This window comes from Bombina bombina, chromosome 4 (genome assembly GCF_027579735.1).
Source record: "Bombina bombina isolate aBomBom1 chromosome 4, aBomBom1.pri, whole genome shotgun sequence".
NCBI lineage: Eukaryota > Metazoa > Chordata > Amphibia > Anura > Bombinatoridae > Bombina > Bombina bombina.
In genome coordinates, this window is record NC_069502.1 from 1,121,574,473 (window position 1) to 1,121,646,561 (window position 72,089).

The following is a 72,089-nucleotide window of genomic DNA, read 5'->3' on the forward strand; positions in this document are numbered from 1 at the left end:
ATACTCTACTACGGAGAATCGCAGCCACCAATGGTCTCTAGACCCAATTCAGACCGCAAGCTTACCAGCGTAAAAAGGACTAGTCCCGATTCCTATTAGGGACCATCACTTGACATCAACCCTTCCTCATATACCGGCACCCGCTAGAAGGCACAGGAGCTCCCAGCCGGACGAGATCACAGTGAGAAAACATGGTAACGCAGCTGACACCTCTAAGCCACAAGAATTTTTACCCAAGGGGTCCGAGTATACATTCGGAGTCGAGAAAATTATTCTCCCAGAGGTCTCACAACAAAGGGTAAAACTGCCAAAAAGACTCCTCGCTCTGCTTCTGGACCGGTGATCTGACACTACGGATGAGATCGGATGGCAGAGATACGCATTTGCCTCAGGTGGGGACATTAGACTCTCACAAAGGGACGACCAGTTCCCAACAATAGGAGAGGGGTAGCCTGCAGATGCCCTTCTTGGATGATGCACCTTTGACCAGCCTGGTCATATAGGAATTTATTGCCTGTTCCCGTTGCATGTGTAAATAGTTCATTTTGCAAATCCTATAGTTTAATAGGAAGTTGTGCTTAACTCTTATTATCAGAGACTATTGTCGATAAGTGGGAAAGTATATTAGAGCAGATTACATCAGTTTACATATATGGTAAAGTTAGAGTATATGTTAGGCGGTGTCTGAGCATGCTTATTATACCCCCTCCAAAGAGTCTACATAAGATATGCTAAGTTGTGAGGTTTATATATACAAATTTTCCCTCGCAGATCAATTTCTGTCTTCTTACTCACACTGTGAGGTCGCTACCACTTGAGTTTTTTATTAAAACTGCTGCTTTCACACATATAAGTTAGACCTGACAGATTGCTCAGTTTATGACCTCCCCCTCCTCTGTGGGGCCTGCGGCTGGGGCCCGGGATGGGCGGGACAGATTAATACTCTAACAGGACAACAGCCATAAGCGCTAATTCTCTCTACCTCAATGTCGGAGATATAGCCCCAAGTACTTCCATTTGTTCTGTCTCCACCTCCCACGGATATTTAAGCACCAAAATACAATGTGTTGTAGCATATATATTACTAACGCCCAGTAACAATTTTAACTTTTATCTTTCCCCTAGTTTAACCCAAACCCTATCTCTATATGTTTTAAATACAGTTGACATGTGATTTTGATGTAGGCGGATGAGAGGCTTTTACAGACATACGCTAAGCTAGCTTGCTTCACTCACATTGTCACGGCTCCTTTATCTCCTTTCCCTTTTTCCTTTCTTTACTCTCTCCCCTGCTCCTTATGTTCTTTTTCTTGTTTTTTTGCTCTGAGTTCCCATTACTATTTTTATCAGCCTTACTAATTAGATCCATGAGTGGTCTATATAGTTAAGAATGGGAACAATAAGGAAATACACTGACTTAAAGAATATGATTTTCTGTTTTGCTTTAATAATTTTGTTTATGTCATGTTCTTATAGAACCTTTGCAATGTACCATAATGATGATGATTTACTTTGCTTCTTTCCTGGTGAATATTTTGTACATTCAGTTTATGACGTGTATTGTTATATATAACCTAAATAAAGCTCTTTTGAAAACTAAAAAAAAAAACAAAAAAACAAAACAAAACATTAAAATGGAATGCCCTGAATTTGATAAGACCTCCATACAAGGCCATAGACCTAACAACAGATTATTAAAATGATACGAAATAAAATGTATACATAGTTCATTAATATTAATGTTATATTATGTTATATCCATATAAAGATTACATATATGCAGCTACATCTATGTCGATATTCAACCCTAATGGTTGTAGTGTTTTCAACTTGTAAATCCATTTAGAAACATAGATAAATGGATACAACCTTTTAGAAACATAGATAAATGGATACAACCATTTAGAAACATAGATAAATGGATAAAACCATTTAGAAACATAGATAAATGGATACAACCATTTAGAAACATAGATAAATGGATACAACCATTTAGAAACATAGATAAATGGATAAATAGAAATAAGAGTATTCAATTCAGAGTAAACCAGTTAGATAAAGAACTAAAAATCAATAAACAAAACAAACTTAGAAGAGATATTAATGATTTCAAAGAAAATAAAATCTATACATATAAAAAATTAAATAATAAAGAAAAGAGTGATAATATCATTGAGAACAAAGAGGGCCCTAAACAAAATTATAATGAATTAATATCCAATCAAAATAGAAATGCAATACAGTCACATGGCAGAAAGGTTAATAGTGGATATACAAACCACAATAACTATGGATCATATCCTAACCATAACAATTATGGTTCACATTCATATCATAAATCAGGTACTAATCATAACACACAACAGAACTATTACACACATCGTCAATTTAGAACTAATAGATTGGATAGTAATAGTGGATATAATTATAGAGTTTCGAATTTTCAGCCCAGAGACACTAGAACAGAGAACAATAGTTTCAACCATTATCCTCAATGGAGAAGGAGAGATTCACACAGAGATAATAGGAATCAAGCACAAGATTCTGGCATGAATAGAAATCAACAACCTTCAGCAGGAATATCCATAAATAACAGATTTGAGCCTCTAGTGGATAGCAAAGACAAGGATTTAGCAGTATGGGATACAAGGGGAGCAAGACCAAAAGAGAGCTCTGCTAAAAATCAACATTTTTTAGGAGAAGGAGAGGGGTTAAATCCCCTCAAACAAAATCAGGGAGACATGAGAATAAGACCAAGAAAAAGATCTCTAGAAAGGGAAGAAGAGGAAATAGAGGAGGAAATGCAAAACAGACTAACAGGGCGACCAAGGAGAGATTAAAACAAACTAAAAGTGAAATATTTAATCTAGCAGGCATTGACCTTGATTCCAATGATATTGGTCTTCTACAAAAAGGCCTCAAGTTTGCACCAAAGACTAGGCCAAATAAGTTTGAAATGTACATAGATGTACATAAATTTGTACGAAAATTAACTTTACAGCGGTATTATTTTAAAAATCCAGAAATAAAAACTACTCAGAATGCCCAATACATTGAATCTAGGGATCTAGGAACTTTAAATATACTTAAAAGCCTAGTAAATGAGAATACAGCATCTCCAATTTTAACAGATAATTATCAAGATGATTTATTAAATTTGTCAGTATATGAATCAGAACCTAACATACAACATTCTGCTTTTAAAGGGAAATCTAGTTTTAATCCCATAGGATCACAAGGTGATCAAGTTGCAATGTTCTCTAAATTAGTACTTAGGGATATTGAGGATACTTTTAGTGCAAATGATAACTGCCTCAATAAATATAATGATAATCTAACTACCCTGGAAAGGAAGTCCTTGCAGAAATTAAATAATAACAAAGATATAGTAATTCGCTCTGCGGACAAAGGTGGAGGTATAGTTATACAACGCAGAGAAGACTATATAAAAGAAGCAAACAACATTTTAAATGATTTTAATACTTATAAACTTTTAACATGGGACCCAACTCAAAATTATATTAAAGAGCTAAATAAGATTTTGAACAAAGCAAAGGAAGAGGGTATTCTGAATAATGATGAATTTAAATTTTTAACCAGTCAACAACCTAATATTTCTATATTTCTTCACCTCCCAAAAGTGCACAAGGACCCTATTAACCCTCCTGGGAGGCCCATAATTTCAGGTTTGGGTTCTATCAGTGAGAATCTTTCGAAATATGTTGACTATTATCTCCAACCCCTGGTTAAAAGTACCAGAGCATATTTTAAGGACACTACAGCTGTAATTAAGGAATACGAAGGCCTAAAATGGGAAGAGGATATGTGGTGGATAAGTTGTGATGTGTCGTCACTTTACACATGTATTCCCCATAACAAGGGTTTAAGGAAAGTTAAGGAAGAATTAGACAACTGGCAAATTCCACCACATCATATTATTTTTTTGGTAGAGTGTATGAAGTTTTTTCTGCAACATAATTATTTTATCTTTGAACATAAATTTTATCTCCAATTACAGGGAACAGCAATGGGGGCAACTTTCGCCCCCTCATATGCTAACCTGTACGTCAATGCCTTTGAACATGAATTTATTTGGAATAATAATCCTTTTACTAATAATATAATTAAATATGGGAGATATATAGATGATGTTTTAATTTTATGGAGGGGGGACGAGATTTTAATTGACAGTTTTATAAAGTACATAAACAATAATGATTATAACTTAAATTTTACTAAAGCTTATTCTAACACACAAATTGAATTTTTGGACCTAACCCTATATAAAGATAAGGATAGCAAAATTGCAGTTAAAAATTTTAGGAAATCAACAGATAGGAACAGCTTCATTCAAGCCAAAAGTGCACATAAGAAAAGCTGGATCCAAAATGTTCCTTATAGCCAGTTTCTACATTTGAGAAGAAACTGTACATATTTGGAGGATTTTACAGCAGAAGCAGAAATTTTGACAATTAAATTTATAGAGAAAGGATATAGCGAGGAAGTTATTAATCAAGCTAAAGATAAAGCTCTTGCAAAAGAAAGAAGTTCATTTTTTAATAAAGAAGAAAGATATAATGATCAAGCCATCGGTACTAAAGTACACAATGAGTTAATGACAACCCTTTCAGCAAACACTAAACCCATTCGTTTCATTACTACCTACAATGAGGGATATAAAAAATTAGAAAAAATAATACAGAAACACTGGCCCCTCCTAGTAACTGATCCCTTTTTAAGAACAAGAATAAATGAGAAACCAGTGTTCACATACAAGAAAGGAAAAAGTCTTAAGAACATATTAGCGCCCAGTAAGCTAAGAGAGATTAAACAACAGAAAGGGGTCAACATCTCTACCACTGAGAATTGGTTGACTACCTGGCAAGATACGTTTAAATGCGGTAAAGCAAGGTGTAATATGTGTGCACACGTAGATAAATCTCCCACTTTTTCTAATTCAGAATTGACAGAAACCTTTAACATTATAGGTAGGAAGAATTGTGACTGTACCTATGTAGTTTACCTAATACATTGTGGGTGTGGCCTGCTTTATGTAGGTCGCACCAAAAGGAAAATCAAACGAAGAATTAATGAGCATATCTATAATATTAAAGAGAAATTGCTGACACATAGTGTACCCAAACATTTCCTTGAACATCATGGTAGTAATCCAAAATCTCTAAAAGTACAGGTGATAGATTGGGTTCCACCAAATAAACCCAATAGGTTACTAGATCTAAGAAGGTTGGAAACCAAATGGATTTACAAGTTGAAAACACTACAACCATTAGGGTTGAATATCGACATAGATGTAGCTGCATATATGTAATCTTTATATGGATATAACATAATATAACATTAATATTAATGAACTATGTATAAATTTTATTTCGTATCATTTTAATAATCTGTTGTTAGGTCTATGGCCTTGTATGGAGGTCTTATCAAATTCAGGGCATTCCATTTTAATGTTTTATAATTATATTTATTTGTATGAAATTTTTAATCAATATGTGGTTTTTAATATCTTCAAATAATTTATCTAACAATTGTATTAATTATATTATATTGCACTTTTTTGTAATCGGTTTTTACAAATATTTATAATAGATTTTTATTATGTTTCTCGTTTTTTAATATACCGCTATAGCAGTCTAACTATGTCAATGTGATATATATGGAAGTTAGTTTTCGTATACTTTTCTTTCTAGTTTTAGGGAACACAATTTCACTAAATTATTGTTTTAATGTTTTATCTAAAGACTGATAAAATCGTATATATTTTTGCAATACAATATCCTTGCAGAAGAAACATTTACCACTGCTTTCTCTTTTTTTCTTTTTCTGTCACGGACTTTCCACCAATCAAACGGGTAGGATATGACACACCCGCAGCAGGCCCCAAAAAAGGGGTGTGCCTAACAAATATGGACATTTAAAAAGCCAAAGAGCGCCAATTCTGAATAGTACTCTTTTACCTCTTGATAAAGCCCGACCGAAGTTCGGGGGAAACGCGTCGAGGATTCTAGGACATTGCTCCTGGTCTTTTCTTGTGTGTGGACAGTCATCGCGGTAGTACGAAAGGGCAGTCCGGACGCCTTGTACTTACCTAGATCGGCTGACAGGAACGGTTTGTCATCTCTGCTACAGCGCACTCTAAGAATTTGTATACAGGCTCATATTATTTTTAAATCTTGTAAGTGTAACATTATAAGTTGCGTGTGTGTTTTAATATAATAAAATTCTTCACTTGAATTGTGCCCTGGTGCGCTTCTGTTTCTTTCTTCTTTTTCATTTATGTGATTTAATGGGATAGATCACTCACCTCTCAGTTAAACTCAATTTTCAAAAGAATCCCTCCAATAAACAAAAGAGAGAGGGCAATGTAGAATACATTCGTCTTGGAATTAGAACATTTAAGCATTGATCTCTATACCTTTTCTTTGTTACTTAATTTTGCATATGTTTGTTGTTATAATAATAATAATACATTGAAACACACTATGGACATCAGAGGGTGATATAGGTAAAAAACAATAAATAGAACATGCTTCAACGAACTGACAAGATATGTAACTATCGGCTAGATTACGAGTTTTGCGGTACAGTTATACCACTGAAAAATTGGCCATTGCGCGTGGAATGCAAATTACGTGTTGCGGCGGTATAGCTATACTGCAAGAATTTTAGCCAGTAACGCAATGTCCATTCCGCACTCAAAAAAATTACGTTTGAGTGTGGGATTTCCATAGCGTCGGTATTACAGGTTGTGCGGTCCGGCTAAAGTGCTTGCATTACAGCCTATACCGACACGATCCATACCGCGATCTGAGAGCAGTAGTTATGAGTTTTGTGTAACAAAAATGTTTAACAAAACTCATAACTAAACTGTTACAAAGTACACTAACACCCATAAACTACTTATTAACCCCTAAACCATCAACCTCCCGCATCGCAAACATTATATTAAACTTATTAACCCCTACCTATTCTGTCACCCGCCCACATCATGACTAATAAAGTTATTAACCCCTAATCTTCCACCCACCCACATCGCCAACATTATTTAAATATATTAAAACCTAATCTGTCGCTCCCAAACATCGCTGCCACTAATAAAAGCTATTAACCCTAATCCTCCGCTCCCCAACATCGCTGACACTAAATAAAAGCTATTAACCCCTAATCCACCACTCCCTGAAATCACAGACACTAATTAAAAGCTATTAACCCCTAATCCGCTGCACCCCGACATCTCTGACACTAATAAAAGCTATTAACCCCTAATCTGGCGCTCCCCGGCATTGCCAACACTAAATAAAGTTATTAATCCTGCATCCTCTTCATACAGTCACCGCAGTACACTGAAGTTGAATGCAAGGTACCCGCTTCAAAATGGCATACCTTGCACTCCTATTGGCTGATTTGATTTGAGAGCTTCTGAAATCCTATTGGCTGTTCAAATCAGCCCTGGAAGAAACATGTTGTGGGACACAGAATTATTTTAATTAAAACAAATTCTTTCATACCTTCTAATCACCTGTACATCACTGACGGTCTATCTGTTCCTGTAGTAACAGTGAGGATCACTAGAAGTAGACGAAAGAGGATCGGGTGAGACGTACTGGCTACTATGAATATGCTTGTATCGTTTTATCTTTTGTAAGTGTGTTTTTAATGTGCTTTTATTTTTTAACATTAAATACTGCACTTAGAGTATCCGTCTGCACTGCTGTGTTTGTTTTGTTACGTAATAAAACTTCACTGCACATTCAATAATGCTGTGAAATATGAAATTTAAAACGTGTTTCTTATTGTTAAATGGGTTGCACCGCCCTCGGCTAGTGTGCTGAATATAGGAGTTCCATAGAGAAATGTCTCCTCTAGTTCTAATTATCTAAACATTTTCCCTTTTCAGATCTCGCTGTTTTTTCGCGCAAACTAAAAAGTGGCTAAATTATGTCAAAATACGCAAAACACGTATTAAAAAAAAAAGAAGCAATTGCAAGGTACTATACACTAAAAGAAGTATAATATTATCTGTATTAGCCGCAGGATTCAAATTTGAAAGTGCACCCTCTGCACCCCGCTAACTTCACTCTCCCTTTTTTAGTCTTGCCTGGCAAAGTTTTGATTATTGGACCCTTAGAATTCTATAAGCACTACAAGAGTCTCAGTAGTTTAAACAAAATCTGCTGGTAAAAAAAAAATACTTTAAAAAGCTTAGTTAAGGGCCAGCTTAAAAGTGGAGCATTAACAGTTAAGCGCGAACAATAAGGTGTTTATCGCACGTGTCGATCCCTTGAATGCAATCACAATTTATACTAGAATGATTTCCGTGTCCTCAGAGCGCTGGTTAACTATTTCGCTAAACAAAAAAGTGTCACAAAACACATCACAAATACATTAAAAAGTACAATAACACCATCTAATAAAAATTATTAAAGAAAAAAAATATTGCTCAAAAAAGTTATAAGGGCTCAAAAATATAAGAAACTGCCAGGCGCCCACATCGCCAAAAACTCAATTAAACTATTAACCCCTAAACCCCCTAACTTTAACCCCTTAATGACCACAGCACTTTTCCATTTTCTGACCGTTTGGGACCAAGGCTATTTTTACATTTCTGCAGTGTTTGTGTTTAGCTGTAATTTTCCTCTTACTCATTTACTGTACCCAAACATATTATATACCGTTCTAATTACCATTAAATGGACTTTCTAAAGATACCATTATTTTCATCATATCTTATAATTTACTATAAAAAAAATTATAAAATATGAGGAAAAAATGAAAAACAAAACACACTTTTTCTAACTTTGACCCCCAAAATCTGTTACACATATACAACCACCAAAAAACACACATGCTAAATAGTTTCTAAATTTTGTCCTGAGTTTAGAAATATCCAATGTTTACTTCTTCTTTGCAAGTTATAGGGAAATAAATACAAGTAGCACTTTGCTATTTCCAAACCACTTTTTTTCAAACTTAGCTCTAGTTACATTGGGACACTGATATCTTCCAGGAATCCCTGAATATCCCTTGACATGTATATATTTTTTTTTAGAAGACATCCCAAAGTATTGATCTAGGCCCATTTTGGTATATTTCATGCCACCATTTCACCGCCAAATGCGATCAAATAAAAAAAAAGTTCACTTTTTCACACATTTTGTTACAAACTTTAGGTTTCTCACTGAATTTATTTACAAACAGCTCGTGCAATTATGGCACAAATGGTTGTAAATGCTTCTCTGGAATCCCCTTTTTTCATAAATAGCAGACATATATGGATTTGGTGTTGCTTTTCGGTAATTAGAAGGCCGCTAAATGCCACTGCGCACCACACATGTATTATGCCCAGCAATGAAGGGGTTAATTAGGGAGCATGTAGGGAGCTTGTAGGGTTAATTTTAGCTTTATTGTAGTGTAGTAGACAACCCTAAGTATTGATCTAGGCCCATTTTGGTATATTTCATGCCACCATTTCAACGCCAAATGCGATTAAATAAAAAAAAAAAGTAAAATTTTTCACAATTTTAGGTTTCTCACTGAAATCATTTACAAACAGCTTGTGCAATTATGGCACAAATGGTTGTAAATGCTTCTCTGGGATCCCCTTTGTTGAGAAATAGCAGACATACATGGCTTTGGCGTTGCTTTTTGGCAATTAGAAGGCTGCTAAATGCCGCTGCGCATCACACGTGTATTATGGCTAGCAGTTAAGGGGTTAATTAGGTAGCATGTAGGGAGCTTGCAGGGTTAATTTTAGCTTTAGTGTAGAGATCAGCCTCCCACCTGACACATTACACCCCCTAATCCCTCCCAAACAGCTCTCTTCCCTCCCCCACCCCACAATTGTCACCGCCATGTTAAGTACTGGCAGAAAGTCTGCCAGTACTAAAAAAAAAAGCTATCCTTGATAAAAAATAAATAAAAAAAAAGGCATATTTACATATGCTGCTCTGGAGGATCCCCCCTTAGCCCCCAACCTCCCTGATACCCCCCAAACAGCTCTTTACCCATCCCCCTCTAACTTATTAGTGGCCATCTTTGGTACTGGCAGCTGTCTGCCAGTACCCAGTTTATAGTAAAACATGTTTTTATTATTTTTTTAAATAATTTTCTGTAGTGTAGCTTGCCCCCCCCAAAAGACCAATCCACCACCCCCTCCCAGATCTCTTAGATCGACATATATTTAAATATATTTGGCAATCACTGCCACTTTTCTCCCATCATTTTTCTGTAGTGTAGCGGTTCCCACCCGCTCCCTACCCCCGCGCGCGCACCCTCGTGCACGCGCGCGCACACGCGCGCACAGAGTGACTCTCTCTGCATCGGATGGCCAAGGGGGGTTATTGCAGGATGCCTCGATGTTGAGGCATCACTGCAATAACCGGAAAGCAGCTGGAAGCGAGCAGGATCGCTTCCAGCTGCTTTCCACACCGAGGACGTACGCCATACGTCCTCAGGCGTTAAGTGTATTTTTTTTGAGGACGTATGGCGTACGTCCTTGGTCGTTAAGGGGTTAAATTAAAATTACAAGATCCCGATCTTAAAATAAATAAAAACTTACCTGGGAAATAAAAAAAACTAAATTTAAACTATAAATTAAACTAACATTACTATTATACTAAAATTTAAATAACTACAAATTAAAATAATTGAATTACACATTAAAAAAAACCTAACCCTACTAAAAAAATTACAAAAAATAAAAAATACTAAATTACAAAAAATAACAAACACTAAATTGCGAAAAATAACAAACTAAATTATCCAAAATAAAACAATTACACCTAATCTAATATCCCTATCAAAATAACCACCCCCCCCCCAAAAAAAAAAAAAACCCAAGCCTACAATAAACTACCAATAGCCCTTAAAAAGGGCCTTTTGTAGGGCATTGCTCTAAAGAAATCAGCTCTTTTCCCTGTAACAAAATACAAAGACCCCCAACAGTAAAGCCCACCACCCAACCAACCCCACAAAATAAAAAAAAAAACTAGCTCTAAAAAAAAAGGGCATTTAGCTCTTTTAAGAATGTCAAAAACCCTAATCTAACTATTCAAATCAGCCAATAGAATTTCAGTAGTTCTCATTCTATTGGCTGATTTAAACAGCCAATAGAATTTCAGTAGCTCTTATCCTATTGGCTGATTTGAATTTCCAAAATCAAATCAGCCAATAGGAATGCAAGGGACACCATTATTAAAAGGTTCCCTTGCATTAAAGATTCAGTATATGGTGGCGACAGTATGAAGAGGATGCTCCGTGCCAGATGTCTTCAGGATGGAGCAGCTCCGTGCCACCGGGATGAAGATAGAAGATGCCACCGGGATGAAGATAGAAGATGTCACCTGGATCAAGATAGAAGATGCCGCCAGGATGGATGAAGACCTCGCCGCCTGGATAAAGACTTCGCCGTCTGGATGTCCAGACTTCAAAAACTGTAAGTGGATCATCGGGGGCTAGTAATAGGTTTTTTAAACTTTTTTTTTTTTTTTTTTAGATTAGGGTTTTGGGCATTCTTAACAGAGCTAAATGACCTTTTAAGGGCAATGAAAAAGAGCTGAATGCCTATTTAAGGGCAATGCCCATACAAATGACCTTTTCAGGGCAATAGGTAGCTTAGGTTTTTTTAAGAGTTAGGTTTTTTATTTTGGGGGGTTGGTTGGGTGGTGGGTTTTACTGTTGGGGGGTCTTTGTATTTTTTTTTACAGGGAAAATAGCTGATTTCTTTAGGGCAATGCCCTACAAAAGGCCCTTGTAAGGGCTATTGGTAGTTTATTGTAGGCTAGGGTTATTAGATTAGGTGTAATTGTTTTTATTTTGGATAATTTCGTAATTTAGTATTTTTTTATTTTTTGTAATTGTAGATTTAATTTTTTTAGCAGGGTTAGATTTTTTTAATGTGTAATTGAATTATTTTAATTTGTAGTTATTGTAATATTATTATAATATTAAAGTTAGTTTAATTTTAGTTAAATAAATTTATTTTAAGATAGGGATCTTGTAATTTTAATTTAAAGTCAGGGGGTTGTTAGGTTTAGGGGTTAATAGTTTAATTTAGTTTTTAGCGATTTCAGGGGCTAGCGGTTTAGGGGTTAATAGGTTTATTTAGTGGCAGTGATGTGGGAGGCCAGAGGTTTAGGGGTTAATAACTTTATTTAGTGTTGGCGATGTTGGGGAGCGGTGCAATAGGGGTTAATATCTTTATTATAGTGTGGGTGATGTATGGGTGCGGGGGAATAGGGGTTAATACCTTTAGTATAGTGGCAGCAATATCGGGAGCAGCAGATTATGGGTTAATAGATTTATTTTGGTGGCGGCAATGTCAGGAGCGGCAGATTAGGGGTTAATAGATTTATTTTGGTGGCGGCGATGTCGGGAGCGGCAGATTAGGGGTGTTTAGACGTGGGTTTTATGTTAGAGTGTTAGGTTTAAACGTAACTTTTTCCCCCCATAGATATCAATAGGGTTGCATTACGGAGTTTTTCATTCCGCAATCGCAGGTGTTAGTTTTTTTTCTTACACTTTCTCCCCACTGATGTCTATGGGCAGCGCTTGTATTTTGTGCGGTATGGAGCTCATCCCAACCATATCGCACGCACAAGGCGGCTTTTTCAAAACTCGTAATGGCAGCGCTATGGAGGGTGAAATAACGCAACTTTTGTTGCTTTCTTTTCGCACCCTCTATAGCGCAAAACTTGTAATCTAGGTGTTTTACACTAAGCGTTAGAAATCAGAGATCAGATCTCTGGTTAATGAAAAACAGTTACCCCAATTGTCCCCAAAGTAAAGAGGACTGTAAAGTAACATAAAATAAAAATATGAGCATCTTTATTTTTTTAAAAAAACAGCATGAAGCAGTTATTAGGGGTTAAAGCGAGGGGATGTGGGGTGTTCGAAAAAAAGGGCAATGAAAGTGCCTTTACATGCATGTCAATAGGCAAATGTGTTTTCTCTATATAAATATATGTATATGTATATGCTTTATCTATCTATCTATCTATCTATCTATCTATCTATCTTTCTATCTATCATCTATCTATCTATCTATCTATCTATCTATATATATATATATATATAGATAGATATACACAGTATATATATATGTGTGTGTGTTTAAATGTTAATATACACATATAAACACATAATATATATGTATATAAGCATATACATATTTATTTATTGCTGCCAAACGCTGTGCGATTTGCCCCCTATGCTGCACTAGGTGTTTTATTCAGTGTCTGTCAGTATGAAAATGAGGCTCCCATTGAAGCCTATGGAGTGCGCTCTCGTGTGCGAGATCACGTACGTTCACATTGCGCCGCACTTATACTACCAACGCACATTTACAGTGAGGGAAAAATTATTTGATCCCCTGCTGATTTTGTACATTTGCCCACTGACAAAGAAATGATCTATACTATAATCGCATTTGTAACGTGTCTGTCGCCAGTTGCGCATGCATCCTCAAAGGAATGTTGGCTGCGCGAGGCAGCCAAAAGAATGTTGGCTGTGCGCAAAAGCCAAAAGAATTCACCTAACTGCAGCGAAGCTGCATCCCGGTGGATTCTGAAATGGCAGGGTGGTGAAAGAATCCACCGCAGGTAGATTCTTTTACCACCCTGCCATTTTTGGAATCCACCGGAATGCAGCGAAGGCAAATGGAGCATTACCTAACTGCCCGCAATAAGTGTTAAAAAAAAACTAACTGCCCGCAATGTGTTAAAAAAAACCTAACCGCCCGCAATAAGTATTAAAAAAAACAACTAACCGCCCGTACGAAGTATTAAAGGGACAGTAAAGTCAAAACCAAACTTTCATGATTCAGATAGGGCATACAATTTTTTTTTTAAATATTCATTTTTATTGTGTTTTCAACATGTTAACACATACATTTGTTTCTCTTACATTGTCTCATTTAACCTCACCAAATACATTGTCATAGTATAACCGAAGGCACAAGAGGAGATGCAAAAAGCAAAACAAAACAAACCAAACCAAATAAACAAACATGATAACATAAGGAACCACTTTATCTTTAAGTCTTTACCCATTTTGAACCCTTCTTAGCTTATAATATTTTATAATACTTTGTCTTATAATTGCATACTATAACCAGCAAGACACAAGAAAAGAAAGAAAAAAAAAAAAAAAAAAAAAATTGATTCCGAAATAAAGGGTAAGGACTCAATTTAACCTTTCCATCCTGTTTCTGACCATGTGAAAACAACATTATTATCTTATCTCGGAGAGGGGGGAGAAAGGGGAAGGGAAAAAAAAAAAAAAAAAAAAAAACAATTAAATAATTGTCTACAATAAGCTAAATAGCTCCATTTGTAAGTTATATTGTATTTTACCATACTCCCAAAATAACTAGTTCTGAGTGTCTGAATGGATAGACTAAATGATCAATTTCTTTTTTTGACAAAGTTTTTATGAATGCAGACCATTTTTGAAAAAAGCTACACACACTACCTGTGTCATAAAGTTTTGTGTTATATTGCTCTAGGATGCATTGTTTTTTTATAGAATTAATTATTTCTGGGATAGATGGAACAGACACCTCCTTCCATTTCTTGAAAATCATATACCTTGTTGCTAATATGGCCACATTAACAATTTTTTTTTTATCTGGTAAAATTCTTGGATCTAACCTAAGAAATATTATCTCTATAAGTGATAGATTCAGTTGGGAGACTCCCACCCTTTTGTTTAACCAATATTCCAGCTTCTTCCACATCGATTTTAATTTTGGACAATCCCATATCATATGTTTTAAATTAGCCGCCTTTAATAAGCATTTCGGGCATTTATTAAATTGAGAGTTCCCCCATCTGTGTCCCTTTTCAGGGGTAAAATAAGTCATATATAGGAGCTTTATATGGGATTCTCGCCAGGTTGCAGAGAGGGTTGTTCGTCTGACTTCTGATAACGATGTCTGTATATAGTCTGCCTCCACCTGCCCCTGAGCTAAGTTGGGCGCCCACTTAGATTCGATTCTTGATATATTATTTCTCCCTTTTTCTGAATTCAGCATTTGATAACAGTACGTAATTGTTAATCGTCCCTTTTTAGTCTGATTCAGCCAGTTCTCCAATGGTCCTAGTGACCAATCCCATCCTGAATGATTTATCAGTTTCCAAGTATAATGTCTTGCCTGTAAATAAACATAAAATTCCTTATGGGAGATATCAAATTCCTTTCTTATATCAGCAAATGTTTTAATAAACCTCCCTGAGATATCCACTAATTGTATTACTTTATCTAAGCCCGCTACTTGCCATCTTTGCAATGGGATTGATTGCAGGCCCATTATTAAATGTGGATTCCCTTTCAATGGTAAATACTTGGAAGTTTTTTTATCTATATTCAGGAGATTACATATCTTTGACCAAGCTTTAATTGGAGTAATAATAACTTTAAGATTCTTAATTGCCCTTGGCAACTCATCTAATTCGATATGTATTAATGCTGTTGGAAGATATGGGGAAATTATATTTCTTTCTAGATCATTGTCCGTTACATAATCTTTAAGGGAAATCCAATCAACTACAACTCTCGCCAAACCCGCCAGGTTATATAGATAGAGATCCGGTAAAGCAAGGCCTCCTAATTTTTGAGGTAAACTAAGTTTGTCTAACGCAATTCTAGGCTTTTTGCCTTGCCAGATAAATTTTCTAAGGGCCATATTTAAAACCTTGATATCTTTAACCTTCAAAAGGACTGGAACATTTTGAATAATATACAAAATTTTTGGAAATAGGATCATTTTATATAAGGCAATGCGCCCTGAAAGTGAAATGGGAAGATTCTGCCAGTTTTTCATTATACTGACTACACTCTTTAAAATTGGTGGAATATTAAGGCTATACCACTTCTCAGGTGTAAGTGATACTATGATACCCAAGTATCTGAATGATTCTTTAACAATTTTAAATGGTATATTTTTCTCCAATTGCTCAGGTCTTTTTAACCAAAATAATTCGGATTTTGATGCATTCATTTTGTAGCTTGAAAACATACTAAACTGATTTATAGTTGACAATAACTTAGGTATATTTGTCTGAGTATCCCTTATGTAAATTAAAATATCATCGGCATAGAGTGCAACTTTAAGTTCTCTGTTGCCTATTTCTATTCCTTCAATCTCCTGCCTGATCAAAATCGCAAGGGGTTCAATTGCTACATTAAAAAGCAAAGGAGAAAGAGGACAACCCTGCCTTGTGCCCCTTGCTAAACATATATCTAATGATTGTCTAGCATTTACTATTAACCTTGTAGATGCATTGCTGTACAGATTCTTAATAAAATTCGAGAATTGATCCCTAAAACCAAACTGACCTAGCGTATGAAGGAGATGGTCATGATGAACTGAATCAAATGCCTTCTCGGCATCGATTGTGATCACTGCCTTGTCATGGCTAATCTGATCTCCTTCGTGGCCTTTGTTTAAATCTGAAAAATAGTCAATAGTAAGAAACAGCTCTCTAATTTTAGCTGAGGAGTTTCTATTCATCATAAAACCCGCTTGATCTTTATGAATTATGGTTGGTAAAAAGGTTTGCATTCTTCGGGCGAGGATGGAAGTCATAAGTTTATAGTCCGCATTTAACAAGGCTATTGGCCTGTATGATTCTTTCTGAGTTAGATCTTTCTCTGGTTTTGGTAATAATGTTGTATAAGAAGCTGCAAAGCTAGCAGAGGGCAATTGGCCCTCGATGTACATGCTGTTGAATAGCCTTGTCAAATGCGGAACTATCAATGGCGATATTATTTTATAAAATTCACTTGGAAGTCCGTCAGGGCCTGACGCTTTATTAATAGGCATATCCTCAATACCCTTCCTAACCTCTGCCTCGGTGATAGAGGAATTCATTTTTTCATTTAAGTCCTCAGTTATTTTTGGACAAGAGATCTTTTCCCAAAACATCTCACGTTCTATCTTATTTGATGCCCTTAATGAGTAAAGATCTTTATAATATTCTGCCATAACATTTAAAATTTCCTCTGGCTTTGTAATCAATTTATCTCCTTTCTTAATGGCTTCAATTGGGGCAGTTCCTTTATCTTGTTTAACTAAGTTGGCAAGGAGCTTGCCAGCTTTGTTTCCATATTTAAATAGCTAGGGCATACAATTTTAAACAACTTTCCAATTTACTTTTATCATCAAATTTGCTTTGTTCCCTTGGTATTATTTTTGAAAAGCTAAACCTAGCTAGGTTCAAACTGATTTCTAAACCGTTGAAAACCGCCTCTTAGCTCAGAGCTTTTTGAAAGTTTTTCCCAGTTAGACAGTGTTAGTGCATGTGTGTCATATAGATAACATTGTGCTCACTCCCATGAAGTTATTTAGGAGTCTTCTCTGATTGACTACACTGCATGTCTGTCAAAAGCACTTAGATAAGGAGGCTGTCTGCAGAGGCTTAGATAAAAGGTAATCACAGATGTAAAAAGTATATTAATATAACTTTGTTGGTTATGCAAAAACAGGGAATGGGTAAGGGATTATCTATCTTTTTAAATAAGAATTTTTTTGGAGTAGACTGTACCTTTACGAGAAAAACAAAAAACGCCCACACAAAGTATTACGAAAAAACAAAAAACAACTACATAATAAAATTATTAACCCCTAATCCTCCATTCCCCCACATTGCAAATTAAATAATTAATGTATTAACCCCTGAACTGCCATCCACCACCAATGCAATAAATGTAATTAACATATTAACCCCTAATCTGCCAGCCACTACAACGCATTAAACCTTATTTACCAATTAACTCCTAAACCGCCAACCCTCACAATGCAAATAACTAATTTAATGACTAAGCCCCCTAACCTAATATCCCCTAAATTAACCCCTTAATTACACAAAATAATAAAATACTACATTACAATTAAAATAAAAAATCCTAACAGTACTTTTAAAAAACAACAACCTAAGATTACATTACATTAATTTAAAATAACACAAAATAAAAAAAGGCTAAATGATAAACCCCATTATCCAAAATAAAAAAAATAAACCTAATCCCTATGAAAATAAAAAAGCCCCCCAAAATAAAAACACCCCCTAATCTAAGAATAAACTACCAATAGCTCTTAAAATGGCATTTTGTAGGGCATTGCCCTAAGTTAAATAGCTCTTTTCCTTAAAATAATAAGGTTTTATTCGGAAGGGGTAACTCTTTTATGGGGGATATTACCATTTAGCTTTGTATGCTTGTTGTTTTTCTGCATATTACTTATTTATTAGTTCTCTGCAGTTATGGAGCCTTCTGATCTTGTCCCTAAATTTACCTTAGAAGCTGAGTTACCTAAACACCTTCCTACCAGTGTTAAGTATTTGTATTGTAAAAAGGCTGAGGTTATTTCTCCACCTATTTTATGTAATAAATGTATTAATAGTTCAATGCATTATGACCAACCTGGTGCTTTTCATGCTTCTGAAGATCTTACTGCTCCTTCTGTTCATTCCTGACAGGAAAACCCAGCAACCTTTGGCCCTGAGATCAAGGATTTTATCCGGTTTACGGTATCTGAAAAACTGTCTGTCATGCCAATCTCTGAAGACTTTACTGCTTTGTAAAGTGATCTGTCATGATTCTGAAAACACTTTAACACTGATCATTAACCCCATATACATTGGCGGCCATTAATGGTTTCCTTGTTTATAATAGCACGGGTCCCACCACAAATGGGCGGGACCGAGCTATTTTATCCTCCCTCTGGTCACCGATCTCGCCGCTATTAGTAACGAAAACCCCAGGTTAAAATATCTTTTAAACAAATTCTCACATGATTTTTCTTTTTCTTTGCTTTTCTAATTCTTAAAATTTTGATCACCCATCTTTAGCCAGATTGCAAGTGGCTTGCTAAATATTTGTATCGCTTGCACGCTAACTGTGCTCAAAGTTTAATTTTAATGCCGCTGTGTTAGCGTGCGTATTACAAGTTGAAAGTAAAACTATATGTAGTATGCACATTAGTGCAGTAGCAATATTGCTTATCACGTCCTGCGCTGTCATGAACGCACCACTTGTAAACTAACCCTATGGGGTCCATTTATTAATGTGCAGACAGACATGATCCGATATAGCGGATCATGTCCGCCACACATCGATAAATGCTGATAGCATACGCTAGCAGGGGGTGTCAATCAGCCCGATTGTATTTGATTGGGCGGATTGCTGTCCACCACCTCAGAGGTGGCGGACGAGTTAAGGAGCAGCGGTCTTAGGACCGCTACTTCTTAACTTACACTTCAGCCGGAAACTGAAGCGGAGTGGGTCGGAGGCAGAATCCGCTGCTTCTTAAATAGACCCCTTTGGGTTTAACCCCTTAACGATCATATATAAGCCCTATTTATCTGCTATTTCTGAACAAAGGGGATCCCAGAGAAGCACTTACAACCATGTGTGCCATAATTGCACAAGCGGTTTGTAAATAATTTCAGTGAGGAACCTAAAGTTTTTGAAAAAGTGAACGTTTTTTTTTTATTTGATCGCATTTGGCGGTGAAATGGTGGCATGAAATATACCAAAATGGGCCTAGATCAATACTTTGGGGTGTCTTCTAAAAAAATATCTACATGTCAAGGGATATTCAGGGATTCCTGAAAGATATCCGTGTTCCAATGTAACTATCGCTAATTTTGAAAACAAGTGCTTTGGAAATAGCAAAGTGCTACTTGTATTTATTGCCCTATAACTTGCAAAAAAGCAAAGAACATGTAAATATTGGGTATTTCTAAACTCAGGACAACATTTAGAAACTATTTAGCATGTTGGTGGTTGTAGATGTGTAACAGATTTTGGGGGTCAAAGTTAGAAAAATTGTGTTTTTTCCATTTTTTCCTCATATTTTCTAAAAAATATTTATAGTAAATTATAAGATATGATGAAAATAAGGGTATCTTTAGAAAGTCCATTTAATGGCGAAAGAAACGGTATATAATATGTGTGGGTACAGTAAATGAGTAAGAGGAAAATTACAGCTAAACACAAACACAGCAGAAATGTAAAAATAGCCCTGGTCCTTAAGGGAAGGAAATTGAAAAATGATCTTGTTCTTAAGGGGTTAAAATGTCTTTTTTTTCTAATGTTAAAGTTTTGTGCATGTTCAGTTTATAAGATCTTTAGCTTAATTTTACATCTATCTATCTATCTATCTATCTATCTATCTATCTATTTATCTATCCTCAAGTTTAATTGGAACCAAACATGTTAAAGGGACACTGAACCCACATTTTTTCTTTTGTGATTCAGATAGAGCTTGCAATTTTAAGCAACTTTATAATTTACACCTGTTATACATTTTTCTTTGTTCTCTTGCTTTCTTTATTTGAAAAAGAAGGCATCTAAGCTATTTTTTTGGTTCAGAACCATGCAAAGCACTTGTTTATTGGTGGGTGAATTTATCCACCAATCAGCAAGAACAACCCAGTTTGTTCACCACAAATGGGCCGGCATCTACACTTACATTCTGGCATTTCAGATAAAGATACCAAGAGAATGAAGGCAATTTGATAATAGGAGTCAATTAGAAAGTTGCTTAAAATTGCATGCTCTATCTGAATCGTAAAATAAAAAAATTGGGTTCAATGTCCCTTTAAGCTGTATTTATGAATGAATACTGGATCAAATTACCCCATGTTGTACTTTCACTTTGGTTGCATATATTTTGCTTCAGTAAAAGCTTGTGACTCAATAAATGTTGTTTAGATTGAGGCAATGTTTCCCACTGCACCTCTTAAGGATTGGTAGGTCTAGTGGTGCAATTTTAAATTTGCGAAAATTTGAAATTTGACAGTTTATAACTCTTAAGTTTACCTTTCTAACAATAGATAACTCTGCTTATATCTCAGCTTTATTCAACTAAGAAAGCAGGCTGAAAGACTTTCACTTAAAGGGACGGTGAACACCAGAAATTTGGTTGTTTAAAAAGAAAGATCCCTTTATTACCCATTCCCCAGTTTTGCATAACAAACACATTGATAATAATACACATTTTACCTCTGTAATTACCTTGTATCTAGGCTTCTGCTGACTGCCCCTTTATTTCAATTCTTTTGACAGACTTGCATTTTAGCCAATCAGTGACACTCCTAGGTCACTTTGTGTTCATGAGCTCAACGTTATCTATATGCAACACATGAACTAATGCCCTCTAGTGGTTAAAATGCATTTAGATTAAAGGCAGTCTTCAAGGTCTTAGAAATTAACATATGGACCTCCTAGATTTAGCTTTCAACTTAGAATACCAAGAGAACAAAGCAAAATTGGTGATAAAAGTAAATTGAGAAGTTGTTTTAAAATGACATGCCCTATTTAAATCATGAAAGATTTTTTGGGACTTGACTGTCCATTTACTTCTATTACCAAAATGTGCACAATCCAGCTCCTACTGAGCATGTGCAAGAATTCACAGAATATACGTATATGCATTTGTGATTGGCTGATGGCTGTCACATGATACAGAAGTGGAAAAAGACATAACTAAAAATTTTCAGAAAAAAAATCTACTACTCATTTGAAGTTCAAACTAAAGTGCTACTGCATTGTCTTTTTATCATGCATTTGTTGATTATGCAAATTTACAGTATTTACTGGTCCTTTAATGATTTGACATATTGTTTATGTTTCCTGTTCTACTGAACTGTTCTATGTTACTCATGAGAAAAATAAGGTTTACACTAGTTTAATATCAATATTATCAAGAAGTATATACCATTAAAATACTGCAAATTATAGATCTAATTTAAAGCATTACTATAAAGAATAATCTGGGTAATAAAATAGTTTTTCCTTAAGATAACGCATGCTGTTCCAATTTGCACTAAAAAGAAATCTGTTCAGGCTAAATTATTTGAGTGCAAGTGTTTATTTTGTTAATTTTTGTCTACCAGGAAAAACTATTTAATGCCTGTAATTACAGTATCTGTCTTTAAATCAAAATCACTTTGACACTCTTTTGAGTTTCTCTTAATCTGTGTTAACCAATGATGCAAAACAGTTATCTGCTCAGTAATGCAAGGTCACCTCACACAGTTTCCCTCAAGCCTTTTCCTCTGTAATCATAGGGGCAAGCACTAAGAGGAGTGACCCCTTTATCAATATCTGTCAAGAATTCGTAATACAATGCTAATGACTTTGGCTTCTGCACTTCGTAACCCAATTAGATTGTTACACGCAAAGCTGTACTTGCTTAACTAACATAGATCAATTGCTCTGGCAGTTTAAGATATTGTTGTATCTGGGTGCCATGTGTATTTCAATCAATTCTAGCTGTTGGCTAATATATTATAAAAAAGATGTTCAATACTGAAATCAAATAACCTTATGAAAATATTTGATGATAATTGAAAAGATATTCACAAGGGAAGCAAAATAATATTGATTTTATGCATGCTCCAATTCAGATTCATATAGCAATACATTTATATTTTAAATTATTTTTCTTAATAGGGTTATCTTTATTAAGGAGTATTTTATGTCATTTGAATGATCTGAGATTTATTACTTCATTTATATATTTTTATTAAGAACACTAACGTGCATTAACAGTAGAATATTCATATGGTTTCTTTGGGATTAACTAAGTCTCTATATTAAAGGATCATGATACCCAAATGTTGAAACACTTGAAAATGATGCAGCATAGCTGTAAAAAGCTGACTAGAAAATATTTCCTGAACATCTCTACCTTAAAATGTCCTAAGTATTCAAACCCCATTGCAAAGGACTTTAAGCAGCAAATCAGTATGCCTGTCCCGGGACAGGCAAGGGAGTGAACTTTGTGCACACTCATATTATTTCCCTATTCAGTTTAAGGAAATTTACTATGAAATCTCATGAGAGTTAAGTGAAATCTCATGAGATCGATGTAAAAGAGTTCATGACCTCAGCACTGCTGATGTTGATTGGCTGCTGTTCATTTCTTCATTTTTTTTTTTACCTGCAGCTGGACAGCAGCTGAAGTATAACTTTTTACACAGAACTTGCTCTTCTGTACTGAGGAAATTGTGAGGTAAAATATCTTCCTTTTTTACATAGAGATGCTCAGGTGATATTTTCCTGTCATCTTTTTACAGTTATACTGCATCAGTTTCAAGTGATTTAGCATATGAATATAATGTATGTCCCTTTAAGTCTGAAAAGTTAATTTGAATTACGATTCTTTTTATAACATCTGCTCAAATGATTGTTGAGCAATTAAAGGGACATCAGTCAAAGTTAAACTTTTATGATTCAGATAAAGCATGCATTTTTACATTTCAAATTACATTTCTTTCTTTAATTAATTGTAAGAGCCCACGTACCATTACTCTTAGGATTCAATTCCTGGCCACTAAGAGGAGGAAACGATTCCCAAAGCTCTAAGAACACTTAATCCCACCCACCTCTCTGGTATACCAGTCTTATCTTTTCCTCCACATGAGAAAGGTGAATAATTGAGGTGCTTCAGATTATTAGTTGAGAGGGGTCCTCAGACCGATTTGAGGCCCATTAACCCCCCTCCGAGAGATGCTACTTGGGAGGGGAGAGTGGAGCATTGGGCAGTAACACAATTACATCTTGTGAGGAATTAGTCAGAAGTCTCTTAGTCTTCTCCTGTTGGGTTGTTGATATACTTCAGACACAGATCCTCTGATGTTACATTTATAGCACTGGAGGGGCTTTCTACTGGAGGTAGCCATTTCTGTAGCTGTTAAGCACAGTAGAATGGGTGCATCTTAAAGGGACAGTAAAGTCAAAACTAAACTTTCATGATTCAGATAGGGCATGCAATTTTAAACAACTTTCCAATTTACTTTTTTCATCAAATTTTCTTTGTTCCCTTGGTGGTATTTTTGAAAAGCTAAACCTAGCTAGGCTCAAACTGATTTCTAAACAGTTGAGAACTGCCTCCTAGCTCAGAGCATTTTGAAAGTTTTTCACAGTTAGACTGTGCTAGTTCACATGTGTCATATAGATAACATTGTGCTCACTCCCGTGAAGTTATTTAGGAGTCTTCACTGATTGACTACACTGCATGTCTGTCAAAGGCACTTAGATAAGGAGGCTGTCTGCAAAGGCTTAGATACAAGGCAATCACAGAGGTAAAAAGTATATTAATATAACTGTGTTGGTTATGCAAAAACGGGGAAAGGGTAATAAAGGGATTATCTATCTTTTTAAATAAGAAAAATTTTGGTGTAGACTGTCCCTTTAAGGCAAATTAAGACATTTTTATGCACTTACATAGCCCACAAGCTATTAGCAGGTGCATTACTCTGAGGTACATCATAGTCAGGGGACATACACATGTGACAGACTAATCCCCCCTTTATTACTTAGACTTTTTATACTTAGTCTTGTAATTATGGAAAATGTATTATGTGGTAAAAGCTGCTATTTACAATTAATCTGATTCACCTGGGAGTTACAGCTCAATGAAACCTAATACTGTTGCTATATACACAGTAAAAAAGATTTAACGGTTTACCAATGTGAGGGGGGTCTCTTAGTGTATTTTATGTTTTTTGTGCACTTACTTTAGCATTGCTGTTATAGTTAGTAACTGGGATATCTCCCTCTCTTTTATGAGTGCAACAGTTATTTTTCAAATGTCTTATTACTGAAGGGTAAGATATTTTTTATTATTTATTATGACAGGTTTGATTTTTATATAGTGCATTATTATTATTTACTATTAAAAGGAGTTTTTACCTTTAATACTTATTGTCAAGGCTGTCTGTCTCATATGTCTAAGACCTACATTGTTTCCAAATACTTTATTTATTGTTTTTACATGTATTTAAAGTAAAATAAAGAATTTTGGTGACTGTCTTCATTTATTTTTATTTGTCTATTTGTGTATTTTATGGAGCATACTGAAATATGTCCTTGTTACCGTACATTATCCTTTAGAGCCGTCTTTCTAAACAGTTGGACCATGGCCCACTATCAGGCTACAACGGCTCTGCTGCTGAGCTGTGACCCAACATACTCACTTCTGACAGGCCCGCCGCTCCACACTTTAAAAATACCAGATGGGCCTCTCAGAGTACCATTGCGCATGACCTCATGTAGTGGTGGTTCAGCGACAGCATGACGAAGAGAAGAAGGATCAGACCTCAGGTAAGTAAGCCCACTGACACCAATGAAGTTTGCATTTAAGTTATACTAACCCACTGACACTAATGAAAAAAAAAACATATATATATATATATATATATATATATATATATTTATATCCCACTGAAATCAATTATTTTTTATTTAATATATATTTATATATAAAATGAACTCACTAACACCAATGAAGTTTGCATTTAAGTTATACTGACCCACTGACACTAATGAAAATAAAACATATATATATATATATATATATATATATATATATATATATATATATATATATATATATATATATATGTATATCCCACTGAAATCAATTATTTTTTTATTTAATATATATTTATATATAAAATGAACTCACAAACACCAATGAAGTTTGCATTTAAGCTATACTGACCGAATGACACCAATGAATTGGTATATATATATATATATATATATATATATATATATATATATATATATATATATATATATACATATATAAACTATTAATTCGCACTATCTACCATTTATAAATAAGCTATAAAAATAAGTGTAGAGGATTACCTCAAATTACACCTCTCTTAGTGCACGGGAGTGTAAACACTAATTGATATTGCAAACAAAAGAAAATAAAGAACAAACTCTATTCCAGCACATTAGCTATTTATTTCTATTATAGCATAATTGATAGAGAAAGGGAGGGGGGAGAGGAAATCCACAATCAATGTTAGAGCATAAGATAGCTCCTTATTTTGACAGTGAAAGAAAAAAGCTCATGTTACAAACATAAACAATGACCACATTAACAATAAAACTAATGTATAAGCACCGAAAGTAATATCAGTACTGATATGACAAACAAAAGTCTTTTAAGGATTCTCTGCCAAGAGATATTGTCCCTTAGATAATTTCACAACAGATGTGACAGAATATATGTAGAGATCCGCAATGTTGCATATAGGCCTATATGAATATTTCTAATTGGGAGCAACAGTCCCTTACCTACAAATGGATAGGATTAGCAAGCCAATATCGTCAAAACACAAACACAGCCATGATATTACCTTCCTGTGTTATGTGGTGGCTGTAAATAAACTTCACCTTTTCTTTAATTCTGTTTCTGCTTGTGCACGGGCAGGTTGTGAGTGCTTGATATATGGATAGCGCTGTGGGTGTCAATCACCATTTCTTCAGGTATACTTACTCCGTATGAATCTCACCTTCACGGTGCATAGAAGGATGGAGCCTTAGTTCATCCACTCTTCACCATCAGCAGACTGTACGTTCAAAGACTTCAAAGATACAACCTTAAAGCGGGTAGAGACTAAGAGGCATATTTATAAAGCTCCGTACGGAGCTTGATGCCCTGTGTTTCTGGCGAGCCTTCAGGCTCGCCAGAAACACAAGTTATGAAGACTGCTGCTCCATAACCTGTCCGCCTGCTCTGAGGCGGCGGACAGACATCGCCAGAAATCAACCTGATCGAATACAAGTTATGAAGACCGCTGCTCCATAACCTGTCCGCCTGCTCTGAGGCGGGGGACAGACATCGCCGGAAATCAACCCGATCGAATACGATCGGGTTGATTGACACCCCTGCTGGCAGCCGATTGGCCGCAAATCTGCAGGGGGCAGCACTGCGTATGCTGTCGCCATTTATCAATGTGCAGCGGACATGATCTGGAATATCGGATCATGTCTGCTCCCACAATGTTAAATCGGTCCCTTATTCTCAAATTGGTGCTTGTAGAAAAGTCCGGTGATGTGCAGCTCCTCACACCACCGTGGCGTTCAAGTGTTCAAGTTATGGGTGTTTCACCTGCTTCACTACGGGCTTCGTCTGGTTACGTACTTTAGCCAAACGCACTACTATTCCCTTAGATAATAGTCTTTCAGGAGGCATATGGACAGGAAATTTGTAACCTTTAACGAAATGCCTTTTTTTCAGCAAGCATTGCTTCTGTTGCAGTTGCATCTGGTCTTTGGTGTGACAATTTGTCGAACAAGTCTCATAAGACTCAGAAGAAACTTTTACAGGTGATTAATGCATGTATATGTGGTCCCATTGTTGACATAACTCAATTTTATGTTAGATATATGACTTTAGCAGCGCTGACAAGAAGAGCTTAATGATTCATAAAGATAACAGGATGTCCGGTGTTAGTTTTTTTACCTCTTTTCAAGGAAGAATTTATTTGGACCTTATCTTGATGTTTTAATTTCGGGTTAGCATGTGAGCGGAAAACCTTACTTTTAACGTGTAATACGAGCAGAATTCGAGGAGTTTGCGTGTGAGCGGGAGAGATAAATATTTTGCTCCACTCGTAATCTAGCCCTTGGAAAGTAATGTCTGCAGACGCCATTCTCTTGGATTGGGGTTCAGTCTGGGAGCCCAGTAGAGCACATGGTGTTTGATTTTCTCAAGAGGTGAGGTTACCAATAATTTTCTATATTTTACATCCCAGGAAACAATTTTGGGAAGCAGATTTCCTTAATGGGTAATCCCTTCCATGTGAATATTTTCTCCTTCAAGTAGTTTTCTACTAGATTGTGGAACAATGGGGTCTCCCAGAGTTAAACCTGTTGTTCTCTGTTTCTAAGATTCATGGTTCAAATTGAATAGTGTATTCTTCATTAATCTGACTGCTCCAGTCAGGCCCCACAGAACCCCCCGCAAAACTTGGCATGCGAATCTGATTCAGATGTCAAGCTTTCTCCAGTCATCTGGATTAGAAATTGAATACCTATAGTTTTATAACAAAGATGTTTCTTTGATGCTGTATTGAACACATTATTTATGTCCATAAAGATTTTTCAAGTATAAATTCTCAATTTATTTGCTAAATTGTATCTTTCCTGGATTACAAACCAGGGTTTTAGTCTGCATTTTTTAGAATTCAAATAATTCTTCTTTTTGCAAGTCAACCTAGGTATCTGCTAACTCTATAAAGAGTCATGTTTCAGCTTTTTCAGTTTCATACTACAGGAAATTTGCTAATTTTCTTGACATCAAGGATTTGTTCAGGATTAGTAAGGGTATATCCAGTGTCTAAACCAATTTCTCCTCTTTGGAACATTCACTTGTGTTTTTTACAAACTTTACAGGTTGCTCTTTTTGAACCTTCATGCATTGGACATTTAGCTTCTGTCATGGACCTTTTTGTTGCTTTTAGCAATATCCTCTGCCAGAAGACCTTCTGAGTTAGATACTCTTTCTTGTAAGCTCCCTTGTCTTACTTTCATCAAGATAATATGGTTTTAAGGACTTAATATTAATTTTTACCTATAATGTTTTTTTCCGGATACATCAGGAGGTTATAACCCATCTCCTAATCCCAATAATTAATTTTATGGTCTCTTATTTAATCTAGATATTGTAAGAGCATTATAATACAGCTTTCAAATTACAAATGTTTTTAGACAATCGTTTAGTTTGTTTGTCCCTTGATACACATAAAGGTCAGAGGGCTACATCCATTTCTTTAGCTTTTTGGCTAAATCTTTTGATTATCAAGGTGTACTTGGAGGCAGGATAGTCTTTTTCCAAAATGTATTATTGCCCATTTTATAGATCAGTTTTCTCTTCTTGAATTTCAAGAATGTGGCTTATATTGAATACATTTGCAAAATATGTTCTCTAAATTCTTCCAGTTTTATGTGTTTGGTAAGAAAGTCCTTCAGGCAGCAGTGTCTGGTAAATCGGTGCCGGTCTTAAAATAATGTTGTTCTTCCAATTACTTGTGTACTCCACAGCTTGGGTATTTGTTCCCAGGAGTTTATGGCTCATGGACTCTCACCACCTTATGAAAGAAACAAAATGTATGCTTACCTGACAAATAATTATTTTTCATTATGTTGAGAGTCCACTTGACCTGACCATTTTCTTTCTTTACTTAGTTTTTTTTCTTTTGGCGTTTCTAGTTTGCACCTCTTTTCCCTGCTTTGCCGTTTCCAACCTTTCTACTTCTTCTTGGCTATACGTCAGACTAGAATACCAGAGGTAGGTGGGATTAAGTGCTCTTAGATCTTTGGGAATCTTTGCCCCCTTCTAGTGGCCAGGAGTTGAATCCCAGGAGTAATTTATTAAGTAAGCATAAATTGACTTTGTATCAAATTGTGTGCAAGAGTTTACAGTGTACACATACAGTATATGGTTCTGTGATTCGCTGATATCTATCACAAGATACATTGGGCAGGAAAATGGAAGGAAATGTTAAAATTTGGCAGAAATGTGCAGTTCATTTGCAATTCTAATTATTTGTTATTGTATTGTCTTTTTATTATGCATTTGTTGATCATGCAATTCTACTATATTTAAATGGTCGCTTAAGAAAGGGGTACCCTATTGATTATTTTGATATAATGTAGACACCTATAAGTTGACAATAAAAATTGTTACATTACTTAAAAATGTTTCCGGCCCACATAAGCAAATCTTCTGAGTGCAATTTCTAATATTGCAATTTTGAATGTTTCATTTTATCTATTTCTCTCCCAGGGGTTGACTGGGCTAATATGGAGCTCTTTCAAACTTTGGGAGTAGGTCAGGAGTAAAAAAAAAAAAAGAGTGTGGGGACTGGGGCATGTGTGAGTAGGGAAAACCTTGTGAGCCTCAAATAATTCAGTTCTTGTAGGCCACAAACAGCTTAGAATGCCAAGCAGAAAGAAGAGGGCGCCACATAATGTAAAACAGTCTTAACAAGACCAAGGTGTACAAATCGCAAAGGCTTACCGAATTTATGTGCACCGTGCTATGACCGGTGCCCTCTGGCAGACTAACACTTGCAGTGGTTAGCACACTGGATGGAGCGTTGTTCCGCTATGTCCCTTGGACCGGAAAGCAGATTGCTGTGTTCAGAGTTTCCTTGTGGCTGAACAATGGATAGGGTTCGTGATGCACTTCAGATGCAAGCAAAGGCAAAAAGACAACTTCTGTGGAGTATAAAATAACAAGTCTTTATTCCATAAAAACACTACTACGCGTTTCTCGACCGTAAGCTGGTCGTTTCATCAGGCATTAACAATTTCGATAAAAACAGTTAGAATTGGGAACATTAAATACCGGTGTTCATTAAAAACGGAGGTGGTCAGAATGCAAGAGGAGCCGATAGTAACAATGTTTGTAACAAGAGGCTTAATGCCATTATAAACCATATGCACCTGTGCGCTGTCAAACTGATCTAATGGACTTAGAAGAACATTGTATCGCTAAAAAAACACAAATAGCAAAGAACATGTGGGAACAATATGTTCGTGTCTATGTCTGCAAATATATTATCTGAGCGTGTCTTTGTGTGTGCCTTTATAGTTATACAGCTTTTATATGGAACATAATATGGAACATGAAACCCATTTTGTAATTCAGATAGAGTATATAATTTTAAACTCTCCAATGTACTTCTATTGCCAAATGTGCTTCATTATCTTTGTGTCCTTTGTTGAAGGAGCAGCAGAGCACCATTGGGAGCTAGCTGAGCACATTTGGTATATGAAGAGGCATATATGTCGACCAATTATCAGCTGTCCGAAAGTAGTGCATTACTGATTCTGAGCCGATCAAGGTATGCTTTTCAACAAAGAATAAAAAGAGAATCAAGTAAATTAAAAAATATAAGTAAAGTTGTTTAAAACTGCATGCTCTATCTAAGTAGTGAACGTTTCATTTTTATTTTATTGTCCCATTAATGACAGGGTGTGTTAATAATATTAAGAAAGTTTGTTCAATTATATATGGGTTATAAACATTTAAAAAAATTAGATTTAACATAGATTTCCCAAGCCAACAAACATGGGTGCTCCGCAGTCTATGAGGCCTACTTATCAAGCCGTCAACTGTGCTGCATTCAACGGCACCAATACGCTCGCCTAACATCACGGCCGCAGACCTGAATACACTCTCCTTATTTATTAAAAAAGCTGTTGAAATCTTGCTGCTATTCGGCTTTATTTATACCCTGTCACTAAACACTGCCACTATACTAAAATGTTTAACCCCTATCCCGCCGCTCCCAGACCCCACCGCAACTAAATAAAGTTATTAACTCCTATCCAGGTGCTCCCGGAGCCCACCGCAACTCTAATAAACTTATTAACTCCTATTTCACCGCTCCCCGACACCGCCGCAACTAACTAAATGTATTAACCCATATACCTCCGCTCCGATCCGTCCAGAAGAGGGTACGAAGTCTTCATCCTATCCGGCCAGAGGAGGTCCTCCAGAGGGTCCGAAGTCTTCATCCTATCCGGCCAGAAGAGGTCCTCCAGAGGGTCCGAAGTCTTCATCCAGGCGGCATCTTCTATCTTCTTCCATCCGGAGCGGAGAGGGTCCATCTTGAAGCAACCGGCGCGGATCCATCCTCTTCTAACGACGTCCTAACAGTGAATGAAGGTTCTTTTAAATGACGTCATCCAAGATGGCATCCCTCGAATTCCGATTGGTAGGATCAGCCAATCGGAATTAAGGTAGGAAAAATCTGATTGGCTGATTGAATCATCCAATCAGATTCAAGTTCATTCCGATTGGCTGATCAAATCAGCCAATCAGATTGAGCTCGCATTCTATTGGCTGTTCCGATCAGCCAATAGAATGCGAGCTCAATCTGATTGGCTGATTGGATCAGCCAATCCGATTAAACTTGAATCTGATTGGCTGATTCAATCAGCCAATCAGATTTCTCCTACCTTAAGTCCGATTGGCTGATAGAATCCTATCAGCCAATCGGAATTCGAGGGACGCCATCTTGGATGACGTCATTTAAAGGAACCTTCATTCGCTGTTAGGACGTCGTTAGAAGAGGATGGATCCGTGCCGGCTGCTTCAAGATGGACCCGCTCCGTTCCGGATGGAAGAAAATAGAAGATGCCGCCTGGATGAAGACTTCCGACCCTCTGGAGGACCTCTTCTGGCCGGATAGGATGAAGAATTCGGACCCTCTGGAGGACCTCTTCTGGCTGGATAGGATGAAGACTTCGGACCCTCTTCTGGACGGATCGGATGGTACCCGGCTGGGTGAAGACAAGGTAGGAAGATCTTCAGGGGCTTAGTGTTAGGTTTTTTAAGGGGGGTTTGGGTGGGTTAGATTAGGGGTATGTGAGTGGTGGGTTGTAATGTTGGGGGTGTATTCTATGTTTTTTACAGGCATGCCCCGCAAAAAGCCCTTTTAAGGGCTGGTAAGGTAATAGAGCTGTTAACTTTTTATTTTAGAATGGGGTAGGGCATTTTTTTTATTTTGGGGGGCTTTGTTATTTTTTAGGAGGCTTAGAGTAGGTGTAATTAGTTTAAAATTCTTGTAATCTTTTTTTATTTTTTGTAATTTAGTGTTTTTTTTGTAATTTAGTTTAGTTGATTTAATTGTAGGTAATTGTAGGTAGTTTAGTTAATTAATTTATTGATAGTGTACTGTTAGGTTTAATTGTAACTTAGGTTAGGATTTATTTTACAGGTAATTTTGTAATTATTTTAACTAGGTAGCTATTAAATAGTAAATAACTATTTAATAGCTATTGTACCTAGTTAAAATAAATACAAAGTTGCATGTAAAATAAATATAAATCCTAAAATAGCTACAATGTAATTATTATTTATATTGTAACTATATTAGGGTTTATTTTACAGGTAAGTATTTAGCTTTAAATAGGATTAATTTTTTTAATAAGAAATAATTTATTTAATTAGAATAAAATTATATTTAACTTAGGGGGTGTTAGGGTTAGGGTTAGACTTAGCTTTAGAGGTTAATACATTTATTAGAGTAGCGGCGAGGTCCGGTCGGCAGATTAGGGGTTAATACTTGAAGTTAGGTGTCGCAGATGTTAGGGAGGGCAGATTAGGGGTTAATACTATTTATTATAGGGTTTGCGAGGCGGGAGTGAGGCAGTTTAGGGGTTAATACATTTATTATAGTGGCGGCGAGGTCCGGTCGGCAGATTAGGGGTTAATAAGTGTAGGTAAGGTAGCGGCAACATTGGGGCGGCAGATTAGGGGTTAATAAATATAATATAGGGGTCGGCGATGTTGTGGGCAGCAGATTAGGGGTACATAGGTATAATGTAGGTTGCGGCGGTGTCCGGAGCGGCAGATTAGGGGTTAATAATAATATGCAGGGGTCAGCGATAGCGGGGGCGGCAGATTAGGGGTTAATAAGTGTAAGGTTAGGGTTGTTTAGACTCGGAGTACATGTTAGAGTGTTAGGTGCAGACTTAGAAACTGTTTCCCCATAGGAAACAATGGGGCTACGTTAGGAGCTGAACGCTGCTTTTTTGCAGGTGTCAGGTTTTTTTTCAGCCCAAACTGCCCCATTGTTTCCTATGGGGGAATCGTGCACGAGCACGTTTTTCCAGCTAGCCGCTACCGTAAGCCAGTGTTTTTCAACCAGTGTGCCGTGGCACACTAGTGTACCGTGAGAGATCCTCAGGTGTGCCACGGCAGACTGACAACAGTGTGACATATTTTTTAAACTTTGCTTGTTTTTTACTCCCAGTGCAGGGGTAGTTTGTAGGAGGCACGGCATAACAGCACAATACATACAGTATGTGTGTGTTTGTGTGTATGTGTATATATATATATGCTGTATTAGGCTACAATGTGTGATTTTTTTAAAATTTTGGGATGGTGGTGTGCCACAGGATTTTTTAATGTAAAAAAAAAAGTGGCGGTAAATATGCCTCTACGTTCCCTTTTTGGAGCCTAACGCAGCCCTTCAGAGAACTCTCAATACCAGCGTTACTTAAAAGGTGCGGGGGGAAAAACAACACGCGTAGCTAACACGCCCCTTTGGCCGCAAAAAACTCTAAATCCAGGCGTCAGAAATTAGCATATGAACCTCCTAGGTTTAGCTTTCAACTAAGAATACCAAGAGAACAAAGAAAAATTGGTGATAAAAGTAAATTGGAAAGTTGCTTAAAATTACATGTCCTATTTAAATCATGAAAGTTTATTTTGGACTTGACTGTCCCTTTAATTTCCTATTTTTGTATTAAAGGGATAGTAAACACCAACAAATTTATTGTTTAAAATGATAGAAAATCCCTTTATTTACCATACCCCAGTTTTGCATAGCCAACAATGTTATAGAAATACACTTTTTACCTCTGTAATTACCTTGTTTCTAAGCTTCTGCTGACTGCCTCCTTACCTCAGATCTTTTGACAGACTTGCATTTCAGGCAATTAGTACTGACTCTTAAATAACTTCATGTGCATGAGCTCAATGTTATCTATATAAAGCACATGAACTAACGCCCTCTAGCTGTGAAAAACTGTCAAATGCATAGGTGGACTTCAAGGGCTTAGAAATTAGCATATGAACCTACCTAGGTTTAGTTTTCAACTAAGAATAACAAGAGAACAAAGCAAATTTGATGATAAAAGTAAATTAGAAAGTTGTTTAAAATTACATGCCCTATATGAATCATGAAAGTTTAATTTGGACTTTACTATCCCTTTAATGAAAACAAATATTTATGTGTTAGTGTATTTGTGTCTATCTATCTGTCTGTCGGTCTATATCTTGATTTATTGTTTTGGGTGCTTGCTACTACTGAGCGTGCTCAAAATATATACAAATAAGTCAAGTTTAAACCTACTGTATATATACAGGTATATTTAACTAACTACTAAAATGTTATCTTCCTTCTAATTTTGATGTTATTCTGGTTTGGTGTTCTTAGAGGACAGGCTGAGAATTCTCCAATTTTAAGGGTAGATTTCATGAAGATGCACTTTTCTTGTACCCCTCAAATTATGTGCTAGTGGTATTGTATCAATAGTTTCGCACCAAGATTCCACTAAATGATCCTTGAAAAAGTGAGTCTGCTTCTATTTTTGTTTTCTGGCAATAACTCTTCACAAATATAGTATATCAGTACACTATTAGTGGTGCATTAAAACTTTTACATGTGCAGAGACAAAAAAAATGTTTTGGTCAAATTGTTCATCCCAAAAAAAGATTTCTTTGATTTAGTCCAATTTTTGTTATATATGCTGATGAGGTAATTTGGAATTTGTTTTTCACTGGCTTGAAATACTGAAAATGTGAGGCAAATTGGCCTAGTGTTTTTGGTTTTATTATGTGTTGGAAAAAAAAACGGTATTGTTTATGTTATTAGCCTAACTTACAGCAAAACCTGCTGCACCAATATTTATTAATTTGACATGCGGATCAATTTGGCATGCAAAATAATCAATAAACTTTTTGAAAAGTTTTTTTTTTTTAAAGATTGGATCTCTATACCATAGTTTGCTATATATTACTATTACCAAGTTTGTCACAGACCAGAATTTTTTTGTCTGCCTTGAGAATCTGGCTAACAAGACAAACAATACATGTCTTGAAGTGAAAGTCTAAAAGCAATAGGATGTTTTCCTCTGACATGTCTGTAGATATTTTATCCCAAGAGACTTATCCATGCACTATATTTCCTCAGCTTGTGCTACCAGGTCAAAAGGCTTCTAATCCAGACAAAACAGGAAAACAGCAAACATCTTAAAACAAAAAGTGAAAACAATACAACTGAGTCTGTTTGCACATCATTAAGTATATTATGTTTACTTTAGGTAAGAACAAAGATAAAACGAGTGTTAAAGATAAATGAATATGAAAATATTAAAATGCTATAAAAGATTCCAAAATGTTTATAGTAAGAAAGGCAAATATGATTTAGGCCAGATGTTCTAAAACAGATAGAAAAAAAATAACTTCAGTGTAATTTCTCATGATACCATTTCGAGGTATTATACATATACCGTTTGCGCCAGATACATCCCTTAATTTGCTAGAGGCTTAGAAACCAGGTAATCACAGAGGTAAAAAGTGTATTAATATAACTGTGTTGGTTATGCAAAACTGGAGAATGGGTAATAAAGGGATTATCTATCTTTTTAAATAAAATTATAGATTAATCATCACAGTAACCAGGGGAGAGTTCAGCTGCATTGAAATGAATTGTGTTTTCATTTTGCAACTATTAATGCCTTAAAGGGCCAGTAAACCTAAAAATTAATGTTATATAATTCTGCACATAGTGCAGAATTATATAACATTATTAGCGTTAGCTTTATGCAATCTAATATTGCCTGTGAATTTTTATAAAAAAGACTGTTTTCCAGACCCGCTCTCTGTGCTCTTCTGAGCGGGTCTGTTTTTATCACAGAGCGCATCTGGCCAGCTGTCTAGTCACAGCCCGGCCCGACCGCGCCATTAGACTCAGTGCAGCTCGCTCCTGCTCTGTCTGACAGCGGGAGCGAGCTGCACTGAGTCTAATGGCGCGGTCGGGCCGGGCTGTGACTAGACAGCTGGCCAGATGCGCTCTGTGATAAAAACAGACCCGCTCAGAAGAGCACAGAGAGCGGGTCTGAGAAACAGTCTTTTTTATAAAAATTCACAGGCAATATTAGATTGTATAAAGCTAACACTAATATAATGTTATATAATTCTGCACTATGTGCATAATTATATAACATTATTTTTTAGGTTTACTGGCCCTTTAAGTGTAGAGTGAGTTCCTGCGTCAAGAATACCAGCATGAAAAAAAAAAATCATAATCTTACAAAATAAAAAACAAACAAACAATACACCCTGTATAAAGCATTCCTCCCTAACACTCTTTATGTTGAGTTGAGGTTTAGGTAAAAAATCCAGACTGACCATACTTAGAGACCAGCTTGCAACAGCACGGAATATCCATGGTCAGCCATTCTTTTGCTTTCATGAGATAGTCTAAAATGATTTCTTTCCAACCAGTGAGAGCGACTACCACAACAAAACATTTATGCAAATATTTAACAATTACAATGATTTAAGGAAACCATTTTGTAAATATGTTATTTCCGTGTTGCTAGTGATTCTGTTTTGGTGTGCGAGATATCATATATTGGGGTACTTAACATAAATATGGGCTGGATTACAAGTGGAGCATTAATTACAGCTCCCACTCAAGAGCTAACTTTGCGTGTGTAGGGTATTACTGGTATTACAATTTGAAAGTAAACATTTTGAGCTCGCACAAAACCCAATATCAAAATAACCCTATTGGCTTCAAAAAGGCAGTGAAGTATATATATATATATATATATATATATATATATATATATATATATACTGTATATATATATATATATATATATATATATATTTATATATATATATACATACTATTTGCAGAGATAAATAGTTTTATGTAGCCTGACTTTAGAGAGTATTGATAGATTGATTGTATTACAAGGACAGATACTCCTATTTTGCATAAGCCTTTTCCTTTACTGCTCGACAGCCATTCAAAGAAACAATGAATAATTAAATATTTAACATAGAAAGAACAGAAATGAATATAGTGACCAATGAAATACAACCCTGGATGGTGTGATCTACAGCAGTCCAATCAGAAAAGTTCATTCTGTTATAAACTGTCCAAATAGTATACCAACTAGGGATGGGCGAATGTTTCTAAAAATTCGAAATTTAAAACGAATTTTGATACATTCATTCGTTTGAATCGAATTTCGAATGTTTATATAACATTCTATTTTCGAATTTTCGTTTTCGAATGTTTCAATAAAATTCGAAAATATTCGTTCGAATAATAGAATGTTTAGCTATGTATTCATTCAATTTCGTTTTTTAGTCTACAACTGTGTTTAATAAATGTAATATTCGAATTTGAATGCTACATTCGAATTCGAATGTCACATTCAAATTTGAAATAGTATTTCTAGTCTAATACTGTGTTTTAAATGTGATATTCGATTCGATTGTGATATTCGATTCGAATGTGACATTCAAATTCGAAATAGTATTTGTAGACTAATACTGTGTTTTATAAATGTAACATTCGAATTCGAATGTGACATTCGATTCGAATATGACATTCAATTCGAATGTGATATTCGATTCAAATGTGACAATTGAAATAGTGTTTCTAGTCTACAATTGTGTTTTATAAACGTAATATTTTCATATTCATAATTCGTATGTGATATTCGAATGTAACATTCGAATTTGAATGTGACATTTGAATTCGAATGTCACATTCGAATTCGAATGTGACATTCGAAAACTGTAAATAACATTCGAAAATCGAATTTTTAAGAATATTCGTTCTTATCAACATTCTATTATGTAAATCGAATTTCTACAATAACATTCGTTCTAACATTCGAATTCGGATATAAACACATTCGCCCATCCCTAATCCCAACTTCCTCTTTTCACTTTGCTTCTCTCAAAGATAAGTATTATATTTCAATTTCTATATATTATTCTCATATTATTCTCATTTTCTGAATAAAGACTTATTTTCTGAGTTTAATTAATACTATTGTAGTTGTTTTAAATCAATTGTTATTTTATTTTTACTTTATTTTTTATATTTGTTATATCTCTATTTTATTTAAATTTCTTTTAAATTGTATTTATTTATTTTCAATATCTTTATTAAATCGTTATGTTTAGTTCCTATTTAGTTTTTTTTTATCTTGCTCACTTTCGGTTTTCTCTCTTTTTCTTTTTTCTTTTGCCAAATCTTTAGTTTTATTTACATTTTTCCGTTTTCCGTTTTCCGTTTTTTCATTTTTACTTTATTATTTTTCTTCTTCTTACCTAAGTCGCTTGGGAGTTTTTTATTATCCTTATCGTTTGGCTGTCGTTTCTAGTGTAGCTCTGCTTCTGGGTCTTTTTTCCTGCATCCATTTTCTTTTTCTGTTGTGCTTAAGCCACGCCCCTAGTGGTGATGCTTCCATCTTCTCTCCTGCTATGATGTAGTCGTTTTCCGCCCTCTTCTCTCAGACAGTCCGTCCTCACCTCAGAGATTAGGATCGTTACATTTTGTTTCTTTTTTGAGAGACATTGTACTGTATATTTGTTTCCATTATAGTTATTCTGCCCTGACTGTGTTATTTTTTCTGACAGCTGTTTTTATGCTATTAGTTTATGACAGTTTTTCTGTATAGTTTATTTAGTTTAAAAATCAATTGTGTTTTATTTCATAATTATATTATTCCTATTAATTTAATTTATATTCATTATATTTTTACAAATATGTCTGCTGATAAATCTAGCTCTTTTTCTGAGGAGTCTATTCCAGACAGGATAGACAATTCTATTAAAGACTTCAGAAATAGGTTTAAGACAGCTAAATCTGTCATTGAGAATGCATATTCTCATAAAAAAGCAAAAGAAAAGAAAAAACATTTATCTAAAAAAATATAAAAATGTATTATTAAAAAAGAAATTTAATAAAGGAGCTTTTAGTCTGGAAAAACCAGACAAGAGAGTTAATTCTCTTTTTAAAAAGGATCTAAAGCCATTTTTTACCCTGAAAACAGGGTGTCTCGCTAAGTGGCATATACTGCATTTTCATATAAAATGTGCACAACAAAATTCATATTTTCAACATTCTACAAAACAAATGTTTGAACCATTTACACAAAAATAAGCAGGGAAAAATTGTATTGTTAAGGTGCATCAAAAATCGTATGTTAACAAAAAAGTAAAATTAGTATGTAATTTACACAGGAATAAATCAAATTAAATATGCACAGCGTAAATCATAATTGTAGTACACTGGATGTGCAAAAATCACAGAGAAATATGAACTTATAAATACAAAATGCAAAGTGTAATTGTTGTTTTTTCGTAAAATGGGCTGAACATGGGCGTTCCATGGGCGTATATGAAAATGTCTCTCTAATTCCAGAGTAATTCTATAAAGATTTTCGCACTGCAAATCTCACAGTTTTTTCTCGCCAATTGAAAGGTGGCGATCTTTTCTCAAAACAATACGAACACTTATAACCCCAATAGAAAAACAAATGCATACTAAAATATAGGCGAATGTAAGATGCTATAAGCAGAAAGCAGCGTAATGTGAGTTATATTGGCTGCAGGATTTTAATTTTAAAGTGCTCCCCCTGCTCCCTGCTAACTTCGCACTAAGGAGCGAAATTTCCCTAACCAGGGAGCTCCAATACTTTTAATAGGAGCCATCTCGCCACTCGCAGGGATTGCCCCTTTTTTACGATCATTGCACCGGGGTAGCCCTGCGAGAGTCGGCGAGAAAAAATAATTATGAGCTAGCGAAGATTATATCATTGAGCCCTTAGTCTCTACATCTGAGTTTTCGGACTCCAGTATAAACAATGATGATTATTCTTGGCAATCTGTATATACACAAGAGTTTTCTGACAGTTCTGCATCTTATTATTTTTCCAAAAAGAAAAAATACAAGAAGTCCATTAAGAAATAAAAAATGAGATTAATTGACAATGAAGAACATGAATATTTGGATCCTGAAGATTTACAGCACCCTTGCGCCTCTAATTGGAGACTTTCTAAGAGGGTTTCTAAATTTCTGGATCATTATTTGAGGAAATCTCTTTTAGTGAATGCCAGGTCCACTCTCAGGACAGAATGCCCTAGGCCAGATTTGCCTCATAAATCTTCTGTTACGCCAGAAGTGGATGCAAATATAGTTAAATTTGTAGGTACAAATTTTTTTTAATATTAAAAAAGGACCTGACAAATTTTTAAAAGCATGCCAAGATAAATTCCTAGACACTTTAGGTCCTATTACCAAGATGTTTGAATTGACAGAAGAGGCTATAGTTAATAAATCTATGTTGGATCCTTATATAATGAGACAGTGGATTCAACGGTCCATTTATTTGAGGGGAGATGCTAATACGGCATTATCTACTCAACATAGAAGAATCATAAAATTGACCCAAACATTTCTGACTTTGTCCCTACAGAAATGGAACCTCAAGCTGAGGGTTTATTATTTGGGGATTTAGGTTTAAAGGAATTAAACTCTTACGTCGATATGTTTAATTCATTAAATAAAGTTAAAACCACTTCTAAAAAGATTTTTTATTCTCCACCTAACCGTGTTTTTGACTAGGCCGGGAAAGGGAGAGGCCGTTTTCCCAGTCGACCATACTTCTCTAATAGGCCTCAGTTTCAATCCTTCCCTCCTCCAAATCCTTCCCTCACAAACTTTTTTCTTTCAAGAACCCTTCCATGGAATCCAAGATTTTCCAGATCAAGATCCCGTCCGAGACCTTTCTCAGGTAAGTCCCCTTTCTTTACACAACACAGATTTTTTTCCCACACAAAGTTGGAGGAAGATTGTCCCTTTTTATAAAATTTGGATCTTTATAACATCAGATGCTTGGGTTATTCAGACTGTTTCAGGTATTCTCCTAGATTTTGTATCTCCTCCTTTTCAAAATCATTCTCCAAACCCAATTGTCTTTTAGATCAAGAAATAACTAATCATCATCTAAAACAAGCTATAGAACTAGCTCCAAACAACAAAAATTATTTTCTCAGCAACATGTTTTTCGTGAGAAAGAAAGAAGGATCTCTCCGCCCTGTGATAAATCTGAGGAATCTGAATTCCTTCCTTTCTTACAATCATTTCAAGATGGAAGGAATTCACCTTCTGAGAGATTGTCTTATGGACAAAGACTAGTTAGTAAGACTGGATTTAACAGACACTTATTTAACAGTTCCTATTAATCCTTCTCATCGCAATTTTCTCAATTTTGTTTGGAGAAATTAGATTTTGGCAGTTTACTTGTCTCCCTTTTGGTCTGTCATCAGCTCCTTAGGTTTTCACAAAAATGTAATTGACAATTAGTCAATTAAATGGTAGCTTGGTTGAGACTAAGAGGTATTCGTCTAATCATTTATTTGGAAGATATACTTCTTATGAATCAAGATCCTTCTCTTCTTCTATCACAATTAGAAATGACTATGAATATTTTGAAGAGCCTCCTAGAATTTCTTATCAATTACAAAAAAATCGGTTCTTCTACCTTCCCAGAAGCTAAATTTTCTTGGTTTTCTAATGGATACATCCTTATCTACCTTGAGTCTTCCCTTGGAAAAAGTAAACAAAATATAGTTAGAAATTTCTCATCTACTAAAGAATTTTTTTTTCCAATCAGGACTCTTGCGAGGATTGTGGGACTTCTTTCTGCCTCAATTCAAGCAATCTTTCCAGCTCCATTACATTACAGAGCTTTACAGAAATTAAATTTCTTTTATTTAAGAAACAGTTTCTCTTATTCTTACAGGATTTCTTTGTCAGAAGAAGCCAGAACCGAATTGATTTGGTGGCTTTCCAAAGAAGCTTGCAATGGCAAAGCTATATTCGGAAAAGCCCTGGATGTTATAATAGAATCGGATGCAAGCAACTCAGGCTGGGGTGCCAGATGTGGTTCTCAAATAACTGGGGGCAAATGGTCAATTTCGGAACGCAAATTGCATATAAATTGTCTAGAATTGATTGCAGGTTCTTTTGCGATAAAGAGCTTTATCAAACAGAATTCTCCCATTTTTATTCTTTTAAGAATGGACAATATTTCTGCAATTTGTTATCTGAATAGTTTTAAATGGAACTAATTCCAAACAATTATCAGATATCATGAGGAATTTTGTCCATCGATGTCTTCAGAACAACATATCTATTTGAGCAGAATATATTCCAGGTCTCTCCAATACAGCTGCAGATTGGGGTTCCCGGTATACATCAGACTCAAGTGATTGGAGATTACATCTGGATATTTTTCAAAGTTTAAAATTTATCAGAGGTCCTTTCACGATAGATTTATTAGCATCTCGTCTGAATGATCAGATTCTTCCATTCCTTTCAGTTGGCGTCCAGATCCAGAAGCTTTAGCAGTAGATGCATTTCTTCAGACATGGCCTCTTCAGGGAGCGTATGCCTTTCCTCCTTTTTTCAATGAATCCTCGAGTTTTGAATGTTGTCAGGAGGAACTAAATTTTGCTTCTCCTGATATCCTCGTTGTGGCCGACCCAGTCCTGGTACCCATCTCTTCTGGAAATGTCAATTCAATTCCCAGTTCTTCTACCTCTCGTTCCTTATCTTCTGTTAGATCCCAACAGCTATTCTCACAACCTAGTACAAGGTTCTCTCCAACTTATTGCATGGACAAGTCTGAAGGTTATTCTTCATCAGCTAAATCATTGTTACAAGACGCTTGGGCCCCAGAAACCAAAACATTTTTACTTATCATCATGGTCCAAATGGTCTAGCTGGTGCCATCAAAGACATTTGGATCCTTTTCAGCACCTTTTTAAAATTACATTTTAAATTTCTTAACCTCTTTATTTGATGCAGGTTTAGCCTATAGATCTATTAATGTTTATAGATCGGCTACATCGGCCGGTCACAAATTGATTAATAACATACCTATAGCTCAACATATCTCAATTTATAGACTTATGAAATCTATTAAACTTAAAAGACCTCCTTCGGCTAAATATTCTTCCTTTTGGGATGTTAATTTAATTTTTTCTCTTTTTCAATCTTGGCCTTGTAATGAATCTCTTTCTCTTAAACAACTTTCTTGCAAACTTGCAACTCTGCTTTGTCTTCTATCTTGCAGAAGAGTTTCCGACGTTAAAGCTATTGATTTCTCCTCTAAAATGTTTTCACCTCAAGGTGTCATCTTTAATATTTCTATAAGAACTAAATCTATTTCTTCTTCTATTTTTTACCCTTATTTTTCGGATTGTCCTTCTAAAGCTTTTTGTAAAACTTTTTGTAAATCAGCTTCTCTTCAAGAAATTTTAAATGCCGCTGACTGGTCTTCTGGTTCAGTTTTCAGACAGTTTTATTTTAAACCTATCAATTCTTTACCTCAATGCTTATTAGATTAAGTTTTATTTATGTTTACCTTTAAACTTGCAAAATAGGAGTCCCTCTCCTTGTAATAAAATTCAGATTATCCTAGCTTTGTGAAGGAATAATCTAGATTCAAAGGATGTTCTCCGGGCTCAAGATTCATGTGGAGAATTTTCATCAAGTTCTGCAGCATGTGTTTCAAGTTTTTTCTATTTTTTTTCTGTTTTTTACTTATGCTTTTTATCTCTTTTTTAGGACTTTTTTTTGCGAAGACTTTAACAACTTTTTCTCAAGCACCAAAGTTCAAAGAGGTAGTTGGGATAATATTTGGACAGTTTATAACAAAATTAACTTTTCTGATTGGTCTGCTGTAGATCACATCATCCAGGGTTGTATTTCATTGGTCACTATATTCATTTCTGTTCTTTCTATGTTAAATATTTAATTATTCATTGTTACTTTGAATGGCTGTCGAGGAAAAGGCTTATGCAAAATACTCGTCTCTGTCTCTTTAATAAAATTACAATATTATATCGTTTTTATTTAAGGACCATTAAATACAGTAGAATTGTAGGATCAACAAATGCATAATAAAATATCATACAACATCACTTATTCTGAATTTGAAATAAGTAGTAAATTTTTTTCTGAGAAATTTCCTTCCAATTCCCTGCCCTTTGTATCCGGTGACAGCCATCAGCCAATAAGATTCATTCATAAATATATATATATATATATATATATATATATATATATATATATATATATATATATACATATAAATATATATATATATGCGTGTGAGTGTATATATATATATATATATATGTATATACATGTATATGAATATATATATATATATACTGTATATATGTATATATATGTGTGTGTTTTTATATATATATATATATATAAAATGTGTGTTTGTGTGTGTGTGTATTTACAGATTCACAGTGCTAAAATGGCAAATTGAGTAAGAGATTAGTGGAAATATGTAAATAGTAAAAAATCCACTGAGTATCACCTGATACTATTTTTAAAAAGGATTAAAAAAGAAGAAAAATAAATAAATACAAAGAATAATCAACTACTCCTCATAGACTGTATATAAAAATATATATACTCACAATAGTCACCACAGTAGTATTGTTTAAAATGAAGCAGTGTGGAAATGAGGTTCCAGCTGGTTGTTGTCACACTGTATCCACTTGTTAGTGTTCCCAAAGATGTTCCCAAGATGTAGAGTAATTCCTCCATGGGTGCTACTTGAATTAGAAAACGTGCTGCTGGTGTTTCTTTTAGTAGATGATTATCTGTAAAGCAAAACATAAGCGCAACCCAGATTCAAGGTAGTATAAACCAATTTATTCCGCAACCTAAGTGCGCATATATGCACTTACAAGATACTAGTTAAAAACAGGCACATCAAAAGAAGTCCCAGCTTGGTTCAGTCTCCGTGACTATCCGGGATCCAAAGAGAGCATTTTATTAAAAAGTTAATCAATAGATAAAAGCAAGATTCGAATCTTTGACCAAAGGGTATCAGATTCCTCTGGCTCACTCTACGCGTTTTATCTGCCGCCTATGCAGACTTTGTCAAGAGATTTAAAGAACATATATTTTTTAACATGTTGAATACAGTTTAAATAGCATGCCTACTTAAATAGTGTGCCTACTAAACACACCCATCTGCTCATTGGATAGCTGGTATGACGTTATGGCCAATCAAAATTGTTAAAAGAACACAGCCTATCAATAATAGGCTATCTACTGTAACGTAATAGCCAATTGGGAGAGCTTACGTATCCCTTGTTAGTCACGTGGGTACTTACATGGTGATCAGTGTGTGTTTAATATTGTTAACTGGGAGCCGTGATAAATAAATTGTGTTACATATATATAATGCAACACCAAGTTTAAGAGATAGCCCAGAAAATGGAATGAATTAAATATTGTCAGCTGCAATGAAAAGTGCGATCCGCACAGTTACTGATTTACATAATATATTAAATAAATGGAATGGCTCATAATTCAAAATTATATGAATCGCTTACCAATGCGGAGTGCTTATGTCTTTACATAACTTAAATGATATCCACATAGGAGAATTACAAAGATGGTAAATCTAGTAAAAAAAACATATCAAGTATACAAATATACTCTGTTTTATATCAGACCAAGGACCAATCAATGTCCATATTCAATGTTTACTTGACACTCACAAATATTAGCGTGTCTAAAACTGAAAAAATTATATATATATATATAATAAAATCTAAATAAATATCAGCATATCTAAAAATAGAAAAAAGTGTCTACAGTATATATATTAAAATATGAATGTAGCAAAAAACACTGATGAAATATATAAAAGTTAATAATAATTATACAGTACTCAATTCATAACTAAAACTAAAAAATAACTTCATACAACTTCATAGCAAAAATTCTCAACAGCTAGATATCTCAAAAGCTATTATTCCACATATTGTGTGTATGTATATATATATATATATATATATATATATATATATATATATATATATATATATATATATTAGTGTGTTTATATATAAAATGTGTTTATGTGTGTAAAAAGGTGTGTGTCTTCACATGAATATTTTGGGTTAATTAAAGCACCGCTAAGTTATACCACATAGTAAAATGTATTTTTAATTTAATTGTTATTTGTCTCTGGGTAGGAATGGTGTTTTACAAGTTAGAGCGATATATGAGTTAATCTCATAGAGACATAGGGGCATATCTATCAAGTTCCGTATGGAGCTTGAAGCCCCGTGTTTCTGGCGAGCCTTCAGGCTTGCCAGAACCACCAGTTATGAAGCAGCGGTCTAAAGACCACTGCTCCATAACCTGTCCGCCTACTCTGTCCGCGAATCTGCAGGGGGCTGCTGGTGCAATGCTGAACACAGAGAGCGTATTGCTCTCCGCATTCAGCGAGGTCTGTCGGACCTGATCTGCACTCTTGGATCAGGTCTGACAGACTTTTGTTAAATAGGGGCCATAGCATATACTTATTTTTCTGTTATAAAATATACTATATTTGTAGATGGTGTTTTTGTTTATTATTTTTTTTAAAGGAGCAAGAAAGTCAAAATGAAATCATGATTCAGATAGAACATGTCATTTTAAGACAATTTAAATTCACTTCTATTGTCATGTTTACTTTATTCTCTTGGAATCATTTGTTGAATAGCATATGTACTGTACATATGTTCAACAGTGGCAATGGGCAGAATACACATAACGCAGTAGGAAGACGATTCACATCTTCATCATTACATAATGACTTTATTATTATTATTACTATTTTGTAATTTAATAGGTTTCAGGTGGTCTGAGGGTAGGGGTCACTTTACGCAGGGTTGTCGTAGTCCACGATGAAGGGGGGTCGATTAAAAGTTAGGGGGTTTAAAAGCAGGATAGACTTTTGTTTTGTGTTTTGGAAGTTTAGGCGTTTATAGTGGTTAGTGACTTTAAGCAGTAGGTGTTGGGCAGTTTTGGGTTAAAAGTGGTAGAGGGATTAGAGATGCAGGTATATTTGCAATGGGGGTTATAGTGGTTTAGTGGTTAATAGGAGTTGAATGGGCTAAAACCAGTTTGAAATGCCACAGAAAATGTAGCTACCCATCTAATTAGCGCATCTAATTATAAGTACTGGACACTAATTTAGCTGCATGCAAAAAAAAGGTATTTCTTGACATTTTTAACTGATGACTTGTACCAAATGAAGTGATTCTAAACAATCACAATCAGTATCTGTTTGTAATCTAAGACTACATATATACATTGTTACTAGACAGGTGCACAGACAAATTGGTTTCATCTTAATTGTTCCTTGCCAAAATAATTTTTCTTTTTTTTTTCTATTTGCCCATGTGGTCATTCAGGTCAGCCAACTTTTATACATTATTTTTTGTTAACCCCTTGTTACATATTGTATTGTAGATATATTTAGGCCATACGTAGTAGTTAGTGCTACAAGCCAGCAGCAGCAGCACACAAATATATTTTCTTAAAATGGGGTCAAAACTGGTCAAGAACCAAAGTCAAGGTTACATACTTATTGGCTGACACATAAATCAAACAGCTGACAAGAGCATTTCTGTATCACTATTGAGTAACATAAAAGCTTCCATTTAAAGCCTTCCTGCTTACAGAAAAGTAATTTCTCTTTTTCAAAAAAAGACACATGTATGCTCCTTAATCTACACGAGTATGCTCTTATGGATAAAGGGGCTATGTTTCGATGCCAAGACAGAGAAACATTTGATAATATGTTAGCTATGTCTGAATCTTTAAAGTTTAATTTTTACTTTTATGTCCCTTTAAAGGGACATGAAACCCAATGTTTTCTTTTAGGATTCAGATACAGCAAGTGATTTTAAACAGCTTTCCAATTGATTTCTAGTATCTAATTTGCTTCGTTCTATTTATATCCTTTTTTGAAAAACATACCTAGGAAAGCATAGGAGCAGCAAGGCACTACTGGAAGCTAGCTGCTGATTGGTTGCTGCACATAAATGCCTCTTGTCATTGGTTCAAAATGTGTTAGCTAGTTCCCAGTAGAACATTGCTGCTCCTTCAACAAAGTATACAACGAGAATGAAACAAATCTGATAAACAGAAGAAACTTGGAAAGTTGTTTAAAATTGAATGCTTTATATGAGTCTTGACTAGGGTTGTCGTGAATAGTTCGCCGGCGAATAGTTGCCGGCGAACATAGCTTGTTCGCGTTTGCAACGGCGGGCGAACATATACGATGTTCGATCTGCCCCCTATTCGTCATCATTGAGTAAACTTTGACCCATTCCAGCCAATCAGCAGCAGACCCTCCCTCCTAGACCCTAACAGCTCCTGGACAGCAGCCATTTTAGATTCATTCGGAAGCTGCATTGTTAGTGAGAGGAGGGACAGTGTAGCTGCCGGTGATTTAATAGGGAAATTGATAGCTAGGCTAGTGTATTCAGTGTCCACTACAGTCCTGAAGGACTCATCTGATCTCTGCTGTAAGGACAGCACCCAAAAAAAAACTTTTTAGGGCTAGAACATCATTTTTTTCCCTGTGTAATCTAATTGCAGTTGCCTGCCTGCCAAGCCACTTGCCCAGTGCCACCACTCATATCTGGTGTAACAGTAGAGTAAATTTAAAAAAAAAAAACTTTTTTGACTGTGAAACATCAGTCTGCTTGTGTAATCTAATTGCAGTTGCCTGCCTGCCAGCGTGTGTGCCAGGCCCACTTGCCCAGTGCCACCACTCATATCTGGTGTAACAGTAGTGTAAATTTAAAAAAAAAAAACTTTTTTGACTGTGAAACATCAGTCTGCTAGTGTAATCTAATTGCAGTTGCCTGCCTGCAAGTGTGTGTGCCAGGCCCACTTGCCCAGTGCCACCACTCATATCTGGTGTAACAGTAGTGTAAATTAAAAAAAAAAAAACTTTTTTGACTGTGAAACATCAGTCTGCTTGTGTAATCTAATTGCAGCTGCCTGCCAGCGTGTGTGCCAGGCTCAAATCGTTTACTGTGCCCACTTGCCCAGTGCCCCCACTCATATCTGGTGTAACAGTAGTGTAAATTTAAAAAAAAAAAACTTTTTTGACTGTGAAACATCAGTCTGCTTGTGTAATCTAATTGCAGTTGCCTGCCTGCCAGCGTGTGTGCCAGGTTCACAGCGTATACTGTGCCCACTTGCCCAGTGCCACCACTCATATCTGGTGTAACAGTAGTGTAAATTTAAAAAAAAAAAATTTGGACTGTGAAACATCAGTCTGCTTTTTTGTGTCAGGTTCACAGCGTATACTGTGCCCACTTGCCCAGTGCCACCACTCATATCTTGTTTAATAGTAGTGTAAGTGTACATTTAAAAACAAAAAAAAACTTTTTGGACTGTGAAACATCAGTCTGCTTTTTTGTTTCAGGCTCACAGCTTATACTGGGCCCACTTGCCCAGTGTCACCACTCATATCTTGTTTAATAGTAGTGTAAGTGTACATTTAAAAAAATAAAAACTTTTTGGACTGTGAAACATCAGTCTGCTTTTTTGTGTTAGGCTCACAGCGTATACTGTGCCCACTTGCCCAGTGGCACCACTCATATCTTGTTTTATAGTAGTGTAAGTGTATATTTAAAAAAATAAAAACTTTTTGGACTGTGAAACATCAGTCTGCTTTTTTGTGTCAGGCTCACAGCGTATACTGTGCCCACTTGCCCAGTGCCACCACTCATATGTTGTTTAATAGTAGTGTAAGTGTACATTTAAAAAATAAAAACTTTTTGGACTGTGAAACATCAGTCTGCTTTTTTGTGTCAGGCTCACAGCATATACTGTGCCCACTTGCCCAGTGCCACCACTCATATCTTGTTTAATAGTAGTGTAAGTGTACATTTAAAAAAATAAAAACTTTTTGGACTGTGAAACATCAGTCTGCTTTTTTGTGTCAGGCTCACAGCGTATACTGTGCCCACTTGCCCAGTGCCACCACTCATATCTTGTTTAATAGTACTGTAAGTTTACATTTAAAAAATAAAAACTTTTTGGACTGTGAAACATCAGTCTGCTTTTTTGTGTCAGGCTCACAGCATATACTGTGCCCACTTGCCCAGTGCCACCACTCATATCTTGTTTAATAGTAGTGTAAGTGTACATTTAAAAAAATAAAAACTTTTTGGACTGTGAAACATCAGTCTGCTTTTTTGTGTCAGGCTCACAGCGTATACTGTGCCCACTTGCCCAGTGGCACCACTCATATCTTGTTTAATATTAGTGTAAGTGTACATTTAAAAAAAAAAAAACTTTTTTGACTGTGAAACATCAGTCTGCTTGTGTAATCTAATTGCAGTTGCCTGCCTGCCAGCGTGTGTGCCAGGTTCACAGCGTATACTGTGCCCACTTGCCCAGTGCCACCACTCATATCTGGTGTAACAGTAGTGTAAATTTAAAAAAAAAAAATTTGGACTGTGAAACATCAGTCTGCTTTTTTGTGTCAGGTTCACAGCGTATACTGTGCCCACTTGCCCAGTGCCACCACTCATATCTTGTTTAATAGTAGTGTAAGTGTACATTTAAAAACAAAAAAAAACTTTTTGGACTGTGAAACATCAGTCTGCTTTTTTGTTTCAGGCTCACAGCTTATACTGGGCCCACTTGCCCAGTGTCACCACTCATATCTGGTGTAACAGTAGTGTAAATTAAAAAAAAAAAACTTTTTTGACTGTGAAACATCAGTCTGCTTGTGTAATCTAATTGCAGCTGCCTGCCAGCGTGTGTGCCAGGCTCAAATCGTTTACTGTGCCCACTTGCCCAGTGCCCCCACTCATATCTGGTGTAACAGTAGTGTAAATTTAAAAAAAAAAAAACTTTTTTGACTGTGAAACATCAGTCTGCTTGTGTAATCTAATTGCAGTTGCCTGCCTGCCAGCGTGTGTGCCAGGTTCACAGCGTATACTGTGCCCACTTGCCCAGTGCCACCACTCATATCTGGTGTAACAGTAGTGTAAATTTAAAAAAAAAAAATTTGGACTGTGAAACATCAGTCTGCTTTTTTGTGTCAGGTTCACAGCGTATACTGTGCCCACTTGCCCAGTGCCACCACTCATATCTTGTTTAATAGTAGTGTAAGTGTACATTTAAAAACAAAAAAAAACTTTTTGGACTGTGAAACATCAGTCTGCTTTTTTGTTTCAGGCTCACAGCTTATACTGGGCCCACTTGCCCAGTGTCACCACTCATATCTTGTTTAATAGTAGTGTAAGTGTACATTTAAAAAAATAAAAACTTTTTGGACTGTGAAACATCAGTCTGCTTTTTTGTGTTAGGCTCACAGCGTATACTGTGCCCACTTGCCCAGTGGCACCACTCATATCTTGTTTTATAGTAGTGTAAGTGTATATTTAAAAAAATAAAAACTTTTTGGACTGTGAAACATCAGTCTGCTTTTTTGTGTCAGGCTCACAGCGTATACTGTGCCCACTTGCCCAGTGCCACCACTCATATGTTGTTTAATAGTAGTGTAAGTGTACATTTAAAAAATAAAAACTTTTTGGACTGTGAAACATCAGTCTGCTTTTTTGTGTCAGGCTCACAGCATATACTGTGCCCACTTGCCCAGTGCCACCACTCATATCTTGTTTAATAGTAGTGTAAGTGTACATTTAAAAAAATAAAAACTTTTTGGACTGTGAAACATCAGTCTGCTTTTTTGTGTCAGGCTCACAGCGTATACTGTGCCCACTTGCCCAGTGGCACCACTCATATCTTGTTTAATAGTAGTGTAAGTGTACATTTAAAAAAATAAAACTTTTTGGACTGTGAAACATCAGTCTGCTTTTTTGTGTCAGACTCACAGCGTATACTGTGCCCACTTGCCCAGTGCCACCACTCATATCTTGTTTAATAGTAGTGTAAGTGTACATTTAAAAAAATAAAAACTTTTTGGACTGTGAAACATCAGTCTGCTTTTTTGTGTCAGGCTCACAGCGTATACTGTGCCCACTTGCCCAGTGCCACCACTCATATCTTGTTTAATAGTAGTGTAAGTGTACATTTAAAAACAAAAAAAAACTTTTTGAACTGTGAAACATCAGTCTGCTTTTTTGTTTCAGGCTCACAGCTTATACTGGGCCCACTTGCCCAGTGCCACCACTCATATGTTGTTTAATAGTAGTGTAAGTGTACATTTAAAAAAATAAAAAATAAAGTGTATATTTAAAAAAATAAAAACTTTTTGGACTATGAAACATCAGTCTGCTTTTTTGTGTCAGGCTCACAGCGTATACTGTGCCCACTTGCCCAGTGCCACCACTCATATGTTGTTTAATAGTAGTGTAAGTGTACATTTAAAAAAATAAAAACTTTTTGGACTGTGAAACATCAGTCTGCTTTTTTGTGTCAGGCTCACAGCATATACTGTGCCCACTTGCCCAGTGCCACCACTCATATCTTGTTTAATAGTAGTGTAAGTGTACATTTAAAAAAATAAAAACTTTTTGGACTGTGAAACATCAGTCTGCTTTTTTGTGTCAGGCTCACAGCGTATACTGTGCCCACTTGCCCAGTGGCACCACTCATATCTTGTTTTATAGTAGTGTAAGTGCATATTTAAAAAAATAAAAACTTTTTGGACTGTGAAACATCAGTCTGCTTTTTTGTGTCAGGCTCACAGCGTATACTGTGCCCACTTGCCCAGTGCCACCACTCATATCTTGTTTAATAGTACTGTAAGTTTACATTTAAAAAATAAAAACTTTTTGGACTGTGAAACATCAGTCTGCTTTTTTGTGTCAGGCTCACAGCATATACTGTGCCCACTTGCCCAGTGCCACCACTCATATCTTGTTTAATAGTAGTGTAAGTGTACATTTAAAAAAATAAAAACTTTTTGGACTGTGAAACATCAGTCTGCTTTTTTGTGTCAGGCTCACAGCGTATACTGTGCCCACTTGCCCAGTGGCACCACTCATATCTTGTTTAATATTAGTGTAAGTGTACATTTAAAAAAATAAAACTTTTTGGACTGTGAAACATCAGTCTGCTTTTTTGTGTCAGACTCACAGCGTATACTGTGCCCACTTGCCCAGTGCCACCACTCATATCTTGTTTAATAGTAGTGTAAGTGTACATTTAAAAAAATAAAAACTTTTTGGACTGTGAAACATCAGTCTGCTTTTTTGTGTCAGGCTCACAGCGTATACTGTGCCCACTTGCCCAGTGCCACCACTCATATCTTGTTTAATAGTAGTGTAAGTGTACATTTAAAAACAAAAAAAAACTTTTTGAACTGTGAAACATCAGTCTGCTTTTTTGTTTCAGGCTCACAGCTTATACTGGGCCCACTTGCCCAGTGCCACCACTCATATGTTGTTTAATAGTAGTGTAAGTGTACATTTAAAAAAATAAAAAATAAAGTGTACATTTTAAAAAATAAAAACTTTTTGGACTGTGAAACATCAGTCTGCTCTTTTGTGTCAGGCTCACAGCGTATACTATTCCCACTTGCCCAGTGCCACCACTCATATGTTGTTTAATAGTAGTGTAAGTGTACATTTAAAAAAATAAAAACTTTTTGGACTGTGAAACATCAGTCTGCTTTTTTGTGTCAGGCTCACAGCGTATACTGTGCCCACTTGCCCAGTGCCACCACTCATATCTTGTTTAATAGTAGTGTAAGTGTACATTTAAAAACAAAAAAAAACTTTTTGAACTGTGAAACATCAGTCTGCTTTTTTGTTTCAGGCTCACAGCTTATACTGTGCCCACTTGCCCAGTGCCACCACTCATATGTTGTTTAATAGTAGTGTAAGTGTACATTTAAAAAAATAAAAAATAAAGTGTATATTTAAAAAAATAAAAACTTTTTGGACTGTGAAACATCAGTCTGCTTTTTTGTGTCAGGCTCACAGCGTATACTGTGCCCACTTGCCCAGTGCCACCACTCATATGTTGTTTAATAGTAGTGTAAGTGTACATTTAAAAAAATAAAAACTTTTTGGACTGTGAAACATCAGTCTGCTTTTTTGTGTCAGGCTCACAGCATATACTGTGCCCACTTGCCCAGTGCCACCACTCATATCTTGTTTAATAGTAGTGTAAGTGTACATTTAAAAAAATAAAAACTTTTTGGACTGTGAAACATCAGTCTGCTTTTTTGTGTCAGGCTCACAGCGTATACTGTGCCCACTTGCCCAGTGGCACCACTCATATCTTGTTTTATAGTAGTGTAAGTGCATATTTAAAAAAATAAAAACTTTTTGGACTGTGAAACATCAGTCTGCTTTTTTGTGTCAGGCTCACAGCGTATACTGTGCCCACTTGCCCAGTGCCACCACTCATATCTTGTTTAATAGTACTGTAAGTTTACATTTAAAAAATAAAAACTTTTTGGACTGTGAAACATCAGTCTGCTTTTTTGTGTCAGGCTCACAGCATATACTGTGCCCACTTGCCCAGTGCCACCACTCATATCTTGTTTAATAGTAGTGTAAGTGTACATTTAAAAAAATAAAAACTTTTTGGACTGTGAAACATCAGTCTGCTTTTTTGTGTCAGGCTCACAGCGTATACTGTGCCCACTTGCCCAGTGGCACCACTCATATCTTGTTTAATATTAGTGTAAGTGTACATTTAAAAAAATAAAACTTTTTGGACTGTGAAACATCAGTCTGCTTTTTTGTGTCAGACTCACAGCGTATACTGTGCCCACTTGCCCAGTGCCACCACTCATATCTTGTTTAATAGTAGTGTAAGTGTACATTTAAAAAAATAAAAACTTTTTGGACTGTGAAACATCAGTCTGCTTTTTTGTGTCAGGCTCACAGCGTATACTGTGCCCACTTGCCCAGTGCCACCACTCATATCTTGTTTAATAGTAGTGTAAGTGTACATTTAAAAACAAAAAAAAACTTTTTGAACTGTGAAACATCAGTCTGCTTTTTTGTTTCAGGCTCACAGCTTATACTGGGCCCACTTGCCCAGTGCCACCACTCATATGTTGTTTAATAGTAGTGTAAGTGTACATTTAAAAAAATAAAAAATAAAGTGTACATTTTAAAAAATAAAAACTTTTTGGACTGTGAAACATCAGTCTGCTCTTTTGTGTCAGGCTCACAGCGTATACTATTCCCACTTGCCCAGTGCCACCATTCATATCTTGTTTAATAGTAGTGTAAGTGTACATTTTAAAAAAAAAAATGACAGGCAGAGGCAGGCCACCCCGCAGGTGCCGTCGTGGTCGTGGTGCTGTGATTCCCTTTGGCCCTAGAATAATGCCCAGTGTTCAGAGGCCACGTCCCATGAACTCGAAAAGTTCTGAGGAAATAGTTGACTTTTTAACACAGGACACCCAATCTTCTATAGCTTCCGCTCCGAACCTTGATGCACCATCCTCCTCCAGCTTATCTTCGGGCACCTCTCAAGTTACCATTCGCCTGCCTGCTGCCACCACCAACACTTGCACCACAGCTGCTTCACTTGATCTGTCAGAGGAGTTTTTTACACATCAGTTGGAAGAAATGAGTGATGCACAACCATCATTGACAGAGAATGTAGATAACAGTGATATGTCTCAGTCAGGCAGCATTACAGACATGGATGTACGGTGTGATGATGATGATGTTGTACCCTCTGCTGCTTCCTTTGTTGATTTGTCAGATACAAGTGAAGCGGTTGATGATGACGATGCGTCCGTGGATGTCACGTGGGTGCCCGCTAGAAGAGAAGAACAGGGGGAAAGTTCAGATGGGGAGACAGAGAGGAGGAGCAGGAGACGAGTTGGAAGCAGGGGGAGGTCGTCGCAAGGAGCTAGTGGCACAGTCAGACAGCATGCATCGGCACCCGGGGTCAGCCAGACAGCACGCCAATCAACGCATGCTTTTGCCACCACCAGAATGCCATCATCGCAGAGCTCAGCAGTGTGGCATTTTTTTTGTGTGTCTGCCTCTGACAACAGCGATGCCATTTGCAACCTGTAACAAAAGAAACTGAGTCGTGGGAAGTCCAACACCCACCTAGGTACAGCTGCTTTGCGAAGGCACATGATCGCACATCACAAACGCCTATGAGATCAGCACATGAGTAGAAGCAGCACACAAACTCAAAGCCACCATCCTCCTCCTGGTCCAGCATCTTCAGCCACATCAACCACTGCTGTCCTCCTAGCCCCCTCTCAACCATCCGCCACTCTGTCTCTCTTCCGGAGCAGTTCCTGCTCATCTGTCCACAGTCAGGTGTCTGTCAAGGACATGTTTGAGCGTAAGAAGCCAATGTCACAAAGTCACTCCCTTGCCCGGTGTCTGACAGCTGGCTTGTCTGAACTCTTAGCCCGCCAGCTTTTACCATACAAGCTGGTGGAGTCTGAGGCGTTCAAAAAATTTGTAGCTATTGGGACACCGCAGTGGAAGGTACCCGGCCGAAATTTCTTTGCACAAAAAGCAATCCCCAACCTGTACTCGATTTTGCGAAAGGAAGTAATGGCATGTCTGGCACAAAGTGTTGGGGCAAGGGTCCATCTGACAACTGATAGCTGGTCTGCAAAGCATGGTCAGGGCAGGTATATCACCTACACTGTGCATTGGGTAAACCTGCTGATGGCTGCCAAGCATGGAATGCGTGGCTCTGCAGAGGAGGAGATGGTGACACCGCCACGACTTACAGGCAGGCCTGCTGCCACCTCCTCTACTCCTCCTACTCCATCCTCTTCCATAACCTCCTCGTCTGAGTCCTCTTCTGCTGCTGCATCTTGATCCACATCAACGGCACCCCCCCAGCTCCCCATGTACTATTCCACATCCTGGATACAGCAGTGTCACGCTGTCTTGGGGTTGACTTGCCTGAAAGCAGAGAGTCACAACGGACCAGCACTCCTGTCCGCCCTGAATGCACAGGTGGATCAGTGGCTGACTCCGCACCAACTGGAGATCGGCAAAGTGGTTTCTGACAACGGAAGTAATTTGGTGGCGGCATTGAAATTGGGCAAGTTGACACATGTGCCGTGCATGGCACATGTGTGTAATCTGATCGTACAACGCTTTGTGCATAAGTACCCAGGCTTACAGGATGTCCTGAAGCAGGCCAGGAAGGTGTGTGGCCATTTGAGGCGTTCCTACACGGCCATGGCGCACTTGTCCGATATCCAGCGGCGAAACAACATGCCAGTGAGGAGCTTGATTTGCGACAGCCCGATACGCTGGAATTCGACACTCCTAATGTTTGACTGCCTACTCCAACAAGAAAAAGCCTTTAACGAGTATTTGTATGACTGGGGTGCTAGGACAGCCTCTGCGGAGCTGGGAATTTTTTTGCCACGTTACTGGATGCACATGCACAATGCCTGTAGGCTCATGCATCCTTTTGAGGAGGGGACAAACCTAGTCAGTCGCACCAAAGGCACCATCAGTGACATCATACCATTTGTTTTCTTCCTGGAGTGTGCCCTGCGAAGTGTGCTGGATCAGGCCATAGATGAGCGTGAAGAGGAAGAGTTGTGGTCACCATCACCACCAGCATCAGCATCGCTTGCTGGACCAGCGGCAACGCTGGAAGAGGATTGTGAGGAAGAGGAGTCAGAGGAGGAATGTGGCTTTGAGGAGGAGGAGGAAGACCAACCACAACAGGCATCCCAGGGTGCTCATTGTCACCTATCTGGTACCCGTGGTGTTGTACGTGGCTGGGGGGAAGAAGATACCTTCAGTGAGATCACTGAGGATGAGGAACGGGACATGAGTAGGTCGGCATCCAACCTTGTGCAAATGGGGTCTTTCATGCTGTCGTGCCTGTTGAGTGACCCTCGTATAAAAAAGCTGAAGGAGAACGACCTGTACTGGGTGTCCACGCTACTAGACCCCCGGTATAAGCATAAAGTGCCTGAAATGTTACCGAATTACCGCAAGTCGGAAAGAATGCAGCAGTTCCAAAATAAATTAAAAGTATGCTTTACACAGCGTATAAGGGTGATGTCACAATACAACGGGAATCTAACAGGGGAAGAGGTGAAAGTAATCCTCCAACTCCCATGACTACGCCGGCAAGGACAGGGCACTTTACAAACGCGTTGTTGATGGAGGACATGCAGATCTTTTTAAGTCCTATGCATCGCCACAGCCCTTCGGGGTCCATCCTCAGAGAACGACTCGACTGACAGGTAGCAGACTACCTCGCCTTAACTGCAGATCTCGACAGGAGCGATGAACCCCTTGACTACTGGGTGTGCAGGCTTGACCTGTGGCCTGAGCTATCCCAATTTGCGATAGAACTTCTGGCCTGCCCCGCTTCAAGTGTCCTGTCAGAAAGGACCTTCAGTGCAGTAGGAGGTATTGTCACTGAGAAATCGCCTAGGTCAAAAAAGTCTTGATTACCTCACCTTTATTAAGATGAATGAGGGATGGATCCCGAAGGAACTGACATTGGGCGATACATTCGAGTAAAAAAGGCCTGATGAGATGAGCTGCCTTGGGTTAAAAATGGTCCACACGCTGCTGTATTTTATCTGCGAATGCCAGATGACTTGCGTGACTTATCCGCCACCAACTAGGGTTCAAGCCGCAATGTTTTAGGGCACTTTCTGCCTGGGAAACAAACATCAATTTTTCTGGCCGCTGCTACAGCAGCGGCTGCAACAATACCTAATTTTTCAGGCATGTGTACATGCCAAATTTTTCTGGCCTCTGGTGTTGCACTGTGGCTTCAAAAACCAAACCAAAAAAAAAGGCACGTAACAGGGATTAAACTGATAGGAATAGTACTACTTAACACACCACTCCTATCTGGTGGCACATTAGATTGCACGTGCAGTGCCCCAAATTTGAATTAGGAGGACCGACCAAGCATCTTTTTCCATCTCCCGGTTCCTAAAATCCATGCCATATACATGTCCCCTGGCGCCGCAACTGCCTCTGGGAACCTTACCATGGGTCTCAGACCGCACATCTTGTAATTCTCTGTCTGGGAAATTATCTATCTATCAAATCTATCTATTTATCTATCAAATCTATCTATCTATCATATCTATCAAATGTATCTATTGCATCTATTGATCTATCTATCTAATCTATGTATCTATCTATATATCAAATCTATCTATCTCGTGGCCGGACTGTTATCTGACAGCCACTTGTGTTTCGGCCAAATGTCCGTCGGCCAAATGTCCGTCTGCCAAATGTCCGTCGGCTAAAAGTCCGGCCACAATTGCAAGCGCAGTACCCCAAATTTGAAGTAGGAGGACCGACCAAGCATCTTTTTCCATCTCCCGGTTCCTAAAATCCATGCCATATACACGTCCCCTAATGGGGACGTAACAGGGATTAAACTGATAAGAATAGTACTTCTTAACACACCAGTCATATCTGGTGGCACAGTAGATTGCACGCGCAGTGCCCCAAATTTGAAGTAGGAGGACCGACCAAGCATCTTTTTCCATCTCCCGGTTCCTAAAATCCATGCCATATACACGTCCCCTGATAGGGGACGTAACAGGGATTAAACTGATAAGAATAGTACTACTTAACACACCACTCATATCTGGTGGCACAGTAGATTGCACGCGCAGTGCCCCAAATTTGAAGTAGGAGGACCGACCAAGCATCTTTTTCCATCTCCCGGTTCCTAAAATCCATGCCATATACACGTCCCCTGATAGGGGACATAACAGGGATTAAACTGAAAAGAATTGTACTACTTAACACACCACTCATATCTGGTGGCACAGTAGATTGCACGCGCAGTGCCCCAAATTTGAAGTAGGAGGACCGACCAAGCATCTTTTTCCATCTCCCGGTTCCTAAAATCTATGCCATATACACGTCCCCTGGTGCCGCAACTGCCTCTGGGAACCTTACCATGGGTCTCAGACGGCACGTCTTGTAATTCTCTGTCTGGGAAATTATCTATCTATCAAATCTATCTATTTATCTATCAAATCTATCTATCTATTGTATCTATCAAATGTATCTATTGCATCTATTAATCTATCTATCTAATCTATGTATCTATCTATCTATCAAATCTATCTATCAAATCTATCTATCAAATCTATCTATCAAATCTATCTATCAAATCTATCTATCAAATCTATCTATCTCGTGGGCGGACTGTTATCTGACAGCCACTTGTGTTTTCGGCCAAATGTCCGTCTGCCAAATGTCCGTCGGCTAAAAGTCCGGCCACGATTGCAAGCGCAGTGCCCCAAATTTGAAGTAGGAGGACCGACCAAGCATCTTTTTCCATCTCCCGGTTCCTAAAATCCATGCCATATACACATCCCCTGATAGGGGACGTAACAGGGATTGAACTGATAAGAATAGTACTACTTAACACACCACTCATATCTGGTGGCACAGTAGATTGCACGCGCAGTGCCCCAAATTTGAAGTAGGAGGACCGACCAAGCATCTTTTTCCATCTCCCGGTTCCTAAAATCCATGCCATATACACGTCCCCTGATAGGGGACGTAACAGGGATTAAACTGATAAGAATAGTACTACTTAACACACCACTCATATCTGGTGGCACAGTAGATTGCACGCACAGTGCCCCAAATTTGAAGTAGGAGGACCGACCAAGCATCTTTTTCCATCTCCTGGTTCCTAAAATACATGCCATATACACGTCCCCTGGCACCGCAACTGCCTCTGGGAACCTTACCATGGGTCCCAGATGGCACGTCTTGTAATTCCCTGTCTGGGAAATTATCTATCTATCTATCTATCTATCTATCTATCTATCAAATCTATCTATTTATCTATCAAATCTATCTATCTATCGTATCTATCAAATGTATCTATTGCATCTATTGATCTATCTATCTAATCTATGTATCTATCTATCAAATCTATCTATCTTGTGGCCGGACTGTTATCTGACATCCACTTGTGTTTCGTCTAAATGTCCGTCGGCTAAAAGTCCGGCCACGATTGCACGCGCAGTGCCCCAAATTTGAAGTAGGAGGACCGACCAAGCATCTTTTTCCATCTCCCGGTTCCTAAAATCTATGCCATATACACGTCCCCTGGCGCCGCAACTGCGTCTGGGAACCTTACCATGGGTCTCAGACGGCACGTCTTGTAATTCTCTGTCTGGGAAATTATCTATCTATCAAATCTATCTATTTATCTATCAAATCTATCTATCTATTGTATCTATCAAATGTATCTATTGCATCGATTGATCTATCTATCTAATCTATGTATCTATCTATCTATCAAATCTATCTATCAAATCTATCTATCAAATCTATCTATCTCGTGGGCGGACTGTTATCTGACAGCCACTTGTGTTTTCGGCCAAATGTCCGTCTGCCAAATGTCCGTCGGCTAAAAGTCCGGCCACGATTGCAAGCGCAGTGCCCCAAATTTGAAGTAGGAGGACCGACCAAGCATCTTTTTCCATCTCCCGGTTCCTAAAATCCATGCCATATACACATCCCCTGATAGGGGACGTAACAGGGATTGAACTGATAAGAATAGTACTACTTAACACACCACTCATATCTGGTGGCACAGTAGATTGCACGCGCAGTGCCCCAAATTTGAAGTAGGAGGACCGACCAAGCATCTTTTTCCATCTCCCGGTTCCTAAAATCCATGCCATATACACGTCCCCTGATAGGGGACGTAACAGGGATTAAACTGATAAGAATAGTACTACTTAACACACCACTCATATCTGGTGGCACAGTAGATTGCACTCACAGTGCCCCAAATTTGAAGTAGGAGGACCGACCAAGCATCTTTTTCCATCTCCTGGTTCCTAAAATACATGCCATATACACGTCCCCTGGCGCCGCAACTGCCTCTGGGAACCTTACCATGGGTCCCAGATGGCACGTCTTGTAATTCCCTGTCTGGGAAATTATCTATCTATCTATCTATCAAATCTATCTATTTATCTATCAAATCTATCTATCTATCGTATCTATCAAATGTATCTATTGCATCTATTGATCTATCTATCTAATCTATGTATCTATCTATCTATCAAATCTATCTATCTTGTGGCCGGACTGTTATCTGACATCCACTTGTGTTTCGTCTAAATGTCCGTCGGCTAAAAGTCCGGCCACGATTGCACGCGCAGTGCCCCAAATTTGAAGTAGGAGGACCGACCAAGCATCTTTTTCCATCTCCAGGTTCCTAAAATCGATGCCATATACACGTCCCCTGATAGGGGACATAACAGGGATTAAACTGATAGGAATAGTACTACTTAACACACCTTATTATAACGCAGAGAGAGGCAACACAGAGAGAGGAGTCTGAAGAAGAGGAGTCAGAGGAGGAAGGTGGCTTTGAGGAGGTGGAAGACCAAACACAGCAGGCGTCCCAGGGGGCTTGTTGTCACCTTTCGGGGACCCTTGGTGTTGTACGTGGCTGGGTGGAGGAAGAGACCTTCAATGACATCAGTGAGGACAAGGAACGGGACATGGCTAGCTTGGTATCCAACCTTGTGAAAAATGGGGAGTTTGCGGTTGTGCAAATGGACTGTTTGCGGTGCGTTAAACGGGGAGTTTGGTCTGTCACTGTGAAGTGGGCGTAACCCTTACACTACCTGATCGATACAACATCAGACCTGATGTTTTAAAGCACGTTATTCCAAACAATTTAGGAATGTTAGGTGATTTATGCCCTTTATGGATTAAAACCTCTGCATCAACTATGTCATTTTACATGGGAGTTTTGCCATGGATCCCCCTCCGGCATGCCACAGTCCAGGTGTTAGTACCCTTGAAACAACTTTTCCATCACTATTGTGGCCAGAAAGAGTCCCTGTGGGTTTTAAAATTTGCCTGCCTATTGAAGTCAATGGCGGTTCACCCGGTTCGCGAACATTTGCGGAAGTTCGCGTTCTCCGTTCGCGAACGGAAAATTTTAAGTTTGCGACATCACTAGTCTTGACAGAACAATGTGAGGTTTTAAGTCTGTTTAAAGGGACACTCAATCAAAATTAAACTTTCATTATTCAGATAGAGCATGCCATTTTAAACAACTATCCAATTTACTTCCATTAACAAAATGTGCACAGTCTTTTTATATTTACACTTTATGAGTCACCAGCTCCTACTGAGCATGTGCAAGAATAAGTGTGTATGCATTTGTGATTGGCTGATTGCTGTCACATGGTACAGGGGGAGTAGAAAAATACATAACTTTTAAAATTGTCAGAAAAAAAATCTACTACTCATTTGAAGTTCAGACTAAGTACTATTGCATTGTCTTGTTATCTTGCATTTGTTGATTATACAAATCTACAGTGTTGACTGGTCCTTGGTTGTTTCAGCTGTATTTCCCCAGGCTGCTTTGCAAACCCCTGCACATGCTGCTAATAAACTGCAGTGCTTTTAAACATATTCTTTTTAGATTAAGTATGTTTAAAATTCTGTAACCTCTTTTTAAATAGCTAAGCATTCATCATAAAGGTGTTATATCATTATCATGACAACATAGCATGTTGGTTACTATAACTGCACCTGTATTTACTGTTTCAGCAAGTTATAAATGTCTCTTTTGCACTACTGAGCTCATCACTTCAGTGACTCCTTTTTTTTTGTCCCCTGTCCCTTTTTGTTTAGTTTGACCTTGGTCACTGATGACAAGGCTGCTTTTTCTGCCAAACTAATCAATAAGCTAAACAGACAGAAGATGAGTATTTAGAATATGGGAAGCCAAACTCAAACACAGATAGGTTATCAGCCTGGCCCAGAGCAGACTTCTAAGCAAATATTTCATTAACATTTTTTTCATGGCAACTTGCACATTAAAAAAAAAAAAAGATTCAGGGAGTGAGCAGTGAGAGGATAAAGTGAAAGAACAGTACTGGAGCCACAGGGCTTAGCTGTTATTGTTTGGTACACAAGCCTGGTCTCTTGGGACTGCTAAGAGCTATGACTTTGAACCCCTAGTTAAGTACAGAACTACCTTGTCTTTCATTTCTTTAAAGTTACAAAAGGTTCACTATGATAGCTCCACTGAAATACACCACTAACACCACTCTTACAGCTTTTTGCTTGCAAGGTTTCCAAATGCAACTGCTTGAGTTCTATGCACTTGAGAAGAGCACAATAAAACATACATTCAAAAGGACAATTAACACTTCTTCATTTTGTGTAATAATTGTGCTTTGCCAACACGTCCTAGGAGCCCCAAAAGCAGATTCTGTGTAACCTGGAAATGCTGCATATCAAATAGCTAGTTTAGGCAATTTGCATGAATTTAAAGACCTAGGTTACAGATTTTGCTTTTTAGCTTCTCTAGAGAGTGTAGGAGAAAGCATAAGTTTTACAGAAAAATTTAAAAAAATCAACAGGTATTTAAAGGGATACAGAAGCAAGCGATACCCAGGGTCTGAACCAAAAATGGTCCGGCTCCTATACTTAAATTACTGCTTTTTAAAATAAAGATAGCAAGAGCATGAAGAAAAATCTATAATAGGAGTAAATTAGAAAGTTGCTTAAAGGGACATTAAACACTTTGAGATGGTAATATAAAATGATAAATTGTATATATAAAACAACTCTACAATATTTTCATTATTTATTTTGTCCTCTTTGCCTGTAATTCCATTCTGAAATGGAACACTGTTAAATCCAGCACAACCATTGGCTGCACACTCTAGTGACCTATTTATAACTGTCCCTAATTGGCCACAGCAGAGAAGGTAACACAAGTTAAAACATGGCATCTCCCATTGTTTTATAGACACTAACGGCTAGATTTAGAGTTCTGCGGCCAAAGGGGTGCGTTAGCTACGCGTGTTTTTTCCCCCCGCACCTTTTAAATACCGCTGGTATTTAGAGTTTACAGAATGGCTGCGTTAGGCTCCAAAAAAGGGAGCGTAGAGCATATTTACCGCCACTGCAACTCTCGATACCAGCGGTGCTTACGGACGCGGCCAGCTTCAAAAACGTGCTTGTGCACGATTCCCCCATAGAAAACAATGGGGCAGTTTGAGCTGAAAAAAAACCTAACACCTGCAAAAAAGCAGCGTTAAGCTCCTAACGCAGCCCCATTGTTTCCTATGGGGAAACACTTCCTAAGTCTGCACCTAACACCCTAACATGTACCCCGAGTCTAAACACCCCTAACCTTATCCTTATTAACCTCTAATCTGCCGCCCCCGCTATCGCTGACCCCTGCATATTATTATTAACCCCTAATCTGCCGCTCCATACACCACCGCAACCTACGTTATCCCAATGTACCCCTAATCTGCTGCCCCTAACACCGCCGACCCCTATATTATATTTATTAACCCCTAATCTGCCGCCCCCGCTATCGCTGACCCCTGCATATTATTATTAACCCCTAATCTGCCGCTCCATACACTGCCGCAACCTACGTTATCCCTATGCACCCCTAATCTGCTGCCCCTAACACTGCCGACCCCTATATTATATTTATTAACCCCTAATCTGCCGCACCCAACGTTGCCTCCACTTACCTACAATAATTAACCCCTAATCTGCCGACCGGATCTCACCGCTACTCTAATAAATGTATTAACCCCTAAAGCTAAGTCTAACCCTAACACTAACATCCCCCTAAGTTAAATATAATTTAAATCTAACAAAATAAATTAACTCTTATTAAATAAATTATTCCTATTTAAAGCTAAATAATAATTATATTGTAGCTATTTTAGGATTAATATTTATTTTACAGGCAACTTTGTAATTATTTTAACGAGGTACAATAGCTATTAAATAGTTAATAACTATTTAATAGTTACCTAGTTAAAATAATTACAAAATTACCTGTAAAATAAATCCTAACCTAAGTTACAATTAAACCTAACACTACACTATCAATAAATAAATTAAATAAACTACCTACAATTATCCCTAACACTACACTATCAATAAATAAATTAAATAAACTACCTACAATTATCTACAATTAAACCTAACACTACACTATCAATAAATTAATTAAATACAATACCTACAAATAAATACAATGAAATAAACTAACTAAAGTACAAAAAATAAAAAAGAACTGTTACAAAAATAAAAAAATATTTACAAACATTAGAAAAATATTACAACAATTTTAAACTAATTACACCTACTCTAAGCCCCCTAATAAAATAACAAAGACCCCCAAAATAAAAAAATGCCCTACCCTATTCTAAAATTAAAATAGAAAAGCTCTTTTACCTTACCAGCCCTGAAAAGGGCCATTTGCGGGGCATGCCCCAAATAATTCAGCTCTTTTGCCTGTAAAAAAAAACATACAATACCCCCCCCAACATTACAACCCACCACCCACATACCCCTAATCTAACCCAAACCCCCCTTAAATAAACCTAACACTAAGCCCCTGAAGATCTTCCTACCTTGTCTTCACCATGCCAGGTATCACCGATCGCTCCAGGCTCCGAAATCTTCATCCAAGCCCAAACGGGGGCTGGAGATCCATCATACGGCTGAAGTCTTCTATCAAGCCACGGCTGAAGAGGTCCAGAAGAGGCTCCAAAGTCTTCCTCCTATCCGGGCAGAAGAGTAGATCCGGACTGGCAACCATCTTCTTCAAAGCGGTGACAAGCGGTTCCATGTTGAAGACCTCCGTCGCGGATCCATCTTTTTCTTGCGACGTCCTAAGTCCAAATGAAGGTTCCTTTAAATGACGTCATCCAAGATGGCGTCCCTCGAATTCCGATTGGCTGATAGGATTCTATCAGCCAATCGGAATTAAGGTAGGGAAAATCTGATTGGCTGATTGAATCAGCCAATCAGATTTAGCTCGCATCCTATTGGCTGTTCCGATCAGCCAATAGAATGCGAGCTCAATCTGATTGGCTGATTGGATCAGCCAATCGGATTGAACTTGAATCTGATTGGCTGATTCCATCAGCCAATCAGATTTTTCCTACCTTAATTCCGATTGGCTGAGAGAATCCTATCAGCCAATCGAAATTCGAGGGACGCCATCTTGGATGACGTCATTTACAGGAACCTTCATTCGGACTTAGGACGTCACAAGAAGAGGATGGATCCGCGACGGAGGTCTTCAACATGGAGCCGCTTGTCACCGCTTTGAAGAAGATGGTTGCTGGTCCGGATCTACTCTTCTGCCCGGATAGCATGAAGACTTGGAGCCTCTTCTGGACCTCTTCAGCCGTCGCTTGATAGAAGACTTCAGCCGGATGATGGATCTCCAGCCGCTGCTTGGGCTTGGATGAAGATTTCGGAGCCTGGAGCGATCAGTGATACCTGGCATGGTGAAGACAAGGTAGGAAGATCTTCAGGGGCTTAGTGTTAGATTTATTTAAGGGGGGTTTGGGTTAGATTAGGGGTATGTGGGTGGTGGGTTGTAATGTTGGGGGGGTATTGTATGTTTTTTTTTTACAGGCAAAAGAGCTGAATTCTTTGGGGCATGCCCCGCAAAGGGCCCTTTTCAGGGCTGGTAAGGTAAAAGAGCTTTTCTATTTTAATTTTAGAATAGGGTAGGGCCTTTTTTTATTTTGGGGGTCTTTGTTATTTTATTAGGGGGCTTAGAGTAGGTGTAATTAGTTTAAAATTGTTGTAATATTTTTCTAATGTTTGTAAATATTTTTTTATTTTTTGTAACTTAGTTCTTTTTTATTTTTTGTACTTTAGTTAGTTTATTTCATTGTATTTATTTGTAGGTATTGTATTTAATTAATTTATTGATAGTGTAGTGTTAGGTTTAATTGTAGATAATTGTAGGTAGTATATTTAATTTATTTATTGATAGTGTAGTGTTAGGTTTAATTGTAACTTAGGTTAGGATTTATTTTACAGGTAATTTTGTAATTATTTTAACTAGGTAGCTATTAAATAGTTATTAACTATTTAATAGCTATTGTACCTGGTTAAAATAATTACAAAGTTGCCTGTAAAATAAATATTAATAATAAAATAGCTACAATATAATTATAATTTATATTGTAGCTATATTAGGGTTTATTTTACAGGTAAGTATTTAGCTTTAAATAGGAATAATTTATTTAATAAGAGTTAATTTATTTTGTTAGATTTAAATTATATTTAAGTTAGGGGGGTGTTAGTGTTAGGGTTAGACTTAGCTTTAGGGGTTAATACATTTATTATAGTAGCGGTGTGGTCCGGTCGGCAGATTAGGGGTTAATAATTGTAGGTAGGTGGAGGCGACGTTGGGGGCGGCAGATTAGGGGTTAATAAATATAATATAGGGGTCGGCTGTGTTAGGGGCAGCAGATTAGGGGTACATAAGTATAATGTAGGTTGCGGCGGTGTACGGAGCGGCAGATTAGGGGTTAATAATAATATGTAGGGGTCAGCGATAGCGGGGGCGGCAGATTAGGGGTTAATAAATATAATATAGGGGTCGGCGGTTTTAGGGGCAGCAGATTAGGGGTACATAGGGATAGCGTAGGTGGCGGCGGTGTGCGGTCGGCAGATTAGGGGTTAAAAATTTTTAATAGAGTGGCAGCGATGTGGGGGGAACCTCGGTTTAGGGGTACATAGGTAGTTTATGGCTGTTAGTGTACTTTAGAGCACAGTAGTTAAGAGCTTTATAAACCGGCGTTAGCCCAGAAAGCTCTTAACTACTGACTTTTTTCTGCGGCTGGAGTTTTGTCGTTAGATTTCCAACGCTCACTTCAGCCAAGACTCTAAATACCGGCCTTAGAAAGATCCCATTGAAAAGATAGGATACGCAAATGGTGTAGGGGGATCTGCGGTATGGAAAAGTCGCGGCTGGAAAGTGAGCGTTAGACCCTTTCCTGACTTACTCCAAATACCAGCGGGCGGTAAAAACCAGCGTTAGGAGCCTCTAACGCTGGTATTGACGGCTACCGCCAAACTCTAAATCTAGCCGTAAAACTTTACACTTATTTTGTCACTTTTTAAACAACTAATTAAACTTTAAAAAATACATCTATATGTTAGTCATGGACTAATCTTTTCTTTGAATGCATCATTCTATCTAGCATGTATTTAGTGTTTAATGTCCCTTTAAAATTGCATGTTCTATCTGAATCATGAAAGATACAATTTGGGTTCAGTATCCCTTTAATGTCCTTTTAAGTGAATCTTAGGCTTCTTATCTGCCCAACTAAAGAAATGAAATGGACATAAAACATTTTGTTTTATACTATGTATGTCTAGTATGTATCATCAATTAAGAACCCCATTGCAAAATAGTTCCATAAATGTTTTAAGAATTTAAAGGGATTGTAAAATCAAAAATGTAACTTTCATGATTCAGACAGTATGTTTTTTTGAACATCACACTTTAAAATTCACTTGTGTTATCAAATTTATTTTGATTCTTTGTTGAAAAACATATGTACATTTAATCAGCAATAATGCACTACTGGGAGTTAGCTGGTAATTGGTGTCTCTTGACATAGGCTCACCAGAAGTGCTCAGCTAGCTCCCAGTAGTTCATTGTTGTTCTTGAGCTAAATTTAACTTTGCAGGGGTTAAGCACAGAGCTATATGCAAGAACTAGTGCATGACTAAAATGCTCTGTAATATTAGAGCATTTTGATTTTTTACTTTAATGTCCTTTAAGGGACATTGTACACTAGATTTTTCTTAGCTTAAATGTTCTGTAGATTATCTATTTATACAGCCCATCTGGTAGTATTTTTGTAAAAATGTATAGTTTTGCTTATTTTTTAATAACACTGATTTTCTGACTCCAAACCAAGCCCCAACGTTTCAGATGTATACTGATGTCTACAGATCCCAGCATTCTCCTGTTTGTGTAATGGGTCTTTTCATATGCAGTGTAGGGGAAGAGGGGGGTCTGCTCTTTTTGCTCTCTAATCCCATTTCACTGGGTGTCCCAGCCTAACCCCATCAACAGTGCTAAATTGGGAGCTTCTAAATTCTAAAAAGGTTTTATACTGGATTTTTTTTAAGCAGTTTCTGTGCATATTCTTCTTTATAGTAATAGCTATTACATGCAGTTATATTTAAATTGGTGTATACTAACTAACCTTTTAAGCAATAATTTTGTTAGCGCAATTTTCATTCTTTTGAAATCCAGGAACAGAACCCTTGCAATGCTTCTCAAATTTTTTTAAGCTTATCCTTTTTTCTGCGGTCAATTAATAACAATCCAAAGAGATAATAGACTGATAATCTAATCATTGTGTATAATGTAGTCTTATAGTCTTTCAAACTAAAGTCATCCTATGGATGACAACAATGTGTCATCTTCCACACTTAAAGGGACAGTATACTGTAAAATAGTTTTTCCCTTAATGTGTTTACAATTGCTTTTTTTACCAACTGCAGAGTAAAAAGTGTATGAAAATTAGCTTTTTAAGGTTTATTTCTGTATATTAAAGCTCTGATTTTGTGTTTTGAAGCCACAGCCTAATAAAATAGGTTGAGCTTGTAGGTATAATCAGATCTCATTACTGTATCACATTGTGCACATATACCTGCTTCTTTATCTTATATCTGTCCTTAAAACAATCACCAATATTTTGAGAGAACAATGGAAAATCAACATTTTATTACCTTATCTCTTCTTTATCACACTGGGAGTGTAATTTCTTCTGCTGGCTGTGTTTACAAAGCTTATCTATAGCTGGTACGCGCGGCCACAAACTTTCAGAATAGGTGGGGATACCACATGCTAAATTAACCATTTCAAATGCCAATATAAGGGTAAAGGAGCTACTTGTAAACAATTTAATACACTCCAGCAGGTAAAGTGGATCATTGGGAACAAATTAAAGGGGAGAAAATATTTGAGTAAACTGTCCCTTTAAAGAGTTAATTCAAACTAGAGTAGAAGAGGCATGTCTATTTGGTTTAAATAAAGATGAAAAAAAATTGAACCTGAAGCCAAGCCTGTTGTATGTAATATCTCTTAAAAGAGAGTAACTTTAAGTGGCTGTGGAACGTTATGTTAAAGATGTCTCAAACCCTGCTTTAGATTTCATCCATTTCACCCATCTGTTAGTAATGGAAGAGACAGAGGGAAACAAAAAATTATACAGCTTTATTGAATTAGTAGATTTAAAAGTTTCCATACAAGGCTTAGACACCTAGGGTTCTATGTACTAAGAGGCGGGTGGACAGCTTCTCAAATTTAGAAGCTGTCCACCTGCCTTTGCTACATATGGGCAGCGGATCTGTTCATCTGCTAGCCCGTATTTATCATTACACACTCCTCGCAGTGTGTAATGCCGTCCCTTCATTCGCACGACTGAAGGGGCTGTCAATCACCGAGAGCGAGCGAGCTCTCTGTGATTTTCCCTCGCCACCTCAGAGGTGGCGTAGGGTGTAAGAAGCAGCGGTCTAATGACTGCTGCTTCTTACACTGCAGGAAGCAGGCTTGCATATGCAAACCTGCCCCACAAGGGCTCCAGAGCAGCTCTCGCTGCCTCATACATGGAGCCCTTACAGATAATTCTACACACAACTGAGGATGTTGAGGGGGGGGGGGTTAAAAGCAAATTATAGATAATTATAGGGTTTTTAGTCTGTGAGAAAGATGAAAGTGTATCCTTACGGAGAAATCTTCATTAAAATACATTACTTTATACTTTTGATACCTGTCAAAAAGAAATAAGTCAAACCAGGATTGTCAATTTCCAAGAAAGATAATTCCTAAATCCACATAACAAAATAAAATGTAATGAGCTGTTGAATGGTCTTTTAAAATTAATAGTTTTCAATGGTCAAGTCAAAATTAAACTTTCATAATTTAGATAGGGCATGCAATTTTAAGCAAATAAAGTTATAGGGACCTTAGGAGGTGCGCTCACGAAAAATAAAAGAAAATAAAGTACATATAACAGTCCTTGAAGGGATAATCCAAATACAGGCAGCTCTCCTAAAGGAAAAGGTA